Below are 71313 nucleotides of genomic sequence, written 5' to 3'. Positions count from 1 at the left end.
GTCATGGCGGTACATTTCTTTTTTATTTTTTATTTTTTTTTATTCGATATAATTTATTTACATTTCAAATGATTTCCCCTTTTCTAGCCCCCCCCACTCCCCGAAAGTCCCGCAAGCCTCCTTCTCTTCCCCTGTCCTCCCACCCACCCCTTCCCACTTCCCCGTTCTGGTTTTGCTGAATACTGTTTCACTGAGTCTTTCCAGAACCAGGGGCCACTCCTCCTTTCTTCTTGTACCTCATTTGATGTGTGGATTATGTTTTGGGTATTCCAGTTTTCTAGGTTAATATCCACTTATTAGTGAGTGCATACCATGATTCACCTTTTGAGTCTGGGTTACCTCACTGAGTATGATATTCTCTAGCTCCATCCATTTGCCTAAGAATTTCATGAATTCGTTGTTTCTAATGGCTGAATAGTACTCCATTGTGTAGATATACCACATTTTTTGCATCCATTCTTCTGTTGAGGGATACCTGGGTTCTTTCCAACATCTGGCAATTATAAATAGGGCTGCTATGAACATAGTAGAACATGTATCCTTATTACATGGTGGGGAGTCTTCTGGGTATATGCCCAGGAGTGGTATAGCAGGATCTTCTGGAAGTGAGGTGCCCAGTTTTCGGAGGAACCGCCAGACTGATTTCCAGAGTGGTTGTACCAATTTGCAACCCCACCAGCAGTGGAGGAGTGTTCCTCTTTCTCCACACCCTCTCCAACACCTGCTGTCTCCTGAATTTTTAATCTTAGCCATTCTGACTGGTGTAAGATGAAATCTTAGTGTTGTTTTGATTTGCATTTCCCTAATGACTAATGAAGTTGAGCATTTTTTAAGATGCTTCTCCGCCATCCGAAGTTCTTCAGGTGAGAATTCTTTGTTTAACTCTGTACCCCATTTTTTAATAGGGTTGTTTGGTTTTCTGGAGTCTAACTTCTTGAGTTCTTTATATATATTGGATATTAGCCCTCTATCTGATGTAGGATTGGTGAAGATCTTTTCCCAATTTGTTGGTTGCCGATCTGTCCTCTTGATGGTGTCCTTTGCCTTACAGAAACTCTGTAACCTTATGAGGTCCCATTTGTCAATTCTTGCTCTTAGAGCATACACTATTGGTGTTCTGTTCAGAAACTTTCTCCCTGTACCGATGTCCTCAAGGGTCTCCCCCAGTTTCTTTTCTATTAGCTTCAGAGTGTCTGGCTTTATGTGGAGGTCCTTGATCCATTTGGAGTTGAGCTTAGTACAAGGAGACAAGGATGGATCAATTCGCATTCTTCTGCATGCTGACCTCCAGTTGAACCAGCACCATTTGTTGAAAAGGCTATCTTTTTTCCATTGGATGTTTTCAGCCTCTTTGTCGAGGATCAAGTGGCCATAGGTGTGTGGGTTCATTTCTGGATCTTCAATCCTGTTCCATTGATCCTCCTGTCTGTCACTGTACCAATACCATGCAGTTTTTAACACTATTGCTCTGTAGTATTGCTTGAGGTCAGGGATACTGATTCCCCCAGATTTTCTTTTGTTGCTGAGAATAGTTTTAGCTATCCTGGGTTTTTTGTTGTTCCAGATGAATTTGATAATTGCTCTTTCTAACTCTGTGAAGAATTGAGTTGGGATTTTGATGGGTATTGCATTGAATCTGTATAGTGCTTTAGGCAAAATGGCCATTTTAACTATATTGATTCTACCGATCCATGAGCATGGGAGGTTTTCCCATTTTTTGAGGTCTTCTTCCATTTCCTTCTTCAGAGTCTTGAAGTTCTTGTCATACAGATCTTTCACATGTTTGGTAAGAGTCACCCCAAGATACTTTATACTGTTTGAGGCTATTGTGAAGGGGGCCATTTCCCTAATTTCTTTCTCAGCCTGCTTATCCTTTGAGTATAGGAAGGCCACTGATTTGCTTGAGTTGATTTTATAACCTGCCACTTTGCTGAAGCTGTTTATCAGCTGTAGGAGTTCTCTAGTGGAGTTCTTTGGGTCACTTAGGTAGACGATCATGTCGTCTGCAAATAATGATAGTTTGACTTCTTCCTTTCCAATTTGTATCCCTTTAACCTCCTTATGTTGTCGAATTGCCCGAGCTAGTACCTCAAGTACAATATTGAAAAGATAAGGAGAAAGGGGGCAGCCTTGTCTGTTCCCTGATTTCAGTGGGATTGCTTCAAGTTTCTCTCCATTTAGTTTGATGCTGGCTACCGGTTTGCTGTATATTGCTTTTACCATGTTTAGGTATGGGCCTTGAATTCCTGTTCTCTCCAAGACTTTAAGCATGAAGGGATGGTGAATTTTGTCAAATGCTTTTTCAGCATCCAATGAAATGACCATGTGGTTTTGTTCTTTGAGTTTGTTTATGTAGTGGATTGTATTGATGGATTTCCGTATATTGAACCAACCCTGCATTCCCGGGATAAAGCCTACTTGATCATGGTGCATGATCGTTTTGATGTGTTCTTGGATTCGGTTGGCAAGAATTTTATTGAGTATTTTTGCATCGATGTTCATAAGGGAAATTGGTCTGAAGTTCTCTTTCTTTGTTGGATCTTTGTGTGGCTTTGGTATCAGCGTAATTGTGGCTTCATAGAAGGAATTGGGTAGTGTTCCTTCTGTTTCTATTTTGTGGAATAGTTTGAAGAGTATTGGTGTTAACTCTTCTTTGAAGGTCTGGTAGAATTCTGCACTGAAGCCATCTGGTCCTGTGCTTTTTTTGGTTGGAAGACTTTCTATGACTCCTTCTATTTCTTTAGGCATTATGGGACTGTTTAGATGGTCTAGTTGGTCCTGATTTAATTTTGGTATCTGGTATCTGTCAAGGAAATTGTCCATTTCCTCCAGATTCTCCAGTTGTGTTGAGTACAGGCTCTTGTAGTAGGATCTGATGATTTTTTGGATTTCCTCAGTTTCCGTTGTTATCTCCCTTTTCATTTCTAAGTTTGTTAATTTGGATACTTTCTCTGTGCCCTTTGGTCAGTCTGGCTAAGGGTTTATCTATCTTGTTGATTTTCTCAAGGAACCAGCTCCTGGTATTGTTGATTTTTTGTATGGTTCTCTTTGTTTCTACTTGATTGATTTCGGCCCTGAGTTTGATGATTTCCTGCCTTCTACTCCTCCTGGGCGAAATAGCTTCTTTTTGTTCCAGGGCTTTCAGGTGTGTCATTAAGCTGGTAATGTATGCTCTCTCCATTTTCTTTTTGGAGGCACTCAGGGCTATGAGTTTTCCTCTTAGCACTGCTTTCATTGTGTCCCATAGATTTGGGTATGTTGTGTTTTCATTTTCATTGTGTTCTAAAAAGTCTTTAATTTCTTTCTTTATTTCTTCCTTGACCAAGGTATCATTGAGTAGAGTATTGTTAAGTTTCCACGTGTATGTGGGTTTTCTGTTGTTTCTGTTGCTATTGAAGACCACTTTTACTCCATAGTGATCAAATAGGAGGCATGGGATTAGTTCTATCTTCTTATATTTGTTGAGGTCTGTCTTGTGACCAATTATATGGTCGATTTTGGAGAAGGTACCATGAGGTGCTGAGAAAAAGGTATATTCTTTTGTTTTAGGATAGAATGTTCTATATATATCTGTTAAATCTAATTGGTCCAAAGCTTCAATTAGTTTCATTGTGTCCCTGTTTAGTTTCTGTTTTCCTGATCGGTCCATTGAGGAAAGTGCAGTGTTGAAGTCACCCACAATTATTGTGTTAGGTGCAATGTGTGCTTTTAGTTTTAATAAAGTTTCTTTTACGAAAGAGGGTGCCCTTGCATTTGGGGCATAGATGTTCAGGATTGACAGTTCTTCTTTTTGTATTTTTCCTTTGACCAGCAAGAAGTGTCCCTCAGGGTCTCTTTTGATGACTTTGGGTTGAAAGTCAATTTTATCTGATATTAAAATGGCTACTCCAGCTTGTTTCCTGAGACCATTTGCTTGTAAAATTGTCTTCCAGCCTTTTACTCTAAGGTAGTGTTTGTCTTTGACCCTGAGGTGTGTTTCCTGTAAGCAGCAAAATGTAGGGTCCTGTTTACGTATCCATTCAGTTAGTCTGTGTCTTTTTATTGGGGCATTAAGTCCATTGATGTTAAGAGATATTAAGGAATAGTGATTGTTACTTCCTATCATTTTTGACGTTATTTTTTAAATTTGAATGCTTAACTTCTTTTGGGTTTGATGAAAGGTTACTATCTTGCTTTTTCCAGGGTGAAGTTTCCCTCCTTGTATTGGTGTTGTCCTCCTATTATCCTTTTTAGGGCTGGGTTTGTGGATAGATATTGGGTAAACTTGGTTTTGTCGTGAAATATCTTAGTTTCTCCATCTATGGTGATTGAGAGTTTTGCTGGATATAGTAGTTTTGGTTGGCATTTGTGTTCTCTTAGAGTCTGCATGAGATCTGCCCAGGACCTTCTAGCCTTCATAGTCTCAGGTGAAAAGTCTGCTGTGATTCTGATAGGTCTTCCTTTATATGTTACTTGGCCTTTTTCTCTTACTGCCTTTAGTATTCTTTCTTTGTTTAGAACATTTGGTGTTTTGATTATTATGTGACGGGAAGTATTTCTGTTCTGGTCCAGTCTGTTTGGAGTTCTGTAGGCTTCTTGTATATTCATGGGCATCTCTCTCTTTAGGTTAGGGAAGTTTTCTTCCATAATTTTATTGAAGATATTTGCTGGCCCTTTAAGTTGTAAATCTTCACTCTCATCTATGCCTATAATCCTTAGGTTTGGTCTTCTCATTGTGTCCTGGATTTCCTGGATATTTTGGGTTACAAGCTTTTTGCATTTTGCATTTTCTTTAACAGTTGAGTCCATGGTTTCTATGGAATCTTCAGCATCTGTGATTCTTTCTTCTATCTCTTGTATTCTGTTGTTGATATTTGTATCTCTGTCCCCTGATTTCTTCCCAAGGGTTTCTATCTCCAAAGTTGTCTCCCTTTGAGTTTTCTTAGTTGTTTCTACTTCTGATTTTAGATCCTGGATGGTTTTGCTTAGCTCCTTCACTTGCATGTTTGTGTTTTCCTGTAATTCTTTAAGAGATTTTTGTGTTTCCTCTTTCATGAGCTCAGCTTGTTGACCAAAGTTCTCCTGTATTTCTTTAAGAGATTTTTGTGTTTCGTCTTTCATGACCTCAGCCTGTTGAGCAAAGTTCTCCTGTATTTCTTTAAGTGTTTTTTTGCATTTCCTCCTTGTTGGCTTTTGTATTCTCCTGGATTTCTTTCAATGATTTTTGTGTTTCCCTTGCAAGGGCTTCTAACTTTTGATCCATTTTCTCCTGAATTTCTTTAAGTGTGTCCTTCATGTGTTCCTGTACCAGCATCATGACCAGCGATTTTAAATCCAAATCTTGTTTTACTGGTGTGATGGGGTATCCAGGACATGTTGGTAGAGGAGAATTGGGTTCAGATGTTGCCATATTGCCTTGATTTCTGTTAGTGACGTTCCTGCGTTTGCCTTTTGCCATCTAGTTCTCACTGGTGTTAGTTTTTCTTGTCAGTGCTGGACTCACCAGTGCAAGCTGCCCCTTCCCAGTTGGCCTCTGGTGCACAGCTTACCTCCTGCGCTGCTTGTAGACAGGGTGCTGCTGCCCAGGCTGTTCAGATCCCAAAGCAGGCACCCGAAGGCTCCCGCTGGGGCCCGCTGGATTCACTGGAGCACACTGACTTCTCCCAGCTGGCCGCCCGGAAACCCAGCTAGCCACTTGCAGGACTTGGATATGTGGTGCTGCCGCCCAGGCTGATCTGGGCAGCAGAACTCCCAACCGGATTGGTGCACACAAGGCTAGCCTAGCTGCTCAGTCCCTGAGTCTAGGCAAAAGCCTGGCAGGCCAATGTTGGTGCAAAGCTCCCCTCAGCTGTGGGTGTTAATTGGGTGTGTCAGGTGGCTAGGATGGTGGAATGCGCGAGTTCCCTGAGAGTGCTGGGAGAGTCTGCTGGGCTAACAACCTCCTGGCTGGGTCAGCACACAGATGGCCCAATGAGCAGCCCAGGGCCTGGGGGCAGTCCAGGGCCTGACCGTCTGAGACCCCTGCTATGTCCTCCTTGGGCTATGCCTGTTAGCTGGTTTGGTTTTGCCTGCTAGGTCTCTCTGGCTTTCCGTAGGCAAAATGGTGGCGGTGCGCGCCGGCCCGGGCAAACAAGCTCCTGGCTGGGTCGGCACACAGATGGCCCACCGAGCAGTCCAGGACCTGGGGGCAGTCCGGGGCCTGACCGTCTGAGACCCCTGCTATGTCCGCCTCGAGCTATGCCTGTTAGCCGGTTTGGTTTTGCCTGCTAGGTCTCCCTGGCTTCCCTTAGGCAAAATGGTGGTGGTGCGCGCGCCGGCCCGGGAGGAGAAAAACCTCCTGGCCGGGTTTGCACCCCGGTGGACCTCCAATCAGCCCAGGGCCTGGGTGCAGGCCAACGCCCCTCGGGCTTAGACCCCCGCGATGTTGGTCTCGGGTTATATTTGCGTACCTCAGTCTGATTTTTCTGGCGACCGAGAACCAATATGGAGCCCTGGTAACTGACTGGCGGGAGGCAGAGTTCTGATGTGGCTTCTGTGTGGTGAAAGGCACCGTAAATCCGCCGCTGCTTGCAGCCTGGCTGGCCAGCGATGGCCAGTGGTCGTGGGCTCCGGGTCTGCCTGGACCCTGTCCGCTTGGTTCTACTGCTGATGGCCCTTCCTCTGGACCAGCTGCTGCTGCTGCTGCTGCTGCTGCTGCTGCTGCCGCTGGTCTCCCCAGCGGTACATTTCTTAAATCCTGGAACAAAGGGATAGAGGCAGGCAGCTCTCTTGACCTTTGAGCTCAGCCTAGTCCATATAGTGAAATCCTGTTTCAAGCAAAATGAAGAAAAGTTTAAAATGGAAAAGACCAAATAACATCAGTTATTTGAAAATAAGAAGTCCGGTGAGTTGGCAGGTACAGCCAGGAGGCAGGGATCAGGAGTGTCGGAAGAGCTGGGTCTCTCTGGGCTCTGTCTGCATCCAGGGGCTGGGAAGATCCACTGTCTTCTGAGCACCAGTCCTGCCAGGGAAGTACTACTCTGAGAGCGCAGGCTCAGTGAGGTGCACAGGGACCACAGGAGTGGCTGAGCAGCTGGGACAGTGTCAGTCTGGCCTCCACCTGCACCCAGGAGCTGGGCAGCTCAACAGCAATCTGTGCCAGGGGAGAGCTGGACACACAGGGGTGCTGAGACAGGCTTGCAGACCAACAGGAGAGGCAAGCACTGGCCAGTGACAGCAGAACCAACTATCACCAGAGATAACCAGATAGCAAAAGGCAAATGTAGGAATGTTACCAATTGAAATCAAGGAAACATGGCCTCATCAGAACCCAATTCTCACACAACAGCAAGTCCTGGATACCCTAACACACTGGAAAAGCAAGATTTGGATTGAAAATCACAGTAAATCATGTTGATAGAGGACGTCAAGAAGGACATAAATAAGTTACTTAAAGAAATACAGGAGAACACAATTAAATAGGGAGAAGTCCTTAAAAACTACAGGAAAGCAAAACAAAACAGGTGAAGGAATTGAACAAAAGAATCCAAGATCTAAAAATGGAGGTAGAAACAATAAAGAAATTACAAAGGGAAACAACTCTGGACATAGAAAACCTAGAAAAGAAGTTAGGTCTCATGGATACAAGTATCAACAACAGAATACAAGAGATATAAGAGAGAATCTCAGATGCAGAACATAGAAAGCACTGAAACAACAGTGAAAGAAAATGAAAAATGCAAAACAAACAAACAAACAAACAAAAAACCCACCTAACCCAGAATATCCAGTAAATCGACGACAAAATGAGAAGACCAAACCTAAGGATTATAGGTATAGAAGAGAGTGAAGATTTCCAATTTAAAGGGCCAGTAAATATCTTCAACAAAAAATAGATGAAAACTTCTCTAACCTAAAGAAAGAGATGCCCATGAACATAGAAGAAGCCTACAGAACTCCAAACAGTTTGGATCAGAAAAGAAATTCATCCTGTCACATAATAATAAAAACAACAAATGTACTAAATAAGGAAAGAATATTAAAAGCAGTAAGGGAAAAAGGTCAAGTAACATATAAAGGCAGACCTATCAGAATTACTCCAGACTTCTTGACAGAGTCTATGAAAGCCAGAAGATCCTGGGGAGATATCATATAGATCCTAAGGAAACACAAATACCAACCCAGGCTACTATACCCAGCAAATCTCACAATTACCATAGATGGAGAAACCAAGGTATTCCACGATAAAAACAAATCCAAACAATATCTTTCCACAAATCCAGCCCTTCAAAGGATAATGAATGGAAAACATCAACAAAAGGAGGGAAACTACACACTCGAAAAAGCAAGAAATTAATCATCTTTTAACAAAACAAAAAGAGAGACACACAAACAGAACTCTACCTTTAATAATAAAAGTAACAGGAAGCAACAATCACTTCTCCTTAATATCTCTTAAAATCAGTGGACTCAATTCTCTAATAAAATGACATAGACTAGCAGAATGGATACATAAACAGCACCCAACATTTTGCTGCATACAGTAAACTCACCTCAGGTACAAAGACAGACACTACCTCAGAGTACAAGACTGGAAAACAATTTTCCAAGCAAATGGTTTCAAGAAACAAGCTGGTGTAGCCATTCTAATATCAAATAAAATTGACTTTCAACCTAAAGTAATCAAAAAGGATAAGGAAGGAGTCTTCATAATCATCAAAGGAAAAATCTACCAAGATGAACTTGCAATTCTAAACATATATGCTCCAAATACAAGGGCACCCACTTTCATAAAAGAAACTTTACTAAAGTTGAAAGCACACATTGCACCCCACACAATAATAGTGAGAGACTTCAACACTCCACTCTCATACATTGATCAGGGAAACACAAACTAAACAGAGAAACAGCGAACCTAACAGAAGGTATGAACCAAATGGATTTGACAGTTATAGATAGAACATTTTATCCTATAACAAAAGAATATACCTTTTTCTCAGCACCCCATAGTACTTCTCCAAAATAGGCTATATACTCAGTCACAAAACAGAACTCATCAGATAGAAGAAGATTGAGATAATTCCATTTACTCTATCATATCACCACAGACAATGCTAGTCTTCAATAAATAAAAACAACGCCAAGACCACATACACATGGAAACTGAACAACATTCTGCTCAATGATAACTTGGTCAAACAACAACAAATGTAGGGAAACTACACACTAGAAAGAGCAAGAAATTAATCTTTTAACAAACCCAAAAGAAGATAACCACACAAATATAAAAATTACATCAAAATAGCAGGAAGCAACAATCAGTATTCCTTAATAGGTCTTAACACCAATGGACTCAATTTCCTAATAAAAAGACATGGGCTAACTGTCTGGATAGGTAAACAGGACCGAGCATTTTGCTGCATACGTAAACACATCTCAGTGTCAAAGACAAACACTACCCCAGAATAAAAGTCTGGAAAACAGTTTTCCAAGCAAATGTTCCTGGGAAACAAGTTGGAGTAGCCATTCTAATATCCAATAAAACAGACTTTCAACCAAAAGTCATCAAAAAGACACATAAGGACACTTTGTACTCATCAATGGTAAAACTACCAAGAAGAACTCTCAATTCTGAATATCTATCCTCCAAATGCAAGGGCACCCTCATTCATAAAAGAAACTTTACTGAAACTTAAAGCACACATCAGACCCCACACAATAATGGATGACTTCAACATCCCACTCTCCTCAAAGGACAGATCAGGGAAATGCAAACTAAACAGAGGCACAGTGAAACTAATACAAGTTTTGGACCACATGGTTTTAATAGATATTTATAGAACATTTCATCGTAAATCAAAAGAATATACCTTCTTCTCAGCATCTCATGGTACTTTCTCCAAAATTGAGCATATAATTGGTTACAAAACAGACTTTAACAGATATGAGATGATCGAATTAATCCCATACCTTCTATGGAGTAAGGGTGGTCTTCAATAGCAACAAAAACAGTAGAAAGCCCACATACACATGGAAGCTTAACAATGTTCTACTCAATGATACCTTGGTCAAAGAAGAAATAAGGAAAGAAATCAAAGACTATTTAGAATTCAATGAAAATGAAGGCACAGCATACCCAAATTTATGTGACATAATGAAAGCAGTGCTAAGAGGAAAACTCAAATTTTGAGTGTCTCCCAAAAGAAGATGAAGAGTTCATACACTAGCAGCTTAACAGCACACCTGTAAGCTTTAGAAAAAAAGAAGCTAATACACTCAAGAGGAGTAGAAGGCAGGAAATCATGAAACTCAGGGCTGAAATCAAGCAAGTAGAAACAAAAAGAACTATACAAAGAATCAACAAACCAAGGAGCTGGTTCTTTGAGAAAATCAGCAGGATAGATACACCTTTAGCCAGACTAACCAGAAGGCACAGAGACAGTATCCAAATTAACAAAATCAGAAATGAAAAGGGAGAAATAATAACAGAAACTGAGCAAATTCAAAAAATGATCAGATCCTACAACAAAAGCGTATACTCAACACAACTGGAAAATCTGGATGAAATGGACAATTTCCTAGACAGGTACCAACTACCAAAGTTAAATCAGGATCAGATAGACCATCTAAACAGTCCCATAACCGCTAAAGAAATAGAAATGTTCATTAACATTCTCCCAACCAAAAAAAAAAAAAAAAAGGCACATGACCATATGGTTTTAGTGCAGAATTCTAACAGTCCTTCAAAGAAGATCTAACACCTATAGTCTTCAAACTATTTCATAAAATAGAAGCAGAAGTAACACTACCCAGTTTGTTATATGAAGCCACAATTTTGCTGATACCAAATCCACACAAAGATCCAACAAAGAAAGAGAACTCCAGTGTCGTCGCCTAACCTAGTCCTGCAAGGAAAGACTCGACACGACCAGGTTCTTCTCTGCAGCGCTTTATTCAGGACCTTGCTTTTCTTCTCCAATACGGGGTCCCAGCCTGTCTTTTGCCGCCCTTATATAGCCCAGCAGCCCTCGCTTAGGTGCATGTCGCATTGTGACAGGAGAACTAAGGTGCATCTCATTAGCATGCCAATGCTGAGTCATAGCAAAGCCGTACTGCACGTGTGTCAAAGTTGTTTACCAGGACTAAATATTTCCTGCCAGCGCTGTCTTGCAACGGCGCTGGATAAAGTGGCTTCCCACACTCCAGACCAATTTCCCTTGTGAATATCAATGCAAAAATACTCAATAAAATTCTTGCAAACCTAATCCAAAAACACATCAAAATGATCATTTACCATGATTACGTAAGCTTCATTCCAGGAATGCAGGGATGGTTCAATATACTGAAATCCATCAATGTAATCCACTACATACACAAACTCAAAGAAAAAAACCACATGATCATTTCATTAGATGCTGAAAAAACATTTGACAAAATTTGGCATCATTTCATGTTAAAGGTCTTGGAAAGAAAAGGACTTCAAGCCCATACCTAAATATAGCAAAAGCAATATAGAGCAAACCAGTAGCCAAGATCAAACTAAATGGAGAGAATGTTGAAGCAATCACACTAAAATCAGGGACTAGACAAGGCTGCCCTCTCTCTTCATATTTATTCAATATAGTACTTGAAGTCCTAGCCAGAGAAATTAGACAACAAATGGAGGTCAAAGCATTCTAATTTGAAAGGAAGAAGTCAAAGTATCACTGTTTGCAGATGATACAATCGCATCCTACATGACCCCAAATATTCCACCAGAAAACTTTTTTTCATATTTTTCGATATATTCTTTATTTACATTTTAAATGATTGTCCCTTTCCTGGATCCCCCCTCCCTGAAATTCCCATAAGACCTCTTCCCTCCCTCTGTTCTCCAATCCACCCCTTCCCAATTGCCTGTCCTTGTATTCCCCTACACTGCTGCACTCATCCTGCACTCAAAACCAGGGGACTCTCCTTCCTTCTTCTTGGGCATCATTTGATATGTGAATTGTGTCTTGGGTATTCTGAGCTTTCCACCAGAAAACTTCTAAACCTGATTAACAACTTTAGCAAAGTGGCTGGATATGAAATTAACTCAAATAAATCAGTAGCCTTCCTATACTCAAAGGATGAAGATGTTGACAAAGAAAATAAGGAAATGACACCATTTACAATAGTCACAAATAATATAAAATACCTTGGTGTGACTCTAATCAAGCAATTGAAAGATCTGTATGACAAGAACTTCAAGTGTCTGAAAAAAGAAATTGAAGAAGATCTCAGAAAATGGAAAGATCTCTCACGCTCACTGATTGGCAGGGCTAATATAGGAAAATTGGACATCTTGCCTAAAGCAATCTACAGATTCAATCCAATCCCCATCAAAATTCCAATTCAATTCTTCATAGAGTTAGAAAGAGCAATTTCCAAATTTATCTGGAATAACAAAAAATCCTGGATAGCGAAAACCATTCTCAACAATAAGAGAATTTCTGGTAGAATCACCATCCCTGACTTCAAGGTATAATACAGAGCAATAGTGATTAAAAACTGTATGGTATTGGTACAGGGACAGGCAGGTAAATCAATGAAATAGAACTGAAGACCCATAAATGAACCCACATACCTATGGTCATTTGATCTTTGACAATGTAGCTAAAGCCATTCAGGGGAAAAAAGACAGCATTTTCAACAATTGATGCTGGGTCAACTGGCAGTCAACATGTAGAAGGATGCAAATTAATCCATCCTTATCTCCTTGTATAAAGCTCAAGTCCATACTGATCAAGGAACTCCACATAAAACCAGATAGAGTAAATCTCATCGAAGAGAAATTGGGGAATAACTTGGAACACATGGGCACAGGTGCAAATTTCCTGAATAGAACACAAATAGCATATGCACTAAGATCAAGAATTGACAAATGGGACCTCTTAAAATTGCAAAGATTCTGTAAGGCAAAGGACACTGTCAATAGGACAAAACAGCAGCCAACAGATTGGAAAAAAATCTTTATCAATCCTATATCTGATAGAGGGCTAATATCCAATATATACATAGAGCTCAAGAAGTTAGGCCCCAGAGAACCAAATAACCCTATTAAAATTAGGTTATAAAGCTAAACAAAGAATTATCAACTGAGGAATACTGGATGGCTGAGAAACACCTAAAGAAATGTTCAACATCCTTAATCATTAGGGAAATGCAAATGAAAACAACCCTGATATTCCACCTCACATAAGTGTAAATGGCCACGATCCAAAACTCAGGGGACAGCAAATTCAGGAGAGGATGGTGAGAAAACGAACATTGCTCCATTGCTGGTGGGATTGCTAGCTGGTAAAACCACTCTGGAAATCACTTTGGCTGTTCCTCAGAAAACTGGCCATAGCACTACCTGAGGATCCAGCTATACCACTTCTGGGCATATGCCTAGAAGATGCTCCAACATGTAATAAGGACACATTCTCCCCTATGTTCATAACAGCCTTATTTATAATAGCCAGAATATGGAAAGAACCCAGATGTCCCTCAACAGAGGAATAGATATAGAAAATGTGGTACATTTACACAACGGAGTACTACTCAGCTAGTAAAAACAATGAATTCATGAAATTCTTAGTTTAATGGATATAGCTAGAAAATATCCTGAGTGAGGTAACCCAATAATCACAAAAGAACACACATGGTATGCAGTCGCTGATAAGTGTATATTAGACCCAAAGCTCAGAATACTCAACATACAACTCACAGGCTACAGGTAGGTCAAGATGAAGGGAGACCAAAGTATGGATACTCTGACCCTCATTGGAAAGTGGGTCAAAACACACGTCTCACAGCCAACCAATAGAATGAGAATTGGGTCCCCAATTGAGCAGCTAGAGAGAGGACTCAAGGAACTGAAGAGGTTTGCAGCTCCTCAGGAGGACAATAATATGTACCAACCAGTAACCCCAGAGCTCCCAGGGACTAAACCACCAACGAAAGAGTACACATGGAGGGACTCACAGCTCCAGCTACATATGGAGCAGAAGATGACCATTTCAGTCATCAATAAGAGTAGAGGCCATTAGTATTGTGAAGGCTTGATTTCCCAGAATAGGGGAATGCAAGTCAGGAAATTGGGGTGGAGTTGAGCAGGGAGGAGAGGGGATGGAATATGGGGGGGTTTGGTGGGGTAACGTGGAAATGGGTTAACATTTGTAATTTAAATAAAGCAAATATCTAAATATAAATATAAAAATAGAAAATAAGAACATCACTGCAATCCCAACAGTCAAAGAACAGCAATTGAGGATAAACCTCTTTCTATGATGGAAATGAAAACTGGCCAATCAAGTGTATTAGGACAATATTTCACCAGGCCTAAGTTCTTTCAACGAGTGGAGAGAAGAATCTTTCCTCTTATCTGTCTCTGGGAGACAAGTGCTACCTCACCCAACAGTATACTTATCTGTAGATGAATACACTTCATGACAGTATAGTCAAAACAGCCATTAGTATTTTAGGAAATCCCAGCTAAGCAAGTAGGACTGTGGCCCAGATGGAGAAGTTCTGTGTTTTTTCTTTACTCTGTAGAAAGAAGCATGGTAGAATAACCACCTATGGCCCACATGTGTAGTGAGGAGAGTTATGTCACAGAATGTTCCCAGTTCCTAGACCATCTTCAGCTCTCAGAAGGCAGGAGGCCTCTTTCAGAGTAAGCTCTGGCTAGACACTGGTGAGTTGCAAACCTGGGTCAAGACATCAGGCCTCTGTCTATGCAAGATGAACTTCGAATGTGATGTTGGGTTTGAATCTGTTTCCTTGAGTCCCCTAAGAGTTCCTGTGCTGGAAACATAGTGCCCTTTATTGAGTCTCAAGATATGATGTGGTGGAGAAGCAGGAGAGAACTGGAGAGGTGATTATGTCTCTGTGGAGTTGCCATGGGATGAGACAAATGCTATAGACTGGCCAAGTGCTGAAGACAACCCACACACTGACATGGCCACATGACCCAAGCTATTTTATGTCTCTCTGCTCTTCAACAGAGGTTAAAAGTGAGGTTGCAGGACTGTGGACCTGGGGCCTTCAATATGATTACTTTTTCTTTATACATACTTAGGTTGTTATTTTATCACAGCCTTAGGAAAAAGAATAATAATCTTTACTTTTTTTTGCAGCTCATGCCCTGTAATGAGAGAGACTGCATCTGCTGGGCCTTCCATAAGCCTCTGAGTCACAAGGAATGTATATCTATTCTTCTGGGTATGTCTGGTGGTGTGAAGCCTGGGACCCATGTGAGGACGTGGGCCATTGATGGAGCAGTATGGCACATGGCCTTAGGACTGGCCACAAGGCAACTGTTGGCTGACTGGTGTGGGAAAGGACTTCCTGCCATATCCTCAGAGCAGAGACACAGGACAGGTCCTAAAACTGTAGCACCTTGGGTCCCACTCCATGTCCTATCCTGTGGGGAAGTAACTGGGTTCAGAACTGGGTAGTTGATATTAGGATAAAATGAGTTCTGGTTCTTGCCACGTCCCACACCAAATTCAATGCTGAACTTCTGTTCATTGTGATGGGTGAGAAACCTCATTACAGCGTTGGAGATAGGGAGTTTTATTTTTGTTGTCTAGATGGGACACAGAAACCAAGAGAACCGCTGATGCCCAAACACATGCACACACTGCACAACTGCCTCATGTCCCAAACATTGGGGAGCAGGGACAGAGTCTGCTGTTTAGAGACTGTGCAGTCTTCAACAGACCCTTGGTGTCCCTGGTCCTACTCAGTTCCATGTTCCTTGGGCGTTCAATCTAGGAGATCATGTATGTGCCCTGTGGACCCTGTCTTATTAGAGGGACAGACACTTTGGTGCAGTGACTATGGTCTCTTAGCATTCTCTAATGCTAAGGCATTTTGTCAGCACCACAGTTGAGTGGTGGCACTCCAAAGTATCCCTGGTTGTTCCTGCAATATCCATCAACCAAATCAGACCAAAACTAGGATCCAAAAATCTAGGCTCACCCTGTGAATTGCAAGGATTTTATTTTTGGATTCCCGTTTTTAGACATCTGGGGGAGAAGGGGTAGGGCTTGCTGCATATATTCAGGTGAGCAGGTAAGTGGCCTCCATGAGAGCAGGGATGGATCCATCAACATATTGGGCTAACATCTATTTTTTCCTGCAAAGAGAAAGCCAAGTGAGGTTGCAGAAGTAAAGGAATCCTCATGGATGGGGACACCTCCTGGAAGAACCTGGAGCCAGTCTATAATTTCTCTCATGTCCGATCAGGACCAGGGTGCCTGGTCCCCGACTTGTTGAGACTAGCTCTGTAAAGAGGCTTCAATCCAGCCAGTTGGGGAGGAGCCACCTTGTGAAACACCATAGGCACCTGTGGGACAGATTGGGGAGGAGCTGACAGGGCTCCATGTGAGCCTGTGGGAAGCTGGGGTCCCACAGGGAACTGACTCCTGTCACATGGTGATGATGACTCTCAGACTTCTGCAGCTGAGGCAATGACTTCTTCCACCAGTTCTAGGGGCAAGTGGGTTCACTTTAGTTCTATCCTTGAAAGCCTCAGGCCTGGCATGCACACAGAGAATTTGTAGGTGCAGAGAACAAGAAAATAGAGGATTGTTTGGGGGCTGGGATGGTAGACTTGAAAGGTAGGATAAAAGATGCAGGCTGGGGAAGGGTGGCAGGCCCCAAGCTAGTGCAGCTAGACATGGGAGACTCTGTTAGGAAGTCTGATAGAGGCTACATTGAGCAGGGATCTAGTGTGGCTTGTCTGAGCTGAGCAGCCAGCCTCCTTCAAGCAGCCTGAGAGTCCCTTCCTGCCCCATCTTCCTGCCATCCTCAATCAGGTGTGCCACATTTGTGTATTCACAGAGAAACTTCAGTGGTGGGGAGGAGCACAAGATCCACCCCTACCCAGACAGAGAGACTCACGATGAAGTCTGCTGCATGTGACTTGTCTTCCTCTGTCAAGTTGCTATCAATACATTTCTTGAGTTTCGCAGTATTTTCCACAAAGGTAGGGTCATCTTTGTAAGTTTTCACGTATTTAGTATACTCTTCTGGGGTCCCGAAAAGAAATAGATGAACATCTTCTTTTATAACTGGGCAAATGCCACAATCTGGAACACAAAAACAGGGTGACCCTCTCATGAAAGACAGGCATCAGCACAGCCCAGTGGATAGAGGCGGTGAGAGCGTGGAGCGCCTGCATCCCTGGCCCCTACACAGTAATACCCACCTCCCCCTGAAGTCAGGAGCAGGACAGCCCCGAGGAACACCAGAGCACCAGCGAGCTTCATGGTAATGGTGGTAGGTGCTCTCTCCCATCTTGGTGCTCTTTATCCCTGCCCTGGTCTTGTCAGTGGGCAGGGAGGGACCCGTGTCTGAGCCCCTCCAGGCCCCTCCCAGGACACATTTTGGAACTTCCTGGGGCTGTGTGTTTGTGTCATTGGAAGGTGTTTAGTTTGGCAAGACAATAAGATCCTGGTAAAAAAAAAACCTGGCTCACCCTGGTCCTGTTCTTAGTGATCTTCTTAAGGTCACAAGTCATGTGATGGCCAAAGGAAAGTATGACTATGGAGAGGGTCAAATGGCCTCTCAATCAGACCACTACAAGTGAGGCCTGTGTCCCCCTGTCACACCGGGGACCTAAATGTTTCATTAAGGGCCATACTCACAGTGTGTGTCTAGACAAGGCAGACTTCAGACCACTAGCCCTGTGACCCCTGCCCTGTCTCTGCCCTGCCACTATCTTCCATGTGCTTCATGGCTTCCCTTGAACCAGTCTTTTCAACCCAAGCTTCTGCAGTTGTAGGCATCTCAACTTGATCTATTTTTGTTGATGTTCGTTTTTTTTTTGAGATAGGATCTCCCTTTACAGCCCAGGCTGTCCTATAAATATGTAGACCAGGTTAGCCTTGAATTCACAGAGGTCTTTGTGCCTCTGTCCCATGTGAATGTCAGAAGTAAAGGCAAAAACTGCCACATCTGCCTAAACTTGACCTCCTAAACCCCTGGTTGAGGTTTTCTGTTTTTTTTTTTTTCGTTTTTTTGTTTGTTTGATTTTTGGATTTGGATTTTGATATATTTGAGCTTATAACTCTACTGAGAAATGTGTGTGTGTTTATGTGTATGTGTGTTTGTGTGTATATTTATATGTGTGGTGGATTTAGGTTTCCTTAGGGATGGTGATAAGCACTGTCAAAAATCTTTTAGCAATGGCCAGCTATGGTGACTCACACCTTTGATCCAAGCTCTTAGGAGGCAGAGGCACAGGCAGGCCAATCTCTATGAGTTATAGGTAATCCTGGGAGTTCCAGAAGGAGTTCCAGGCCAGCCACAATTACACAGAAAGACCCTGTTAATAAGCATCATTAGTGTGCTCATTAAGTTTGAATTGCAAGTGCCTAGTGTTCATTTTCTCATATCTAAGGAAGGATATTTCAGTTTGGAGTGACCTGGTCCCCTAATTGTCCACTGCTGGACTGTGCATTGCTATTCTAGCTAATATGACTATTGGTCAAAAGGACAGCACAATGACCATTTTGAATGTTTGACAGCTACCCTTGAAAAACTAGAGTCCAATGTCAGCTGGTTCCCCTAGGTCCTAAAGGCTCTCCATCTTTACCAGTGTGTCCAGCCAAGCATTGATACCACAGAATCCCTGAGGACCCTTTAATCATCTCTACCTGGAGAAGAGGGGAGTAGGTCCTAATGCAGGGACACAGAAGAGGCACTTTTGTTAACAGTGTTGAGACACAAGACTGTGGTATGCTCCCTGCTCTTCCCACCTATGGAAACATACTGCATAGGTTCATTCACTCAGTCAGGAGATATACACAAACGGTCCCCATGCCCCCTACCCCCGTATTGCTATTTCCTTCCTCATGAAAGGCTTCTCTTGAGTGCTCTTTTGTCTGTCATTAGAAAGTGTGGACTGAACAGACAGTGATGGAGGAGGCTGAAGACAGCAGAGCAAAGCCTGAGGCAGAGGTGTGAAGGTTGACCAGTCAGCAGGTTGAGCTGAGAAATGGGCCAAACACCTTGCTGCTCTGTAGTAGCTGAAACATTTCACAGGGTAAGTGCAGGAGATATTAGGGTATGGAATAAGGGGAGGGCAGAGGAAGACTCTCAGAAAGGACAAAGGGGACCCAGAGGGCAGAATCTTTAGGTTCTCTTTGTTAGAAGAGGTCTAGGGAGCTGTACAGTGTTTGGAGACTCCTCTAGGGTCTAGAGCTTTCTCACTTTGGATTGCCAGGGAGGCTAGGCTTCCTGTCCATGCTGTGCAGTATCTACAGTATTGGTAAACCTCAGGGTTCCAAGCTAGTGTGAGTAGTTCTCAACATAAGTAATACTAATACTGATACTAATAAGTGATCATCTACTCTGCCCAGCTGTTTGTTGGAGTTGGTCTGCTGCTGTGCATTCTAATGCTAAGTATTGGACCCCATTATCTGGATACCCTCATCCTGTAATTCCTGGGTAATCTGGTAAAGAAATTCTCACGTACACGAAATGTTGCTTTGTAAAGTATGCTTATCTTAGTCTGTGACTGGTTTAAAAAATGTGTCTTTCTGACAATGATGGGGAAAAGAGAGGTATTCTGGACATTGGTTGTTTATTGGTCTGGGGTCACAGGTAGATGTCAGAAGGCAAGAGAAGAGGAGAAAGGATGGAGAGAGAGGAAGGCTGCCATGAGCCCTGATGGCTCAAGAGCATATGACCAGGAGCAGTGGAGCAGGGGACAGGCTGATGGAGGAGAAATAATGGGGTAATAACCCTGAAACAGCAAGAAACATGGGGCCTATGGATTGAAGTTAAAATAGTACAGAACCTGCCCAATCTAGATTACAGCACTTCAAATATTATACTATGTCTTTATGTCTTTTATAGGGGCTAGGTAAAATATATATTTCATTTATAGCCAGTTTCTGTTCACTGTTGTCAAACATGGAGGACAAAGAAGAGGCAGAAGCCAGCCCTAGAGACAATCCTCCTACCTGAGAACTATTTCTATATTTGTGCTTAAGAGGATCTCAGAATGGCAACTCGGGCTCAACTGCCTCAGTTTCCCACAAATGGGTATCCCAGGTGGGAAGCACCATGTCTTCAACTCATTTCTTTGGACTTTTCAGGTCATCTGACTCTCTGTGTACACCTGAATCTGGAATTTACCATTTACCTAGTGTGTTTGTCATTTGCAGAGTCTCTATACTAGGTAAGACACCATTTCTCCATAATTGTTGTCCAAGTGAGAATCAGGGCCTTCATATACTCTGCCTTCATTTCCTATGACGCTTTTCTTCACTGGCCAGGGAATTTTGTCACCTAAATCCTCAGACTGCATCAAAACCCAGCATATCTGAGGGAGGGCCAGGTATGGTTTCTAGCATGTCTAGAGCACACACCAACCACTCATGTTGAGCCTTGGTCTCTAGTGTGGCAGGGCTGAGCAGTGTATGGAGGGTGCTTGAGAAGCTCCACAATCCCCTGCTGCCCTTCTGTTGTGTGCCTGGTGATCAAACAGCACAAGGCCATAGTTAACTGAGGTTGTCCTATACTTGACTTTCAAGATTCCAGACCAAGAAGCAAATTAACCTCTTCCCCATATACATTACCTAGTCTTGTATCTTTTGTCACACAGATTACAATGCTGCAGTGTACAAGATGGATTCCTCATGTATAAGAAGCCTCCCCACCTCCAGCATAGTGAAGGCTCTAAACTCCACTTCATCTTCTCTAGCTCCTCTTCTATTGGATGCCTTTTGGTGTTCTTTAGATGTATGAAGACTCAAGAGAGCAAGGCCATCCTCTCTTCCAGGGATAACACACATAGGAGGTCTTTGCAAATGCTAGTTAGACTGGTCGAAGGGCTATCTCACTTCTCTCAGGCCTATAAACAAGACCTTTCTTAAAATGTGCAACACCAACTTGCTTTTTCCAGGGTGTAGTTTCCCTTTTTGTATTGGTGTTTTCCTCTTTCAGATAGAGAAAATGTGGTATATTTACACAATGGTATACTACTCAGCAATTAAAAACAATGACTTCATTAAATTTCTAGGCAAATTGTTGGAACTGGAAAATATCATCCTAAGTGAGGTAACCCAATCAAAAAATATACACATGGAATGCAGTCACTGATAAGTGGATATTAATTAGCCCAGAACACTGAATACTCACAACACAATTAACATATCAAATGATTCCCAAGAAGGAAGGAGAGGTTCCTGGTCCTGGAAAGGCTTGATCCAGCATTGTAGGGGAGTGCAAGGACAGAGAAATGGAGAGGTGATTGGCAAATATGAAGAGGAAAGGGGGCTTTTGGGACTTAGGGAGGGGGGAAGTGGGATGGGGAAAGCGTTTGTAATGTAAACAAAGAATATAGAAAGCAAAAACAAAGAAAGTGGGTGGGCACAGTCAGAGCTTGTATCAATAAAAAAATGTACAACACCATCTTCCCTCATAATTCAAGCTCAGGCTCAAACTCCTCCCCCCACCCCATGCCTATATTATATAAGTGTTTGTCTTTGTGTAATTTGGCTGGTATTTAATTTTAAAAGTAAAGATTGTAAGTGTTTTGATAAGTCAGAATTAAGTAGTCTGATGTAAAAGGTACGTGACTGTCACTTTTTCTACATGACCTGGTGACAGAATGAAGTTTACTGAAGATTTAGAGGCCAAAGCCTTTGACTTTTACTGGTTTGCTGAACCTAAGAGGATTTCCATCCTGACACTATTCCTGTAATTAGGTGCCAAGTACTGAGGTTTAAGGGTGAGGTCTTTCTGAGTCCACTGGTCTTTGTTTTTATCACCTTGCAATTCCTGAGGGCTGTGAAGGCCTTTAGAATGTGCCCGCTGGGGGCCTTTATCTTCTGCACAGTGTTGGGAATAGGGACAAATGCATAGTGTGGCTAAGCATGTATCTTCTGCTTTTTGACCCTATACTACTCTGCTTTTGGTCATAGTGTCTTATCACAGCAATCGTAATCTTAACTAAGACTCATGACACATATGTGTGTATGCACAAGGTGGCCAGGGACAGACATTGAGTGCCTTCAGTTGCTCTCCACCATATAGTTGTGTGTATATAAACATTATATGTGTGTGCATATATTATATGTGTGTATATGTACATATATACTCATAGGTACATGCTTATCTGACATTTTATTTTGTTTTACTTTATGTTTATGGAATTATGCCTGCATGAGTGTTTATGCAGTCATGTTTGCAGTGACTGTGGAGGTCACAGGAGAGCACTGGATCTTTTGAAAGTAGAGTAATAGATGGTTGTTAGCTGCCCTGTGGGTGCTGGGTAGAGTATCTATGTCCTTTTTACAGCTGTGGCCACCTTATAATTTTTGATACAGGGCCTGCTACGAAGCCTGAAACTTGCTAATTTGACTAGATGGACTGGTCAGTGAGCCCTGGGTGGACTCTCTGGTGCTGGAGTTAGCAAGGTACACTTTGGGCCTGGCTGTCCTCACAGGTTCTGAGGGCTGAAACTCATGGTGTCAAGTGTGTCTACCCAGCATTTACTTCACACACTGGCCTGTCCCCCAAGCCCACCCTGCTGTTTTCCTCAGATCTTGTAGCTCCCACTGAAGGACTGAAGGGAGGTTAACTCCAAGAGGAACATCTGCAGTTCCTCTGGTATTCTTCTGTGAGATCTCAGAACACAGAATTTCATCCTTGTTCATTTATCTGCCATGAAACCATATACACCAGAATGGGTTTATAGGTGATTTCACAACTCTAGTACAATCCAATATCATGTTATTTACTTTGTGGTACAAATTGTTTTACATTCCTCCATTAGGAGCTTGTACATGCTTCCTCATGCCAATTTCTACAGACATTTGTAGGTAGGTATCTGTTCACATGTTTGCATGTTTGTATGTGTTTGCTTGTCTATAGGCAAAGGTTCTAAGATGTGTGTGTGTGTGTGTTTGTGTGTGTGTGTGTGTGTGTGCATGCCTGTGTGTTTGTGTGTGTACCTGTGGAGTCAAATCCCTTCTTCTACCAGGTGCATTGTGGGATTTGAACTCAGGTCTTCACCTTTAATCACTGAGCACTCTCAACAGGCTTCGTCCTTATTATTTGAAACCAGGTCACTTTTTGAACCCAGAGCTCATATGACATTAGATAGACATACCACTAATCACACAGATCTTTGGGATCTGAATCTAGGACTTTGTTCTTGCAATAGAACCTTGCACACTGAGCCATCTTTTGGTTGCCCCTGTTTCTGTGTGTGGTGCTGTGGAATAACCCAAGGGCTTTGCTTATGCTAAAAACAATACTCCACCACTACTGTCGTGAACTAGTGACCGAATGCCAGGGCAGAAACACATTTTGGAGAGACACAGTCGATCACGTTGAGATAGGCACAGTGCAGGAACTTGAGGTGGTTGACCACATCTACAATCAGGAAGCAGAGAAACACAAATGGCTGGGCCCAGCTTGTTTTCCTCTTTCCACCCCTTCTATCACCATGGTTCACATTGCCACACAAAAGTCAGTTTACCCTCATCAATTGACCAAGCCTTAAAACTCCTACACAGAGCTTTGTTTCCATGGCAACTCTCAATCCAATCGGATGATCATCAAGATGAACCATCACACACTGCAAGCAGGGTGAGCTTGAATTGAAGAGCTTCCTCTCTCTAGAAGCATAGACTACAACACACATCTGACATCTCATTTGTGCTGAAAATTTCTCCATTAGGGTAAGTAGGTTGTTCTGAACTTGAGACAGTCTACACACAGCACTGCCTGTTGCCTGTGGAGCAGTGGAGTTTACAGCCAGGCAGTAAACTTTTGGGGTTGTGGACAACAGAGAGCTCATGTACAGGGTTGAAACCCTCACTCTCCCACTCATCACTCTCACAACATGGACCTTACTATTCAACGCCCTTGAAGACATGGATCCTGACAGAGATGAGAGGTGACAAGCCAAACAGGACAACAGGAATGACCTAGTATGGAATGAAGCAGATTGGTGATACAAAACCATCATCAGACCCCGAGGATACCCACATGGCCAAAAAGCTGGGAATTACCCTGGCTGAGAGTCACCAAGAGTAAGATGGTGCCTCCGTTTTCACTGGCTTCCAATCCAAACACCTAAGCAGCATAGACAATTGGAGAAAGAAGTGTGGATGTGACCAGGAAGCATAGGTGACGAGTGGAACAGGACCACAGGGCATTTGGCTCAGCACTCAAACTGCTTACAAAGGTCAGCTAAACCATTTTGCAAAGGTACAAACACTTCTCTCCAGAAACTGATGACATCAGGCTGTCCCAGGCTGTTAGTTCTTTAGAATGGGAGGGGCTGCCATGCCTCCGCCTCTCTGCAAGTTGGAAGCAGATCACAGGTGCTACATTCTTGCCCCAAAAGTATTTGGAACTCCTGGAATGTAGGGTTGGAGGTGGGGTTTGCTGGAGTATAATGGTTTATAAGGAAGAGAATCTGCTCTGAGCAGTGCATTTCACACTCTCCACCATGAAGGGGGCACTTCTTCTGCTGGCCTTGCTGGTGCTTGGAGAGCTGGGCTTCCAGACAAGTGAGAATGGGACCCTCGCTCACCCATCTCAGTCCCATATTCATCTCTAAGTGGGGCCTGATACAGACCTAGTGATCCTTGGGAGGCCACTGGCAAGAACTCTAGAGGACTGTTGATGTTTCTGATCCAGGTTGAAACAATTATGTTGGGTGGGACAGGGAGATGGAGGTGCGCTGGTGCTGACACTCATAATGAAGGGACTGTAGATGCACAGTTGAAGCAAAAGCAAGTGTGCAACTTTCATCAAGGTCAGCTATCAAGGTTTTCCCACTCTTGTATCTTTTTCTGCTAGAAGTGTGTATCTCATTGAAACCATGTTGTATCTGGGAGGCTGCAGCCATTGGGAGGGCAGACTCTGAGATAGGTCATATAAGGCATTTGCAGGTGCAGCAAGGAACATCGAGGATCTACGTCTACCAGTCCATGGACTTATAACATGATTTTTCTCTTTGTGTTTGCAGCTGAAGCATGTGTTCCTTTCTTTGCTGCCTATGCGGGTCTTATCTCTGGAAGCAGGTTATGGTTGCATCACGAACTTGCAGCATTTGATGGTACTGAGGAGGAAAAGGTGGCCTTTGAAAAAATCCAGGACTGCTACAAAGAAGAAGGAATAAAAAACATATTACTGGAACCCAAAATTTTGGTAAAGTCCTCCATACCTCTACTCGGCCATACAGCAAATGCTGGAAGGCTATGTTCAAATGTTCAGTGAAATGATTAATGTGTGTCAGTCAACTAACAAATGAATACTCAAACCCTTACCCACGTAGCACATGTCAAATCAGCATGCCAGGTACACATCCAGCCTGTTCCATATATGATCTTGCAATTCACTTGCACATCCTGAGCAAACGTGATGTTTTCTCCCATAGTGGGAAAAGGGAAATCCCTGCTCTCACCTCGGCTCAGGAATTGTGTTGCCAGCTCTATTCTAAAATGCCTGAAACTTCTGTGTACTTGCCAGTATCTTTTTTGGAACCTCCACTTGAGTCTATTCCCCTGACTCAGATTAATCCCCATTCTGCTGGCATCATCTGAGCTATAGTCATAACCTCACTAAACATCTGCATTTCCACCCAATCCCCAGCAAGTGCCTGAAGCTACTCACAACAGCAGTATCCTAATGTCTCTTCTTTCAAGCATAACTTGACTGCAGAGATGTATATTTTGGACAGTGTAGATTTCATCATGTTTCTCCAAGGAATTTTAGTTGTGTCTCAGGTCCTGCAAAACCACAGTGTCAAACCAATATGAATTTTTTCCAACAAGCTCACATGGGGGATTGTATTTTTAACATGTCCATACAGCCAATGTGCCTGGATAGATTTCCTCAGGTATAGGAGATATCACCAAACTCATACTCAACTATCTTGTCCCTCTCAAGACCTAAGATACATCCTGCCTTCTGGAACCTTCTCCCCTTCTTTCCTGCCTGGCTATGATGACTTTCAGGCTTCTTCATGAAGGCTATAGGTGGGCTCCAGTTCCCTTGAGGCAGAGTCTGTTGCAGGAGACCTGAATCATTGCAGGGGATTTTGTTCCATGCTCATGAGGAGTGACCTTATTCTGGGTGGTTGGGGAGCTCTGATGAGGTCCTGCACCTTGCTTCTAGCCACCTCGGTTCCTGTCTGTCTCTTTGTTTTCCAGGAAGCCATGCTCTTCAGTGAAGAATGCATGAAATACTATTCCAAAGAAGCCATAGAAAAAATTAAGGAAATATTTGCCATGATATCTGATCATTAGAAGTTCATGGGTTTTTGGCATCCCATCTTTGCACCATGTCTGCTCTGAGCTCCATCTTGCTGACCTAGCCTCTTCCTTTCCTCAAGTTGGATTCCTGACACCTGTGTCCTCATCCTTCAGTTTCTTCAGCTGATTCGAATAAATGCCTGTAGCTCTGTTATGTGCCCTGTGTCTGTTTGCTGAAGAGAAATCCTGTGAGGTCTTCAGAGGATTTGGGAGACAGCGAGAGCAATGATTTGTGTGGTTACTCAGAGCAGAGTGACAGCCCCTGATTAGCCAGGTGATCCTTGGAGAGCCATCACAGCCTTCTTTTTTTATGATGCTATGCAGTTTACGATGGCTCTGGATTCAAAGAGATCAATGTGTCTCTTCCTCCCAAGTGCTGGCACTGTAGGTGTCCTCACCCATGTTCAGTAGACAGCAGTTTTGTGAGACTGTGTAGACTGGGTTTTTATGAGGGCAAAAGCCATGTAAGCAGACTCAGGCTTCACTAGGAGTAAGACAGAAAGGAGGTGCACAGATACCTTATATGTTGCCTCTGGGCTTTTTCACAGGACTGGGGGCTACTTGTGTCCCCTTATAACAGGGGAGTAACTCAGGGATCATATGGGTGTGCTCAGATTCTCTTGGTTTGCTAGTGAGAGTCACCATTTGCCACAGCCTGGTTGACTAGTGAGTTCCAGGACAGCCAGGTCTACATAGAGAGAATCTCATCAAAAACAAAACTAGGGGATCGAGAGGTAGCCCAGCAGGTGAGAGATGGCTGCTTTTCCAGAGGTTCTGAGTTCAAATCCCAGCAAACACGTGGTACCTCCAACTATCTGTGCTGCCCTCTTCTGGTGTGTCTGAAGACATCAACAGTGTAGTTATATTCATGAAATAAATAAAGAAAGCTTTAAAGGAAAGCTAAAACTTAATTAGAAACATAGCACTTCAATGGGGAAAGGGATAGGAGGCGCTGTCCAATTAAAGGAAAAAAGATTCAGTGCATAGAGTACTCCTCTGTGTTATTGGGGACCTGAATTTGACTCCCAGAACCCTTGCTTCTGTTGAGAGATTGGAGGAGACAGGTGAATTCCCAGACATTTGTAGGCCAGCTGGCCTGGCAGTCCACAATGTCAAACAGCCAGAGAGCTGTCTTAAACGATGACTGAGGATTGTCCTGTGATTTCCATGCACACTGTTCCATGTGCTTGCCCACTCTGCAACATACCCTCAAAGTCCCAACGGCAGCCACACAGCTAAGAGGGAGAGGAATGGCAAGCAGTGTAAAGAGAAATGATGAACTCCATCAGTTATAATGGACACACAGCACAATACCACAACTCTTATTCTGTATAAGAGTGACAAAAATATTGAAGACTCATTGAACAGATCAAGTGCTAGTGAGCAGGCTAAGGGACTGAACGTCATACCAACAGGACACATAGGTCAGTGTATAAGACTCACAAGCATGAAGCCATTGCTCTGTTCATCTGTTTCCTGATGTGACATGACAACACCTAAGACTTTCTAAGGCAGGCTTCTTTGTCCTTAGGAAGGCCAAATGTCCTGCCCAGGGACAAATCTCTCACAGGCAAACCAACTAATCCTGAGTAAACAGACCATCTCCACCTTTTTTTAAAAATTTTTTTTAATTAATTAATTTATTTTTTATTCGAAATAATTTATTTACATTTCAAATGATTTCCCCCTTTCTAGCCCCCCACTCCCCTAATGTCCCGTAAGCCCCCTTCTCTTCCCCTGTCCTCCCACCCACCCCTTCCCACTTCCCCGTTCTGGTTTTGCCGAATACTGTTTCACTGCGTCTTCCAGAACCGAGGGCCACTCCTCCTTTCTTCTTGTACCTCATTATGTGTGTGGATTATGTTTTGGCTATTCCAGTTTTCTAGGTTAATAACCACTTATTAGTGAGTGCATACCATGATTCACCTTTTGAGTCTGGGTTACCTCACTTAGTATGATGTTCTCTAGCTCCATCCATTTGCCTAAGAATTTCATGAATTCATTGTTTCTAATGGCTGAATAGTACTCCATTGTGTAGATATACCACATTTTTTACATTGTATACTTGAGCTCCATTTATTGGGACTCCACAGAGAGAGTGGCACCAAAAAATCTTGCTGAGCTCTAAGACTCAGGATGATTGACAGAGTGATGTCAGCCAAGCCAGACTCAGACATGGAGACAAGATACCTGGCAAGACAAGACCCATGGAGGACACGTGTAGTTTGGAGGGAACATGAATATGACCCAATTGATTATGGGTGGAGTTTTGCTTGCTTGCATAGCTATATATTTCTCGAGCTCAAGTCTTTGTTGATTTTCACTTTAATGAGGGAGGAAAAGCTCTGAATCTGGTTTTCCTTTTTCTCCTGATCTATCCTGATGACTCATTCCGATTAAGCCAAGGCCTGGCTATTTGTTCTAGGTTGGGCCACCTTCTCTGGTAAGCCAACACTTCTGAACTGGACTTCTGGTATATCCATGGAGTATTTGTGGGTGGACCGTGCTGCTCCTCCTGACCTGGCAACTGAACTGCTATTTTCCTGAAGACACAGATGGGATTTGCTGCAAAGAATAACTTTTACACATCTCTACTTCCCTGTATTGTTCCTTTACTACTTCCTCTGGTTGAGGTGGGTAGAATGGAGGTTGAAGTGCTTAAGAACCATCATTAAAAGTAGGCATTGAACAAATTAAAGTCACTCCCATTCTTGACAGTTGCTTACTTGTCATTTCTATTCTGAGTTTGGCTGAAGATGACAGCACTTGACAGGCTGCAGTCACACCACTGTCCTTCACTTCCTCTGCTGCTTCTGTGGTATACTAGTGCATGTAGACTGACTTGTGCTTTAAAAGGTGCAGTGGGAGTTTGTAGTGGTTTGAATAGGAATGGCTCCCAAAGACACATGTGTTTGAATGCATGACCTATAGTGAGTGGCAGTATTAGAAGGTTTAACTTTGTTGGAGGTGGTGTGGTCTTATTGAAGAAAATGTGTCAATGTAGAGGCAGGGTTTGACATCTCATATACTCAAGCTATTCCTGTGTTATACCCAGTGTCCTCTGCTGCCTACAAATCAAAACAGAACTCTCACCTCCTTCTCCGTAGGTTGCCTTGATCATGGTATCTCTTCATGGCCATAAAACTTAACTAACATACATGTTCATTTCAAGGACTGAGATACTGTTGTGACAGAACTGATCATGCTTTTATTGGAAGGATGATGGATTTTGGAGTTTTGGATTTGGGAAGTAATTGAACACTTTAAGTGGAGCTTAATGGGTGATCCTAGTAGAAAATTAGAAGAGATATATGCTGAGGGTGATTTTAAGGGTTGGTGCTTGTTTTGAGAGGTTTAAGAGAAGAATATTAATATGTGGCCTAGAGGTAGTTCTTGGGATATTTTGTAGAGGAAAGTGACTGCTTTCTACCTTTGTCCAAAAAGTCAGCTTGAGGCGAAAGTGAAGACTTTTGTAATAATTCTGTAGCCACAAGAAATCTCAAAAGAGCCTAGAATCTACTCTATTGTGTGGTTATTAGTGCTTATTCTTATGAAAATTTATAATGAAAATAAGCAATCCAAGGTAAGAAAATTACAAAATGTACAGCACAAGGAGAAAAGGGGCAACAAGAAGTGGAATGGAGGTAAATCCTGTGTTCAGGGAGGCAAATGGTTTGTAGAGAAGTTGGATGTTAAATAGAATAAAGGAAGAGGTGACCTCAGGAAAATGGATCAACATTGGTGACCAGCTAAGCTTCTAACTTGTGAAGCAGAATTAAAGGAAATCTGAGAGTCAAGCATGATAGAACGCACCCTTAAAACACAGGAAGATTTCAGAGTTCAAGGCCAGCCTGGTCTACAGAGCAAGATCCAGAACAGGCAGCGAAGAAGACTATTGAAACCAAAAAGCTAGTGAAGATGTTACTGAACAAGGGTGTTATGTTCCAGACCTCACAATCAGCAGACCTTAAAAGCTTCACCCATGTGGTTTTGGGTTTACAGTCAAGAAAAGGGATATAAGATCTCCCTCTTCAAGTAAAGAAAGCCTCTGAGGTCAGGCATGTGTTAGCAATAGCCTTGCATGGAGACCAAGAGAGGCATTTGCATGAAGCTGTGAAGGTGAAGCCTGGGCTGCCTTGGAGAACTCAAGATGTTGGTATTGCCAGAGTCATGGGACGCCTGATGAGGAGCGCTGATATCTGGGTGTGGGACCAGCCCACAGAAAAGAAGTGTGTTGTAGTCAACAAAGTTGAAAGGAGATGTAGATCTGAAGAATGCTTTGACATCACACATCAGAATGCAGAGGTTGGAGTTCTCTCAGCTGCTCTTCTGTTTGGCTTTGGGCCATTATTTCCTTACTATGCTCCTTTTGGAATTATAAAGTATATCCTGTGACATCATTTGTGGTAAGTTTGTGATTTACTTTTGTATCTTTATTTTATAGTAGATTGCAGTGAAGAGATTGCATGAATCTCAGAAGAGACTTTGAACTCATAAACCAGTTTGTGACTGTTATAGACTACAGGGTAGAGCTGGTTTTTTTACTTATTTATTGGTTCTTCTTTCTTCCACCCTTCTCTACTTCTTTTCCTTCACCCTTTCAAATTCCTAACACTAGACAAGACTGAAAAACTGATAGGGAAATAAGAAAAGAGGTTCCTGAATTAAGTCATGTTTGGCACTGTGGGTGATGTTATCATTTGACTACTTCCTGGTGATTAAGTGTGTTGTCTTCTTTGGGGCAAGTTTGATCTACATCATCAGCTATAGAATGTTTCATTTTTGTTTCTTTTTTAAGCATGACTACTTAACAGTCCATGAGCAACATCTCCCATCAACTATCAAACAAGCTCCCAACTCCTTCAGCCCTAGTGTTTGTATACCTTTTGAAGAGTTCCCAGAATTCCAAATATCACACAATCACAGAAACTATCTGCAGCTTGTAAAATCTTTCCCATTGTAGAGCATGAGGCCAATCATAGTGAGCTTCTGTTGAAAATCTCTGCAGCACAATGCCCTACCTATAGACATTGTAAGAAAATTAATAGGTTCAAAAGGTGAATAAAATTGATAAGCCATAATCCATACTGGAAGAGAAGAGTCAACACAATAAAGGAGAACAAAAGAAGATAACATCACAGATAATCAGGAACTAGCCTCCTTCTATATTAGACTTCAAGGCCACCTTATATTGAAGACTAAGTTCATTCATTTTTGTGATTAAACAAAGCTTTGTTTCTTAAGGATTGGGCTGTAACCTTACCTACAAGTGTCTTCAGAACACTTGTTCTAAGACTGACAATCATGTCTTTGTTTCAAAATTTGTTTGTAACCATCTTGCCACCATATCTTTGCTTCAATAAAGTTATATGGACACTTATGGCTGCCACTTTTGACTATGACTACCTTTTATGCAGACCTTGAAACCATATCTTTGGTTCAAGAGGTCATTAGGACTAATTTGTATGTCCTGCTCCCTACTTTGTCTCCCAAATCCCTTGTTTGGAAATTACCTGCCCATGTACTGTATAGGTCTTGTCTTCTTCATGTCCAATGTTGACATATGGAACCCTAAAGTAGGGAAAAGTAGGATGTATACACAAATCAATAGCTTGCTTTAATTATTTGCTTGCTTCAATTAATTTGGCCATTATGATTTGCGTGGGTGTTCTTCTTCTCCCATCCTTTGGATTAACAATTACGAGAATATTAGAAAGATCATAAAGACACATCTTTAAACCCTATGTCACAATAGATTGGAAAAATGTAAAAAAATTGATTTTATGTATACAAACTACAAGGGCTAAAGTAAGGGAAGAAATGTAAATTATGGCTACAATGCATGTTATGAAGGTCCTGGGCAGATCTCATGCACACTCTAAGCGAACACAAATGCCAGCCAAAACTACTATATCCAGCAAAACTCTCAATCACCGTAGATGGAGAAACTATGATATTTCATGACAAAACCAAGTTTACCCAATATCTATCCACAAACCCAGCCCTACAAAGGATAATAGGAGGAAAACATCAATACAAGGAGGGAAACTTCACCCTGGAAAAAGCAAGATAGTAACCTTTGATCAAACCCAAAAGAAGTTAAGCAATCAAATTTAAAAAATAACGTCAAAAATGATAGGTAGTAACAATCAGTATTCCTTAATATCTCTTAACATCAATGGACTTAATGCCCCAATAAAAAGACACAGACTAACTGACTGGATACGTAAACAGGACCCTACATTTTGCTGCTTACAGGAAACACACCTCAGGGTCAAAGACAAACACTACCTTAGAGTAAAAGGCTGGAAGACAATTTTACAAGCAAATGGTCTCAGGAAACAAGCTGGAGTATCCAGTTTAATATCAGATAAAATTGACTTTCAACCCAAAGTCATCAAAAGAGACTCTGAGGGACACTTCTTGCTGGTCAAAGGAAAAATACAACAAGAAGAACTCTCAATCCTGAACATCTATGCTCCAAATGCAAGGGCACCCTCTTTCGTAAAAGAAACTTTATTGAAACTCAAAGCACATATTGCACCTAACACAATAATTGTGGGTGACTTCAACACTGCACTTTCCTCAATGGACCGATCAGGAAAACAGAAACTAAACAGGGACACAATGAAACTAATTGAAGCTTTGGACCAATTAGATTTAACAGATATATATAGAACATTCTATCCTAAAGCAAAAGAATATACCTTTTTCTCAGCACCTCATGGTACCTTCTCCAAAATCGACCATATAATTGGTCACAAGACAGACTTCACCAAATATAAGAAGATCGAACTAATCCCATGCCTCCTATCAGATCACTATGGAGTAAAAGTGGTCTTCAATAGCAAGAAAAACAACAGAAAACCCACATACACGTGGAAACTGAACAATATTCTACTCAATGATACCTTGGTCAAGGAAGAAATAAGGAAAGAAATTAAAGACTTTTTAGAACACAATGAAAATGAAGACACAACATACCCAAATCTATGGGACACAATGAAAGCAGTGCTAAGAGGAAAACTCATAGCCCTGAGTGCCTCCAAAAAGAAAATGGAGAGAGCATACATTACCAGCTTAATGACACACCTGAAAGCCCTGGAACAAAAAAAAAGCTATTTCACCCAGGAGGAGTAGAAGGCAGGAAATCATCAAACTCAGGGCCGAAATCAATCAAGTAGAAACAAAAAGAACCATACAAAGAATCAACAAAACCAGGAGCTGGTTCTTTGAGAAAATCAACAAGATAGATAAACCCTTAGCCAGACTGACCAAAGGGCACAGAGAAAGTATCCAAATTAACAAACTTAGAAATGAAAAGGGAGATATAACAACGGAAACTGAGGAAATCCAAAAAATCATCAGATCCTACTACAAGAGCCTGTGCTCAACACAACTGGAGAATCTGGAGGAAATGGACAATTTCCTTGACAGATACCAAATACCAAAATTAAATCAGGACCAACTAGACCATCTAAACAGTCCCATAATGCCTAAAGAAATAGAAGGAGTCATAGAAAGTCTTCCAACCAAAAAAAGCACATGGCCAGATGGCTTCAGTGCAGAATTCTACCAGACCTTCAAAGAAGAGTTAACACCAATACTCTTCAAACTATTCCACAAAATAGAAACAGAAGGAACACTACCCAATTCCTTCTGTGAAGCCACAATTACGCTGATACCAAAACCACACAAAGATCTAACAAAGAAAGAGAACTTCAGACCAATTTCCCTTATGAACATCGATGCAAAAATACTCAATAAAATTCTTGCCAACCGAATCCAAGAACACATCAAAACGATCATCCACCATGATCATGTAGGCTTTATCCCGGGAATGCAGGGTTGGTTCAATATATGGAAATCCATCAATGCAATCCACTACATAAACAAACTCAAAGAAAAACACCACATGGTCATTTCATTGGATGCTGAAAAAGCATTTGACAAAATTCAGCATCCTTTCATGCTTAAAGTCTTGGAGAGAACAGGAATTCAAGGCCCATACCTAAACATATACAGTAAAAGCAATATACAGCAAACCGGTAGCCAGCATCAAACTAAATGGAGAGAAACTTGAAGCAATCCCACTGAAATCAGGGACCAGACAGGGCTGCCCCCTTTCTCCTTATCTTTTCAATATTGTACTTGAGGTACTAGCTCGGGCAATTCGACAACATAAGGGGGTCAAAGGGATACAAATTGGAAAGGAAGAAGTCAAACTATCATTATTTGCAGACGACATGATAGTCTACCTATGTGACCTAAAAAACTCCACTAGAGAGCTCCTACAGGTGATAAACAACTTCAGCAAAGTGGCAGGTTATAAAATCAACTCAAGCAAATCAGTGGCCTTCCTATACTCAAAGGATAAGCAGGCTGAGAAAGAAATTAGGGAAATGACCCCCTTCACAATAGCCACAAACAGTATAAAGTATCTTGGGTTGACTCTTACCAAACATGTGAAAGATCTGTATGACAAGAACTTCAAGACTCTGAAGAAGGAAATGGAAGAAGACCTCCAAAAATGGGAAAACATCCCATGCTCATGGATCGGTAGAATCAATATAGTTAAAATGGCCATTTTGCCAAAAGCAATATACAGATTCAATGCCATACCCATCAAAATCCCAACTCAATTCTTCACAGAGTTAGAAAGAGCAATTATCAAATTCATCTGGAACAACAAAAAACCCAGGATATCTAAAACTATTCTCAGCAACAAAAGAAAGTCTGGGTGAATCAGTATCCCTGACCTCAAGCAATACTAAGAGCAATAGTGTTAAAAACTGCATGGTATTGGTACAGTGACAGGCAGGAGGATCAATGGAACAGGATTGAAGATCCAGAAATGAACCCACACACCTATGGCCACTTGATCCTCAACAAAGAGGCTGAAAACATCCAATGGAAAAAAGATAACCTTTTCAACAAATGGTGCTGGTTCAACTGGAGGTCAGCATGCAGAAGAATGCGAATTGATCCATCCTTGTCTCCTTGTACTAAGCTCAAATCCAAATGGGTCAAGGACCTCCACATAAAGCCAGACACTCTGAAGCTAATAGAAAAGAAACTGGGGAAGACCCTTGAAGACATCGGTATAGGGAGAAAGTTTATGAACAGAACACCAATAGCATATGCTCTAAGTTCAAGAATTGACAAATGGGACCTCATAAAATTACAAAGTTCTGTAAGGCAAAGGACACCATCAAGAAGACAAATCGGCAACCAACAAATTGGGAAAAGATCTTCACCAATCCTACATCAGATAGAGGGCTAATATCCAATATATATAAAGAACTCAAGAAATTAGACTCCAGAAAACCAAACAACCCTATTAAAAAATGGGGTACAGAGTTAAAGAATTCTCACCTGAAGAACTTCGGATGGTGGAGAAGCATCTTAAAAAATGCTCAACTTCATTAGTCATTAAGGAAATGCAAATCAAAACAACCCTGAGATTTCACCTTACACCAGTCAGAATGGCTAAGATTAAAAATTCAGGAGACAGCAGGTGTTGGAGAGGGTGTGGAGAAAGAGGAACACTCCTCCACTGCTGGTGGGGTTGCAAATTGGTACAACCACTCTGGAAATCAGTCTGGCGGTTCCTCCGAAAACTGGGCACCTCACTTCCAGAAGATCCTGCTATACCACTCCTGGGCATATACCCAGAGGATTCCCCACCATGTAATAAGGATACATGCTCTACTATGTTCATAGCAGCCCTATTTATAATTGCCAGATGCTGGAAAGAACCCAGGTATCCCTCAACAGTAGAGTGGATGCAAAAAATGTGGTACATCTAAACAATGGAGTACTATTCAGCCATTAGAAACAATGAATTCATGAAATTCTTAGGCAAATGGATGGAGCTAGAGAACATTATACTAAGTGAGGTAACCCAGACTCAAAAGGTGAATCATGGTATGCACTCACTAATAAGTGGATATTAACCTAGAAAACTGGAATACCCAAAACATAATCCACACATCAAATGAGGTACAAGGAGAAAGGAGGCGTGGCCCCTTGTTCTGGAAAGACTCAGTGAAGCAGTATTCGGCCAAACCAGAACGGGGAAGTGGGAAGGGGTGGGTGGGAGGACAGGGGAAGAGAAATGGGCTTATGGGACTTTTGGGGAGTGGGGGGCTAGAAAAGGGGAAATCATTTGAAATGTAAATAAAAAATTATATTGAATAAAAAAAAAGAAAAAAGAAAAAATAGAGTCTTACGCCTTAAAAAAAAAAAGAAAAAAAAAAGAAAAAGAATACAGCATGGGCAAACACCTTGAGTAGACAGAGCCAGATCAATAGTAAAATCTAAGTATCTTGGGGACTTTCATTGGAAGGTAGCCAGATTAGCTTGGAGGATTAGAATGGATCAATGGATATGTAAGACCCTCCACAATCGAGTGTACCCCAGCACCCCATGCCTTGGAAGTCGACACCCAAATCACTCGAGAGAAACTGTCTCGATGCAATAACATGAGGATTTCTTTATTCCAGAATTCTGGGTTCCACAGTGGTACACTGTGCAGGGCTAGAGGACTGTGGACCCCGAGTCCAGAATTGCGACAGCTTTTATAAGTTTACAACAAAGCCCACAGATCATAAACCAATCATTTCTTAGTATGAAGAGCCCGCGTAGTGTGAACAAATTGATTTTTACCACTCTATAGTTTTTAGGCCAATCGGTTTAAATTATTGGAGCCTGCACTCTGTGGACCAATTAGTTTCTTATTTTCTTGGAGGTCTATAGCTGCATGAACTCCTGGATGTGGGTAATGACGTTATCAGTTTACAGACACAAGATAAGCAAATAATTAGCTCATTTCCAGTTACCTTAAGGGGCCAGGATCACCTATTCAAGGCTTTTTTGCCTAGCTCGTAAAGGGCGGGCCCTGGACTGTGACCTTTTACCTTGTTTCTAACAAAGAGCAAAAAGAGCAGGCTCTGGAATGTGAAGTGTTTGGGGCTCCTTAGAAGGCTGGAGTTAGAGCTTCTTTGGAGCAAGATAGCATTTTAAATTTCCGACTTCTTGGGGGTCATTAGAGTTAGGCTGTATTATTTTCTATCCTTTTATTCTCTACTTCTTCTCTTGTTAATAGTTCTAATCTTAGAACTAGGGGAATTAAAGGTTAGCCTCCTCTTGGCTCAGAATGCTCCCTTACTATTGTCTAAATGTTATGATCTGGACCACACTCACTCACTCTCTAACAAAAGCAATAAACCTATTAATTATGCAAGGCCCAACTGTAAGCAACAGGAGCAAAATTACCAAGGTTCTCATCAAAGCAGAAAGCAGGGTGGTCAGGACTCCAAGATGAGGACCTTTCAACCAAATCTCAAGATTTTCAGCATGGTCGAGTCTAAAGTAGACCAAATCACCAATTTAAAAGTGACGTGGGACTTGCAAGTCTTCTTCCCCTGAGGAGGCCTCCCAGAGATGCTTCCACGCTCGCTACTTCACCCACTAGTGCACTATGACCCTAGAGAACAAAGGCCTGAAGAGCATAAAGGGTAGGAGAGCTCTCTAAACCTTACCACCAGTCTCTGTGGTCAATTTGGTGAGGGTTTCTTTCATCAGGGTTTCAGCAACAGTTCCTGAAGCCTTCTTATACAGATCCAGTCATCTATCTGGAAGCAGTGAGGAGTCTCATTTAAGGTAAATCACATATTGTGGGACACCTCCTGGGAGGGCCCAGTGGACACCAAAGGAGCTGAAGTATCAAAGAGGAGCTCTAGGGGGGGGGTCTGGTTAAAATGGCAGAGGTTGTTCAGAAACAAGGGGAGAGGCACCACACAGCCTGAGCCAGTCTCCAAGGTCAATTTAGTTAAGGTCTCTCATAGGATTTTGTTTATTTTCTCTACCTGTCTTGCCTCCTGGGGACAGTAGTCCAATAATGTTTCCAATTAGTCCCCAATATCTCTGTCTATTTCTGATTTGCCTTAGAAACAAAAACAGAACCATTGTCTGATCCAATTACCTGGGGGCAATCTGAAACTTGGGAACATTTCTTCTAACCTTGGCAGCTGTTTTGTGCTTAGTGGGGAAAGTCTCAACCCATCTAGAGCAAGTATCTATAAATCCTAGAAGGTATTTTATAACCATATTCTCCTGCCTTAGCTTTTATAAAATCTCTAAATATACTCTAGGCTCTTCTCTTTTATGTCTTTTGCCATGTTTACTCTCTATGAGCATTTACTTGCTGGCATATCTTATACTGTTTTATTATCTCGCTAGCCTAAAACATGAGTCATAAATATATACTTTTGGTCCCTTATCTGCCAGGACAAGGTTTTTAATCCCCTAAATGAGTCCATCTGTACATTTGGCCTAGTGAGTTTTTGGCTTACTTTCTGGGTAGTATAGTTCTCCTTTCTTGTGTGCATCTTCTCTTGTTAATAGTTGTTAGGGTAGTTAGCAATCTCGGTCCTCTTTAAATGAGGCTGTTTCTTAATTTTGTTCCATTTCCCAGTGGCTGTCTCTTATAGACCCATAATCTGTATAGGCTCCTGCATATCCATTCCTGGAGCCACTTGCTCTTCCTGGTTATTGCCCATTGAGTCTTTTCCCTTTGAATGTCCTGGGAAGTGAATACTCACAGTGCCTGGTTTTATTAGGACATCTAAGAGGTCCAAGATTTCCTGTTGGTTTCCTCTGATGTGAGCAGTCCTCTTGGCATATATCCCTGTGGATGTGGGATGTGGCAAAGGCATACCTGTTATCCATGAGGATGTTGATTTTTGTTCTGGTTCCATGTTTTAAGGTCTTGGTGAGGGCAATGAGGTCCATTTTCTGCGTTGACATTCCAGGGGGTAAAGATTCTTCTACCCAGATGACATTTGTGTTGTCCACCATAGCAACACCTTATCTCTGTCCATCATGGAGAAAACTGCTCCAGTCTGTAGCGACTTTCAGCAGGGGTCGGACTCTCTCTTTTTGGGCCAGTTAGCTGCAGCCTGTTGGGCAGGAAGCATATTTGCGCTCCCCACCCCCCATTTTGGAGAGTATGTCTTACTTCAACAGAGAGTAGGAACAGTATGGAGTGACCCTAAGTGACTGGGCTACCCATCCCACCCCTGGTTCCACTGTTGTTCGGGTAGTCCATGAATACATTTTGTTGCCAGTGACTTCATGGACACAAGATCTTTTCTTGGAAACAGCACCATTGGCTTGGAAGACTGAGTGTTGAGCCCTTGCGTTCATCAAGCACTGAGTAGATTTCTCTTTTACTCCCACAGTTATCTTGGCTTGGGGGAGGTGGTCAGAAAACCCACCTCCCCTAGTCATTTTCTTCACCCAGGGCTAACACCTGGGTTTGCCATTTGGGGGCACTTTTCCCAAGACCTGGGAATTCCTGTTCCCGGCTTCTATTTGTTAGGGCATACTCTGGCTCTGTGGTCTCTCTGCTTACAGTATGCACACTGGTCCTTTTCTGTCTCCCTTTTCTGCTTTTTCTAACTATTATAGCCAGGATTCTCTGTAGCTTTCTTCCTTCTCTGTCATTTTCTTTCTTTTTCTCTGTTTCTTCTCCTCCTCTGTCTCCCTGTCTCATCAAACTGCACTAAATCTCTCTATAGACTTTCTCAACAACTTACAGTAAATCCTTCTACAGACCTTATCAGCAACCTGCACCACGTCCCTTTAGCCTCTGAAGCTTTTTCCTGATATCTCTACTACCCTGTTAATAAAGGCCATTGTCATAGTAGCTTTATATTCCGTGCCCCTGGAGTCATAGCGTGTATATTGTCAGAATGCCTTTATGAGCTGCTCTAGAAAAGCTGCAGGTGACTCATCTGGTCCCTGCTTAACCTTACATACCTTGGTCAAATTTGTGGTCTGCCATGCCCTTGAGACCTGACAATGGAGTCTGGTGTTGATCTTTCTGGTGCCTCTTACCTTTTGTTTGAAGGGGCAATCTTTTTGGCTTTCTGTATTACAAATAAAACAGTCTCAAAGAGCTTAATTAGTCTCTTGGGAAATATGCCCTTACTGGGAGAGCCACTGTGGTATCAGGATAGGTGGTCTCAGGTCCTCTCCTGCTCCACTCTGTGGTCCTCTCTAAATATCAATTGAGCATAATTATTACCATTTTATAAATTATAAACTATAAGATAGGCATAATGCCTAGTTTATCATCCCTGTCAATTAAACAAAACCTTTTCATCTGTATTATCTTAAAAGACTGTCAGAATTAACACTTAAAAATTAACATTGTAAGAATTGACTCATGTCCTGGCTTTAAATTTCATGTCACCTGAAAATCATTTATTTAAATCTATATTAGCTTTCTCAAGATTAAACAGCTTGGGCTGTCTGTGAGACTAACAGTCTTCAACCCCATCAGAAATCTAAGAATGACCAATATCAACTGACAATATATATAAAGCTTAACATAGCTTTTAAGACATAAACATCATATTCCATTGATTTTTGATGTTTTTGAAAACCAACTCTCTATGTAAAGTAATGTGGACTGTTGTCTTTTAAACTATCTTCAGCTATTTCTGATTAAAACCTAGAAAACACCCATCAATAAACTCAGAACCTTATATTTCTATTTGGCCCTAACCTCACAGGCTTAAACATCTCATATCGGTAATAACAACAAAGAACTGGGTGTAAATCCTGTACTTTTAAATTTTTAGTATTTATACCAACGAAAACCTTGACTTTGTATCAAAATAAAACCTGTATCAAATAAGAACTATGCCTTGAACTTAATAGCAATTATAAAAATTTTTATCAAATGAAATTATGTCTATATAATTAATTTTATTTTCTCCCCATTTTAAATCTGAACATTTCTATATTCTCTAGAAAGACTGTTTCTTTAATCTGAACCTGGATGTTGAGATATGAAGGGGAGTGATATTTTCTGTAATGTAAATCTCAAAACAAGATTTTAGTATCACAAAGACAGATTTTTCATTTAATACTTTAGAATCTAGTATTCTGGAGGTCTCCCTTATTTTGACCTCTCTCCCAGAGGAACAATATAACCACAAAGTTTAACATCACATCGATCATAAAAATTAAAAAAATTTAAAATAAAAGAAATAAACCATCCGTACCAACTTAAACCCAAAATTCTCACACGTGCCACATTGAGCGTTTTGTCAAGAATTATGTTCCCCACCAGAGAGTGTCAGAGTCCAAGTATTTTGTCTCCCCTTTTGTTCTAAGTTGGCACGTTTGAGTCATGTGACCTGCTTTTGGCACCATAAAGTTGCTTTTCAGTCGGTCTCAAGTCCAAATAATATTGTTCATCTAAGTCCAAGAACAAAGAATACGATATGAAACAACACCACATAGACAGCCTGACCCTGCCACCATCAGGACTCTAGGTTCCAAAACACAGAGCAAGGAACATCAATCAATTTGCTCCTAGAGGGGCCCAATTTCAGATACCAGGTGTCCCTGCACACATTGCAGGGACCAGATAAACCAGATTCAGCAAAACAAAATGGCTCCTGCTGTTACTATCTTGCTGTTTACAGATGGAGGAGAGCCTTATTCAGCTCTCTCCAGGGTCTAAAGCTTTCTCCAGACCCCTGCAGTCTCAACTCTAGTGGCAGCTGCCAGTCAAACGCACTGCACCAGACAGGCTCTCTGAGTCCCAGCAGCTTTCAAGCAAAACCGAAATTTTCAGAAAGGCTTATAGACTCAGACTTTGACAAACTGTGAGACATCCAGAAAACCAATAACATGAGGATTTCCTTATACCAGAATTCTGGGTTCCACACCCATAGACCACGCAGCGGTAGAGGACTGTGGACCCCAAGTGCAGAATTGCAACAGATTTTATAAGTTTACAACAAAATCTGCAAATCATAAACCAATCATTCCTTAGCATTGAGAGCCAGCATAGTGCGAACCAATCAATTTGTACCACTCATAGTTTTTTAGGCCAATCAGTTTAAGTTATCAGAGCCCGTGCTCTGTGGACCCATTTGTTTCCTATTTTCTTGGAGGTCTATAGCTGCGTGAACTCCTGGATGTGGGTAATGGCATAAGCAGTTTACAGAAGCAAAATAAGCAAATAATTAGCTCATTCCAGTTACCTTACCAGGATCACCTATTCAAGGCCTTTTTTGCTTAGTAATTAAAGGGCGGACTCTGGACTGTGACCTTTTACCTAGTTTCTAACAAAGAGCACAAAGAGCAGGCTCTGGAATGCGAAGTGTTTGGGGCTCCTTAGAAGGCTTACACTTACCTTACATTGTATACTTGAGCTCCATTTATTGGGACTCCACAGAGAGACTGGCACCAAAAAATCTTGCTGAGCTCTAAGACTCAGGATGATTGACAGAGTGATGTCAGCCAAGCCAGACTCAGACATGGAGACAAGATACCTGGCAAGACAAGACCCATGGAAGTCAGGTGTGTGTTAGCAATGGCCTTGCATGGAGACCAAGAGAGGCATGTGCATGAAGCTGTGAAGGTGAAGCCTGGGCTGCCTTGGATAACCCAAGATGTTGGTAATGCCAGAGTCATGGGATACCTGCTGAGGAGCGCTGATATCTGGGTGTGGGACCAGCCCACAGAAAAGAATTGTGTTGCAGTCAACAAAGCTGAAAGGAGTTGTAGATCTGAAGATTGCTTTGACATCACACATCACAATGCAGTGTTTGGAGTTTTCTGTTTCTCAGCTGCTTTTCTGTTTGGCTCTGGGCCATTATTTCCTTACTATGCTCCTTTTGGGATTATATAGTATATCCTGTGACATCTTTTGTAATAAATTTGTGATTTACTTTTGTATCTTTATTTTATAGTATAGTACAGTTAAGAGATTGCATGAATCTCAGAAGAAACTTCGAACTCGTAAACCATTTTGAGACTGCTATAGACTACAGGGTAGAGCTGGTTTTTTTTTTTTTTTTTTTTTTTTTTTACTTCTTTATTGGTTATTCTTTCTTCCACCCTTCTCTATTTCTTTTTTTTTTCCAGTTTTTTTTATTCGATATAATTTATTTACATTTCAAATGATTTCCCCTTTTCTAGCCCCCCACTCCGCGAAAGTCCCGTAAGTCCCCTTCTCTTCCCCTGTCCTCCCACCTACTCCTTCCCACTTCCCCGTTCTGGTTTTGCCGAATACTGTTTCACTGAGTCTTTCCAGAACCAGGGGCCACTCCTCCTTTCTTCTTGTACCTCATTTGATGTGTGGATTATGTTTTGGGTATTCCAGTTTTCTAGGTTAATAACCACTTATTAGTGAGTGCATACCATGATTTACCTTTTGAGTCTGGTTTACCTCACTTAGTATGATGTTCTCTAGCTCCATCCATTTGCCTAAGAATTTCATGAATTCATTGTTTCTAATGGCTGAATAGTACTCCATTGTGTAGATATACCACATTTTTTGCATCCACTCTTCTGTTGAGGGATACCTGGGTTCTTTCCAGCATCTGGCAATTATAAATAGGGCTGCTATGAACATAGTAGAGCATGTATCCTTATTACATGGTGGGGAATCCTCTGGGTATATGCCCAGGAGTGGTATAGCAGGATCTTCTGGAAGTGAGGTGCCCAGTTTTCGGAGGAACCGCCAGACTGATATCCAGAGTGGTTGTACCAATTTGCAACCCTTCTCTATTTCTTTTCTTTCACCCTTTCAAGTTCCTAACACTAGACAAGACTGAAGAACTGTTAGGGAAATAAAAAAAGAGGTTCCTGAATTAAGTCATGTTTGGCACAGTGGGTGATATTATCATTTGACTCCTTCCTGGTGATTAAGGGTGTTGTCTTCTTTGGGGCAGGTTTGATCTACATCATCACATATAGAATGTTTTATTTGTCTTTCTTTTTGAGCATGACTACTTAACAATCCACAAGCAACATCTGCCATCAACTGTCAAACAAGCTCCCAACTCTTGCAGCTCTAGTGTTTTTGTACTTTCTGAAGAGTTCAGAATCCCAAATATCATACAATCAGAGAAACTATCTACAGCTGGTAAAATCGTTCCCTTTCTAGAGCATGAGGCCAATCATAGTGAGCTTCTGTTGGCAATCTCTGCAGCACAATGCCCTACCTGTAGACATTCTAAGAAAATAAATAGGTTAAAAAGATGAATAAAATTGATAAGCCATAATCCAAACTGGAAGAGAAGAGTCAACACAAGGGAGAACAAAAGAAGATAACATCACAGATAATCAGGAACTAGCCTGCTTCCATCTTAGACTTCAAGGCCACCTTATAGTGAAGACTAAGTTCATTCATGTGTATAATTAATCAAAGCTTTTTTTCTTAAGGATTGGGCTATGCTCTATCTGTAACCTTAACTGCAAGTGGCTTCAGAACACCTGTTCTAAGACTGACAATCATGTCTTTGTTTCAAAAGTTGTTTGTAACCATCTTGTAACCCTATCTTTGCTTCTAGAAAGTTATATGGCCTCTTATGGCTGCCGCTTCTGACTATGACTACATTTTTTTCTTTTCTCTTTTTTTTCTTTTTTTTGAATTCAGTATATTCTTTAGTTACATTTCAAATGATTTCCCATTTTCTGGCTCCCCACTCCCCAAAATTCCCATAAGCCCTCTTCCCTCCCCCTGTTCCCCGATCTTCTCCTTCCCACTTCATTGTTCTGGTATTCCCCTATACTGCTGCACTGAGTCTTTCCAGAACCAGGGGCCACTCCTCTGTTTTTCTTGGACATAATTTAATATGTGGATTAAGTCTTGGGTATTCAAAGTTTCTAGGCTAATATCCACTTATCAGTGAGTGCATACCATGATTGATATTTTGAGACTGGGTTACCTCACTTAGTGTGATGTTCTCCAGCTCCATCCATTTGTCTAAGAATTTAATGAATTCATTGTTTCTAATGGCTAAATAGTACTACATTGTGTATATATACCAGAATTTTTTGCATACATTTTTCTGTTGAGGGATACCTGGGTTCATTCCAGCTTCTGGCTACTACAAATAGGGCTTCTATGAACATAGTGGAGCATGTGTCCTTATTGCATGCCAGGGAATCCTCTGCATATATGCCCATGAGTGGTATAGCAGGGCCCTCCAGAAGTGTCATGCCCAAATTTCATAGGAAGCACCAGACTGATTTCCAAAGTGGTCGCACCATCTTGCAATCCCATCAGTAGTGGAGGAGTGTTCCTCTTTCTCCACATCCTCTGCAACACCTGTTGTCTCCTGAGTTTTTGACCTTAGCCATTCTGACTGGTGTGAGGTGAAATCTCAGGGTTGTTTTGATTTGCATTTCCCTAATGATTAATGATGAACATTTCTCAGCCCTCCGAAGTTCTTCATGTGAAAAAATCTTTGTTTAGTGCTGAGCCCACTTTTTAATGTGGTTATTTGGTTCTCTTGGTTCTACCTCCCTTGAGTTCTTTGTATATAATAGATATTAATCCTCTGTCGGATTTAGGGTTGGTGAAGATTCTTTCCCAATCTGTTGGTTGACGTTTTGTCTTTTTTACAGTGTCCTTTGCCTTACAGAAACTTTGTAGTTTTCTGAGGTCCCATTGGTCTATTCTTGATTTTAGAGCATAAGCTATTGGTGTTCTATTCAGGAAATATGTTTACTTTTTCTTTATAGATACTTAGGTTGTTATTTTATCACAGCCTTAGGAAACGGAATATAATCTTTACGTTTTTTGCAGCTCATGCCCTGTAATGAGAGAGCCTGCATCTGCTGGGCCTTCCATAAGCCTCTGAGCCACAAGGAATGTATATCTATTCTTCTGAGTATGCCTGGTGGTGTGAAGCCTGAGACCCATGTGAGGACGTGCCTCATTGATGGAGCAGTAAGGCACATGGCCTTAGGACTGGCCACAAGGCAACTGTTTGCTGACCAGTGTGGGAAAAGACTTCCTGCCATATCCTAAGAGGAGAGCTACAGGACAGGCCCTAAAACTATAGCACCCTGGGGCCCTCTCCATATTCTATCCTGTGGGGATGTAACTGGGTTCAGAACTGGGTAGTTGATATTAGGATAAACAGAGTTCTGGTTCTGGCCACATCCCACACCAAATTCAATGCTGAACTTCTGTTCACTGTGATGGTTGAGAAACCTCATGACAGCGTTGGAGATAGGGAGTTTTATATTTGTTGTCTAGATGGGACACAGAAGCCAAGAGAACCACTGATGCCCAAACACATGCACACACTGCACAACTGCCTCATGTCCTAAACACTGGGGAGCAGGGACAGAGTCTGCTGTTTAGAGACCGTGCGGTCCTCAACAGACCCTTGGTGTCCCTGCTGTTACTCAGTTCCATGTTCCTTGGGACTTCAATCTGGGAGGTAATATATGAGCCCTGTGGTCCCTGTCTTATTAGAGGTATAGACACTTTGGTGCAGTGACTATGGTCTCTTAGCATTCTCTAATGCTAAGGCATTTTGTCAGCACCACAGTTGAGTGGTGGCATTCCAAAGTATCCCTGGTTGGTCCTGACATATCCATCAATCAAATCAGACCCAAACTAGGATTAACAACTCCAGGCTCCCCTGTGAATTGCAAGGATTTTATTGTTGGATTCCCGTTTTTAGACACCTTGGGGAAGGGTTAGGGATTGCTGCATATATTCAGGTGAGCAGGCAAGTGGCCTCCATGAGAACAGGAATGGATCCATCAACATATTTTGCTAACATCTATTTTTTCCTGCAAAGAGAAAGCCAAGTGAGGTCACAGAAGTAAAGGAATCCTCATGGATGGGGACACATCCTAGAAGAACCTGCAGCCAGTCTATAATTTCTCTCATGTCTGATCATGACCAGGGTGCCTGGTTCCTGACTTGTTGAAACTAGCTCGGTAAAGAGCCTTCAATGCAGCCAATTTGGAGGACCCAACTTATGGAACACCATAGGCACCTGTGGGACAGATTGGGGAGGAGCTGACAGGGCTCCATGTTAGCCTGTGGGAAGCTGGGGTCCCACAGGGAACTGACTCCTGTCACATGGTGATGATGACCCTCAGACTTCTACAGCTTAGGCAATGACTTGTTCCACCAATTCTAGGGGTAATTGGGTTCACTTTAGTTCTATCCTCGAAAGCCTCAGGCCTGGCATGCACACAGAGAATTTGTAGGTGCAGAGAACAAGAAAATAGAGGACTATTTTGGGGCTGGGATGATAGACTTGAAAGGTTAGCATAAAAGACCCAGGCTGGGGAAGGGTGACCGGCTCCAAGCTTGTGCAGCTAGACATGGGAGGCTGTGTAAGGAAGACTGATGGAGGCTACACTTGAGCAGGGATCTAGTGTGGCTTGTCTGAGCAGAGCAGCCAGGCTTCTTTAGGCAGCCTGAGAGTCCCTTCCTGCCCCATCTTCCTGCCATCCTCAATCAGGTGTGTCACATTTGTGTATTCATAGAGAAGCTTCAGTGGTGGGGAGGAGCACAAGCCCCACCCCTACCCAGACAGAGAGACTCACGATGAAGTCTGCTGCATGTGTCTTGTCTTCCTCTGTCAAGTTGCTATCAACACATTTCTTGAGTTTCTCAGTATTTTCCACAAAGATAGGGTCATCTTTGTAAGTTTTCACGTAGTTAGTATACTCTTCTGGGGTCCCGAAAAGAAATAGATGAACATCTTCTTTTATAACTGGGCAAATGCCACAATCTGGAACACAAAAGCAAGGTCACCCTCCTTTGAAAGTCAGGCATCAGCACAGCCCAGGGGATAGAAGGGGTGAGAGCATGGAGAGCCTGCATCCCTGGCCCCTACACAGCAATACCCACCTCCCCCTGAAGTCAGGAGCAGGACAGCCCCGAGGAGCACAAGAGCACCAGCGAGCTTCATGGTAATGGAGGCAGGTGCTCCCTCCCATCTTGGTGCTCTTTTATCCCTGCCCTGGCCTGGTCAATGGGCTGGGAGGGACCTGTGTCTGAGCCCCTTGAGGCCCCTCCCAGGACACATTTTGGAACTTCCTGGGGCTGTGTGTTTGTGTCATAAGAAGGTGTTTAGTTTGGCAAGACAATAAGATCCTGGTCAAAAACCTTGCTCACCCTGGTCCTGTTCTTAGTGATCTTCTTAAGGTCACAAGTCATGTGATGGCCAAAGGAAAGTATGACTATGGAGAGGGTCAAATGGCCTCTCAATCAGACCACTATAAGTGAGGCCTGTGTCCCCCTGTCACACCGGGGACCTCAATGTTTCATTAAGGGCCATACTCACAGTCTGTGTCTAGACAAGGCAGACTTCAGACCACTAGCCCTGTGACCCCTGCCCTGTCTCTGCCCTGCTACTATATCTTCCATGTGCTTCATGGCTTCCCTTGAACCAGTCTCTTCAACCCCAGCTTCTGCAGTTGTAGGCATCTCAACTTGATCTATTATTGTTGATGTTCATTTTTTGAGATAGGATCTCCCTATACAGCCCAGGCTGTCCTATAATTATGTAGACCAGGTTAGCCTTGAATTCACAGAGGTCTTTGTGCCTCTATCCCATGTGAATGCCAGAAGTAAAGGCAAGAACTGCCACATCTGCCTAAACTTGACCTCTTAAACTTCTGGTTGAGGTTTTCTGGTTTTTTTTTTTTTTTCATTTGTTTGTTTGTTTGTTTGATTTTTGTATTTGTATTTTGATATTTTTGAGCTTATAACTCTACTGAGAAATGTGTGTGTGTGTTTATGTGTATGTGTGTTTGTGTGTATATTTATATATGTGGTGGATTTAGCTTTTCTTAGGGATGGTGATAAGCACTGTCAAAAATCTTTTAGCAATGGCCAGCTATGGTGACTCACACCTTTGATCCAAGCTCTTAGGAGGCAGAGGCACAGGCAGTCCAATCTCTGTGAGTTATAGGTCAGCCTGGGGTACAGAAGGAGTTCCAGGCCAGCCACAATTACACAGAAAGACCCTGTTAATAAACATCATTACTTCGTTCATTAAGTTTGAATTGCAAGTGCCTAGTGTTCATTTTCTAATATCTAAGCAAGGATATTTCAGTTTGGAGTGACCTGGTCCCCTAATTGTCCACTGCTGGACTGTGCAATGCTATTCTAGCTAATATGACTATTGGTCAAAAGGACAGCACAATGTCCATTTTGAATGTTTGACAGCTACCCTGGAAAAACTAGAGTCCAATGTCAGCTGGTTCCCCCAGGTCCTAAAGGCTCTCCATCTTTGTCAGTGTGTCCAGCCAAGCATTGACACCACAGAATCCCTGAGGACCCTTTAATCATCTCTACCTGGAGAAGAGAGGAGTAGGTCCTAATGCAGGGACACAGAAGAGGCACTTTTGTGAATAGTGTTGAGATGCAAGACTGTGGTATGCTCCCTGCTCTTCCCACCTATGGAAACATACTGCATAGGTTCATTCACTCATCCAGGAGATATACACAAATGGTCCCTGCCCACCCCCCCCACCCCCCGTATTACTATTTCATTCCTCATGAAAGGCTTCTCTTGAGTGCTCTTTTGTCTGTCATCAGGAAGTGTGGACTGAACAGACAGTGATGGAGGAGGCTGAAGACAGCAGAGCAAAGCCTGAGGCAGGGGTGTGAAGGTTGTCCAGTCAGCAGGCTGAGCTGAGAAATAGGCCAAACACCTTGCTTCTCTGTAGTAGCTGAAGCATTTCACAAGGTAAGTGCAGGAGACATTAGGGTATGGAATGAGGGGATGGCAGAGGCAGACTCTCAGAAAGGACAAAGGGGACCCAGAGGGCAGAATCTTTAGGTCCTGTTCGCCAGAAGAGGTCTAGGGAGCTGAACAGTGTTTGGATAGTCCTCTAGGGTCTAGAGCTATCTCACTTCAGAGTGCTAGGGATGCTAAGGCTTCCTGTCCATGCTGTGCAGTATCTATAGCATAGGTAGACCTCAGGGTTCCAAGCTAGTGTGAGTAGTTCTCAACAAAAGTAATAATAATAATAATAACAACAATAATAAGTAGTGCTCATCTACTCTCCCCAGTTGTTGGAGGTGGTCTGCTGCTGTGAATTCAAATGCTAAGTACTGGACTCAATTATCTGGATACCCTCATCCTGTGATTCCTGGGTAATCTGGTAAAGAAATTCTCACATACGCCAAATGTTGCTTTGTAAACTATTCTTATCTTAGTCTGTGACTGGTTTAAAAAATGTGTCTTACTGACAATGATGGGGAAAAGAGAGGTATTCTGGACATTGGTTGTTTACTGGTCTGGTGTCACAGGTAGAGGTCAGAAGGCAAGAGAAGAGGAGAAAGAGGATGGAGAGAGAGGAAGGCTGCCATGAGGCCTGATGGCTCGAGAGTTCATGACCAGGAGCAGTGGAGCACGGGGACAGGCTGATTGAGCAGAAATAATGGGGTAATAACACTGAAACAGCAAGAAACATGGGGCCTATGGATTGAAGTTAAAATAGTACAGAACCTGCAATCTAGACTACAGTACTTCAAATAGTATAATAAGTCTTTATGTCCTTTTTTAAAAATTGATTCATGTTCATTTCTTTGAGAAAATGCATATTTTCTACATCTTTCTGGTTTTCTCTGTTCTTTCTCACTATAAATTTAGCTAAGAGCAGTGAGCAATAACTATTTAAGTATAATTAAGTATATTTAAGTAAATAAGTATATTTAAGTATAGTGCTATACTGTCTTGAAATTTTCTTTATTGAACAACAAAGTCTATTATACTTAAGTTTAGTATCTCTAAACTTCTTAGGAGAAATAACAGATATAGCCATAGGGGCCTGACCTTCACTATTCATCCACATTTATATTGGCTTTCTGGTCTTAAACTTCAACTAAAATGACTCACTATGCTCTATTCTGTTTAATGGACTTGAGGACTTATCTAGTTTCAAACATTTCTTCATTTCTTTCACAAACTAATTCAAATACCTTAATCTATGTTTAGGTTTTTGTTTGTTTGTTGTTTGATCAATTATTTTTTTATTTGATATATTTTTATTTACATTTCAAATGATTTCCCCTTTATGGACCCCCACTCCCCAAAAGTCCCATCAGCCCCAATCCCTACCCTTGTTTTCCCACCCAACCCTTCCCACTTCCCTGTTCTGGTTTTGCCCTATACTGCTTCACTGAGTCTTTCCAGAACAAAGGGCCACTCCTCCGTTCTTCTTGTACCTCATTTTATGTGTGGATTATGTTTTGGGTATTCCAGTTTTCAGGTTAATATCCACTTATTAGTGAGTGCATACCATGATTCATCTTTTGAGTCTGGGTTACCTCACTTAGTATGATGTTCTCCAGCTCCATCCATTTGCCTAAGAATTTTATGAATTCATTGTTTCTAATGGCGGAATAGTACTCCATTTTGCCTTTATGTGTTTTATAGGGGCTACCTAAAATATATATTTCATTTATAGCCAGTTTCTGCTCACTGTTACCAAACATGGAAGACAAAGAGGAGGCAGAAGCCAGCCCCAGAGACAATCCTCCTATCTGATAACTATTTCTATCTTTGTGCTTAAGAGGATCCCAGAATGGTAACTGGGGCTCAACTGCCTCAGCTTCACACAAGTAGGGATCACAGGTGGGAAGCATCATGTTTTTAACTCATTTCTTTGGACTTCTCAGGTCATCTGATGGCTCCATGTACACCTGAACCTGGAATTTAACATTTAACTAGTGTGTTTATGATTTGCAGAGTCTCTATACTAGGTAAGACACCATTTCTCCATAACTGTGATCCAAGTGAGAATCAGGGCCTTCATATACTCTGCCTTCATTTCCTAACATGCTTTTCCTCACCAGCAGGGGAATTTTGTCACCTAAATCCTCAGACTGCATCAAACCCCAGCATATCTGAGGGAGGGCCAGGTATTGTTTCAGCATGTCTAGAGCACACACCAAACACCCATGTTGAGCCTTGGTCTCCAGTGTGGCAGGGCTGAGCAGTGTATGGAGGGTGCTTGAGAAGCATTGTGGAGTCTCTGCTCTCTGTCTTCCACAATCCCCTGCTGCCCTTCTCTTGTGCACCTGGTGATCAAACAGCACAAGGCCATAGTTACCTGAAGTTGTCCTATACTTGACTTTCAAGATTCCAGACCAAGAAGCAAATTAACCTCTTTCCCACATACATTACCTAGTCTTGTGTCTTTTGTCACACAGATTACAATGCTGCAGTGTATAAGATGGATTCCTCATGTATAAGAAGACTCCTCACCTCCTCCATAGTGAAGGCTCTAAACTCCACTTCATCTTCTCTAGCCCCTCTTCTATTGGATGCCTTTTGATGTTCTTTAGATGTCTGAAGGCTCAAGAGAGCAAGGCCATCCTCTCTCCCAGGGATAGCACACATAGGAAGTCTTTGCAAATGCTAGTTAGACAGGTTGAAGGGCTATCTCACTTCTCTCAGGTCTATAAACAAGACCCTTCTTAAAATGTGCAACACCAACTTGTCTTTTCCAGGGTGTAGTTTTCCTTCTTATATTGGCATTTTCCTCCTTCAGATAAAGAAAATATGGTATATTTACACAATGGTATACTACTGAGCAATTAAAAACAATGACTTCATTAAATTTCTAGGTAAATTGTTGGAACTGTAAAATATCATCCCAAGTGAAGTAAACCAATCACAAAAGAATACACATGGAATGCAGTCATTGATAAGTAGATATTAATTAGCCCAGAACACTGAATACTCAAAACACAATTAACATATCAAATGATTCCCAAGAAAAGGAAGGAGAGGTTCCTGGTCCTGGAAGGCTTGATCCAGCATTGTAGGGGAGTACAAGGACAGAGAAATGGGAGAGGTGATTGGCAAATGGGAAGAGGAAAGGGGGCTTTTGGGACTTAGGGAGCGGGAAAGAGGGAAGGGGGAAAGTGTTTGGAATGTAAGCAAAGAATATAGAAAACAAAACCAAAGAAAGTGGGTGCGCACAGTCAGAGCTTGTATCAATAAAAAATGTACAACACCATCTTCCCACATAACTCAAGCTCAGGCTCAAACGCCTCCTCCCCCCATGCCTATATTATATAAGTGTTTGTCTTTGTGTAATTTGGCTGGTATTTAATTTTAAAAGTAAAGTTTGTAAGTGTTTTGATAAGTCAGAATTAAGTAGTCTGATGTAAAAGGTACGTGACTGTCACTTTTTCTACATGAGCTGGTGACAGAATGAAGTTTGCTGAAGATTTAGAGGCCAAAGCCTTTGACTTTTACTGGTTTGCTGAACCTAAGAGGATTTCCATCCTGAAACTATTCCGGTAATTAGGTGCCAAGTACTGAGGTCTAAGGGTAAAGTCTTTCTGAGTCCACTGGTCTTTGTTTTTATCACCTTGCAATTCCTGAGGGCTGTGAAGGCCTTTAGAATGTGCCCACTGGGGGCCTTTATCTTCTGTACAGGGTTGGGAATAGGGACAAGCGCATAGTGTGGCTAAGCATGTATCTTCTGCTGGTTGACCCTATACTACTCTGCTTTTGGTCATGGTGTCATATCACAGCAACCGTAATCTTAACTAAGACTCATGGCACACATGTGAGTATGCACAAGGTGGCCAGGGAAAGACAGTGAGTGCCTGCAGTTGCTCTCCACCATATAGGTGTGTGTGTATAAACATATGTGTCTGTATATATTACATGTGTGTATACATACATATATACTCATAGGTACATGCTTATCTGACATTTTATTTTGTTTTACTTTATGTTTATGGAATTATGCCTGCATGAGTGTTTATGCAGTCATGTTTGCAGTGACTGTGGAGGTCACAGGAGAGCACTGGATCCTTTGGAAGTAGAGTTATAGATGGTTGTTAGCTGCCATGTGGGTGCTGGGTAGAGAATCTGTGTCCTTTTTACAGCTGTGGCCACCTTATAATTTTTGATACAGGGCCTGCTACGAAGCCTGAAACTTGCTAATTTGACTAGATGGACTGGTCAGAGATCCCTGGGTGGACTCTCTGGTGCTGGAGTTAGCAAGGTACACTTTGGGTCTGGCTGTTTTAACAGGTTCTGAGGGCTGAAACTCATGGACTCAAGTGTGTCCACCCAGCACTTACTTCACTCACTGGCCTGTCTCCCAAGCACACCCTGCTGCTTTCCTCAGATCTTGTAGCTCCCACTGAAGGACTGAAGGGAGGTTAACTCCCAGGGGAACATCTACAGTTCCTCTGGTATTCTTCGGTGAGATCTCAGAACACAGAATTTCATCCATGTTCATTTATCTGCCATGCAACAATTCACACCAGAATAGGTTTATAGGTTATTTCACAACTATAGTACAATCCAATATCATGCTATTTAGTTTGTGGTACAAATTATTTTACATTCCTCCATTAGGAGGTTGTTCATGCTTCCTCATGCTAATTTCTACAGACATTTGTAGGTATCTGTTCACATGTTTGCATGTTTGTATGCGTTTGCTTGTCTATGGGCAAGGGTTCTAAGATGTGTGCATGTGTGTGTGTGTGTGTGTGCATGCCTGTGTGTTTGAGTGTGTGCCTGTAGAGTCAAATCTCTTCTTCTACCAGGTGCATTGTGAGATTTGAATTGAACTCAGGTCTTCACCTTTAATCACTGAGCAATCTCAACAGGCTTTGTCCTTATTATTTGATACCAGGTGACTTTTTGAAGCCAGAGCTCATATGACATTAGACAGGCATACTACTAATCACACAGATCTTTGGGATCTGATTCTAAGACTTTGTTCTTGCAATAGAACCTTACACACTGAGCCATCTTTTGGTTGAACCCTGTTTATGTGTGTGGTGCTGTGGAATAACCCAAGGGCTTTGCTTATGCTAAAAACAATACTCCACCACTACTGTAGTGAACTAGTGACCAAATGCCAGGGAAGAAACACATTTTGGAGAGACACAGTCGATCACGTTGAGATAGGCACAGTGAGGAACTTGAGGTGGTTGACGACATTTACAAGTAGGAAGCAGAGAAACACAAATGGTTGAGCCCAGCTTGTTTCCTCTTTCCACCCCTTCTATGACCATGGTCCACACTGCCACATGAAAGTCAGTTTACCCTCATCAATTGACCAAGCCTTAAAACTCCCACAGAGAGCTTTGTTTCCATGGCAACTCTCAACCCAATCAGGATGATCATCAAGATGAAACATCTCACACTGCAAGCAGGGTGAGCTTGAATTGAAGAGCTTCCTCTCTCTGGAAGCATAGACTACAACACACACTTGACATCTCCTTTGTGCTGAAAATGTCTCCATTAGGGTAAGTAGGTTGTTCTGAACTTGAGACAGTTTACACACAGCACTGCCTGTTGCCTGTGGAGCAGTGGAGTTTACAGCCAGGGAGTCCACAGTAGTTTATGGGGTTGTGGACAAGAAAGAGGTCATGTACAGGGTTGAAACCCTCACTCTCCCACTCATCACTCTCACAACATGGACCTTACTATTCAAACCTCTTGAAGACATGGTTCCTGACAGAGCTGAGAGGTGACAAGGCAAGCCGGACAACAGGAATGACCTACTATGGAATGAAGCAGAACTGGTGATATAAAATCATCATCAGCCCCCGAGGATACCCACATGGCCAAAGATCCGGGAATTACCCGGCTGAGAGTCACCAAGAGTAAGATGGTGCCTCCATTTTCACTGTCTTCCAATCCAAACACCTCAGCAGCTTGGACAATTGGAGAAAGGAGAAGTGAGGATGTGACCAGGAAGCATAGGTGACGAGTGGAACAGGACCACAGGGCATTTGGCTCAGCACTCAAACTGCTTACAAACGTCAGCTAAACCTTTTTGCAAAGGTACAAACACTTCTCTCCAGAAACTGATGACATCAGGCTATCCCAGGCGGTTAGTTCTTCAGAATGGGAGGGGCTGCCATGCCTCCGCCTCTCTGCAAGTTGGAAGCAGATCACAGGTGCTACATTCTTGCCCCAAAAGTATTTGGAGCTCCTGGAATGTAGGGTTGGAGGTGGGGTTTGCTGGAGTATAATGGTTTATAAGGAAGAGGATCTGCTCTGAGAAGAGCATTTCACACTCTCCACCATGAAGGGGACACTTCTTCTGCTGGCCTTGCTGGTGCTTGGAGAGCTGGGCTTCCAGACAAGTGAGAATGGGACCCTCGCTCACCCATCTCAGTCCCATATTCATCTCTAAGTGGGGCCTGATACAGACCTAGTGATCCTTGGGAGGCCACTGGCAAGGAACTCTAGAGGACTGTTGATGTTTCTGATCCAGGTTGAAACAATTATGTTGGGTGGGACAGGGAGATGGAGGTGCGCTGGTGCTGACACTCATAATGAAGGGACTGTAGGTGAACAGTTGAAGCAAAAGCAAGTGTGCAACTTTCATCAAGGTCAGCTATCAAGGTTTTCCCACTCTTGTATCTTTTTCTGCTAGAAGTGTGTATCTCATTGAAACCATGTTGTATCAGGGAGGCTGCAGCCATTGGGAGGGCAGACTCTGAGATAGGTCATATAAGGCATTTGCAGGTGCAGCAAGGAACATCGAGGATCTACGTCTCCCAGCCCATGGACTTATAAACATGATTTTTCTCTTTGTGTTTGCAGCGGAAGCATGTGTTCCTTTCTTTGCTGCCTATGCGGGTCTTATCTCTGGAAGCAGGTTATGGTTGCATCACGAACTTGCAGCATTTGATGGTACTGAGGAGGAAAAGGTGGCCTTTGAAAAAATCCAGGACTGCTACAAAGAAGAAAGAATAAAAAACATATTACTGGAACCCAAAATTTTGGTAAAGTCCTCGATACCTCTACTCGGCCATACAGCAAGTGCTGGAAGGCTATGTTCAAATGTTCAGTGAAATGATTAATGTGTGTCAGTCAACTAACAAATGAATACTCAAACCCTTGCCCACCTAGCACATGTCAAATCAGCATGCCAGATACACATCTAGCCTGTTCCACATTTGATCTTGCAATTCACTTGCACATCCTGAGTAAACGTGATGTTTTCTCCCATAGTGGGAAAAGGGAAATCCCTGCTCTCACCTCGGCTCAGGAATCATGTTGCCAGCTTTATTCTAAAATGCCTGAAACTTCTGTGTACTTGCCAGTATCTTCTTTGGAACCTCCTCTTGAGTCTATTCCCCTGACTCAGATTAATCCCCATTCTGCTGGCATCATCTGAGCTATAGTCATAACCTCACTAAACATGTGCATTGCCAACCAATCCCCAGCAAGTGCCTGCAGCTGCTCACAACAGCAGTATCCTAATGTCTCTTCTTTCAAGCATAACTTGACTGCAGAGATGTATATTTTGGACAGTGTAGATTTGATCATGTTTCTCCAAGGAATTTTAGTTGTGTCTCAGGTCCTGCAAAACCACAGTGTCAAACCAATATGAATTTCTTCCAACAAGCTCACATGGGGGATTGTATTTTTAACATATCCATACAGCCAATGTGCCTGGATAGATTTCCTCAGGTATAGGAGATATCACCAAACTCATACTTAACTATCTTGTCCCTCTCTAGACCTAAGATACATCCTGCCTTCTGGAACCTTCTCCCCTTCTTTCCTGCCTGGCTATGATGACTTTCAGGCTTCTTCATGAAGGCTATAGGTGGGCTCCAGTTCCCTTGAGGCAGAGTCTGTTGCAGGAGACCTGAATCATTGCAGGGGATTTTGTTCCATGCTCATGAGGAGTGACCTTATTCTGGGTGGTTGGGGAGCTCTGATGAGGTCCTGCACCTTGCTTCTAGCCAGCTCTGTTCCTGTCTGTCTCTTTGTTTTCCAGGAAGCCATGCTCTTCAGTGAAGAATGCATGAAATACTATTCCAAAGAAGTCATAGAAAAAATTAAGGAAATATTTGCCATGATATCTGATCATTAGAAGTTCATGGGTTTTTGGCATCCCATCTTTGCACCATGTCTGCTCTGAGCTCTATCTTGCTGACCTAGCCTCTTCCTTTCCTCAAGTTGGATTCCTGACACCTGTGTCCTCATCCTTCAGTTTCTTCAGCTGATTCTAATAAATGCCTGCAGCTCTGTTATGTGCCCTGTGTCTGTTTGCTGAAGAGAAATCCTGTGAGGTCTTCAGAGGATTTGGGAGACAGTGAGAGCAATGATTTGTGTGGTCACTCAGAGCAGAGTGACAGCCCCTGATGAGCCAGGTGATCCTTGGAATGCCATCACAGCCTTCTTTTTTTATGATGCTATGCAGTTTAGGCTGGCCCTGGACTCACAGAGATCCATGTGTCTCTTCCTCCCAAGTGCTGGCACTGTAGGTGTGCTCACCCATGTTCAGTAGACGGCAGTTTTGTGAGACTGTGTAGACTGGGTTTTATGAGGGCAAAAGCCATGTAAGCAGACTCAGGCTTCACTAGAGGTAAGACAGAAAGGAGGTGCGCAGTCAACTTATATGTTGCCTCTGGGCTTTTTCACAGGACTGGGGGTACTTGTGTCCACTTATAACAGGGGAGTAACTCAGGGATCATATGGGTGTGCTCAGATTCTCTTGGTTTGCTAGTGAGAGTCACCATTTGCCACAGCCTGATTGACTTAGTGAGTTCCAGGACAGCCAGGTCTACGTAGAGAGAATCTCATCAAAAACAAAACCAGGGGATCGAGAGATAGCCCAGCAGGTGAGAGATGGCTGCTCTTCCAGAGGTTCTGAGTTCAAATCCCAGCAAACATGTGGTACCTCCAACTATCTGTGATGCCCTCGTCTGGTGTGTCTGAAGACATCAACAGTGTAGTTATATTCATGAAATAAATAAATAAACCTTTAAAGGAAAGCTAAAACTTAATTAGAAACATAGCACTTCAATGGGGAAAGGGATAGGAGCCGCTGTCCAATTAAAGGAAAAAAGATTCAGTGCATAGAGTACTCCTCTGTGTTATTGGGGACCTGAATTTGGCTCCCAGAATCCTTGCTCCTGTTGAGAGATTGGAGGAGACAGGTGAATTCCCAGACATTTGTAGGCCAGCTGGCCTGGCAGTCCACAATGTCAAACAGCCAGAGAGCTGTATTAAACGATGACTGAGGATTGTCCTGTGATTTCCATGCACACTGTTCCATGTGCTTGCCCTCTTTCCCACATACCCTCAAACTCCCAACAGCAGCCACACAGCTAAGAGGGAGAGGAATGGCAAGCAGTGTAAAGAGAAATGATGAACTCTATCAGTTATAATGGACACACAGCACAATACCACAACTCTTATTCTGTATAAGAGTGGCAAAAATATTGAAGACTCATAGAACAGATCAAGTGCTAGTGAGCAGGCTAAGGGACTCAACGTCATACCAACAGGACACATAGGTCAGTGTATAAGACTCACAAGCATGAAGCCATTGCTCTGTTCATCTGTTTCCTGATGTGACATGACAACACCTAAGACTTTCTAAGGCAGGCTTCTTTGTCCTTAGGAAGGCCAAATGTCCTGCCCAGGGACAAATCTCTCACAGGCAAACCAACTAATCCTGAGTAAACAGACCATCTCCACCTTTTTTTTTTTAATTTTTGATTTTAATTAATTTATTTATTTTTTATTCGATATAATTTATTTACTTTTCAAATGATTTCCACTTTTCTAGCCCCCCACTCCCTGAAAGTCCCGTAAGCCCCCTTCTCTTTCCCTGTCCTCCCACCCACCCTTTCCCACTTCCCCGTTCTGGTTTTGCCGAATACTGTTTCACTGAGTCTTTCCAGAACCAAGGGCCACTCCTCCTTTCTTCTTGTACCTCATTTGATGTGTGGATTATGTTTTGAGTATTCCAGTTTTCTAGGTTAATAACCACTTATTAGTGAGTGCATACCATGATTCACCTTTTGAGTCTGGGTTACCTCACTTAGTATGATGTTCTCTAGCTCCATCCTAAGAATTTCATGAATTCATTGTTTCTAATGGCTGAATAGTACTCCATTGTGTAGATATACCACATTTTTTACATTGTATACTTGAGCTCCATTTATTGGGACTCCACAGAGAGAGTGACACCAAAAAATCTTGCTGAGCTCTAAGACTCAGGATGATTGACAGAGTGATGTCAGCCAAGCCAGACTCAGACATGGAGACAAGATACCTGGCAAGACAAGACCCATGGAGGACATGTGTAGTTTGGAGGGAACATGAATATGACCCAATTGATTATGGGTGGAGTTTTGCTTGCTTGCATAGCTATATATTTCTCGAGCTCAAGTCTTTGTTGATTTTCACTTTAATGAGAGAGGAAAAGCTCTGAATCTGGTTTTCCTTTTTCTCCTGATCTATCCTGATGACTCATTCCGATTAAGCCAAGGCCTGGCTATTTGTTAGGTTGGGCCACCTTCTCTGGTAAGCCAACACTTCTGAACTGGACTTCTGGTATATCCATGGAGTATTTGTGGGTGGACCGTGCTGCTCCTCCTGACCTGGCAACTGAACTGCTATTTTCCTGAAGACACAGATGGGATTTGCTGCAAAGAATAACTTTTACACATGTCTACTTCCCTGTATTGTTCCTTTACTACTTCCTCTGGTTGAGGTGGGTAGAATGGAGGTTGAAGTGCTTAAGAACCATCATTAAAAGTAGGCATTGAACAAATTAAAGTCACTCCCATTCTTGACAGTTGCTCACTTGTCATTTCTATTTTGAGTTTGGCTGAAGATGACAGCACTTGACAGGCTGCAGTCACACCACTGTCCTTCACTTCCTCTGCTGCTTCTGTGCTATACTAGTGCATGTAGATTGACTTGTGCTTTAAAAGGTGCAGTGGGAGTTTGTAGTGGTTTGAATAGGAATGGCTCCCAAAGACACATGTGTTTGAATGCATGACCTATAGTGAGTGGCAGTATTAGAAGGTTTAACTTTGTTGGAGGTGGTGTGGTCTTATTGAAGAAAATGTGTCAATGTAGAGGCAGGGTTTGACATATCATATACTCAAGCTATGCCTGTGTTATACCCAGTGTCCTCTGCTGCCTACAAATCAAAACAGAACTCTCACCTCCTTCTCCGTAGGTTGCCTTGATCATGGTATCTCTTCATGGCCATAAAAACTTAACTAACATACATGTTCATTGCAAGGACTGGGATACTGTTGTGACAGAACTGATCTTGCTTTTATTGGAAAGATGATGGATTTTGGAGTTTTGGATTTGGGATGTAGTTGAACACTTTAAGTGGAGCTTAATGGGTGATCCTAGGAGAAAATTAGAAGAGATATATGCTGAGGGTGATTTTAAGGGTTGGTGCTTGTTTTGAGAGGTTTAAGAGAAGAATATTAATATGTGGCCCAGAGGTAGTTCTTGGGATATTTTGTAGAGGAAAGTGGCTGCTTTCTACCTTTGTCCAAAAAGTCAGCTTGAGGCGAAAGTGAAGACTTTTGTAATAATTCTGTAGCCACAAGAGATCTCAAAAGAGCCTAGAATCTACTCTATTGTGTGGTTATTAGTGCTTATTCTTATGAAAATTTATAATGAAAATAAGCAATCCAAGGTAAGAAAATTACAAAATGTACAGCACAAGGAGAAAAGGGGCAACAAGAAGTGGAATGGAGGTAAATCTTGTGTTCAGGGAGGCAAACAGTTTGTAGAGAAGTTGGATGTTAAATAGAATAAAGGAAGAGGTGACCTCAGGAAAATGGATCAACATTGGTGACCAGCTAAGCTTCTAACTTGTGAAACAGAATTAAAGGAAAGCTGAGAGTCAAGCATGATAGAACACACCCTTAAAAGATAGGAAGATTTCAGAGTTCAAGGCCAGTCTGGTCTACAGAGCAAGATCCAGAACAGGCAGCGAAGAAGACTATTGAAACCAAAAAGCTAGTGAAGGTGTGACTGAACAAGGGCGTTATGTTCCAGACCTCACAATCAGCAGACCTTAAAAGCTTCACCCATGTGGTTTTGGGTTTACAGTCAAGAAAAGGGATATAAGATCTCCCTCTTCAAGTAAAGAAAGCCTCTGAGGTCAGGCATGTGTTAGCAATGGCCTTGCATGGAGACCAAGAGAGGCATGTGCATGAAGCTGTGAAGGTGAAGCCTGGGCTGCCTTGGAGAACTCAAGATGTTGGTATTGCCAGAGTCATGGGACACCTGATGAGGAGCGCTGATATCTGGGTGTGGGACCAGCCCACGGAAAAGAATTGTGTTGTAGTCAACAGAGCTGAAAGGAGATGTAGATCTGAAGAATGCTTTGACATCACACATCAGAATGCAGAGGTTGGAGTTCTCTCAGCTGCTCTTCTGTTTGGCTTTGGGCCATTATTTCCTTACTATGCTCCTTTTGGAATTATAAAGTAGATCCTGTGACATCATTTGTGGTAAGTTTGTGATTTACTTTTGTATCTTTATTTTATAGTAGATTGCAGTGAAGAGATTGCATGAATCTCAGAAGAGACTTTAAACTCATAAACCAGTTTGTGACTGTTAGAGACTACAGGGTAGAGCTGGTTTTTTTACTTATTTATTGGTTCTTCTTTCTTCCACCCTTCTCTACTTCTTTTCCTTCACCCTTTCAAATTCTTAACACTAGACAAGACTGAAAAACTGATAGGGAAATAAGAAAAGAGGTTCCTGAATTAAGTCATGTTTGACACTGTGGGTGATATTATCATTTGACTACTTCCTGGTGATTAAGTGTGTTGTCTTCTTTGGGGCAAGTTTGATCCACATCATCAGCTATAGAATGTTTTATTTTTCTTTCTTTTTTAAGCATGACTACTTAACAGTCCATGAGCAACATCTCCCATCAACTATCAAACAAGCTCCCAACTCCTTCAGCCCTAGTGTTTGTATACCTTTTGAAGAGTTCCCAGAATTCCAAATATCACACAATCACAGAAACTATCTGCAGCTCGTAAAATCTTTCCCTTTGTAGAGCATGAGGCCAATCATAGTGAGCTTCTGTTAACAATCTCTGCAGCACAATGCCCTACCTATAGACATTGTAAGAAAATGAATAGGTTCAAAAGGTGAATGAAATTGATAAGCCATAATCCATACTGGAAGAGAAGAGTCAACACAATAAAGGAGAACAAAAGAAGATAACATCACAGATAATCCGGAACTAGCCTCCTTCCATCTTAGACTTCAAGGCCACCTTATATTGAAGACTAAGTTCATTCATTTTTGTGATTAAACAAAGCTTTGTTTCTTAAGGATTGGGATGTAACCTTAACTACAAGTGTCTTCAGAACACTTGTTCTAAGACTGACAATCATGTCTTTGTTTCAAAAGTTGTTTGTAACCATCTTGCCACCATATCTTTGCTTCAATAAAGTTATATGGACACTTATGGCTGCCACTTTTGACTATGACTACCTTTTATGCAGACCTTGAAACCATATCTTTGGTTCAAGAGCTCATTAGGACTAATTTGTATGTCCTGCTCCCTATTTTGTCTCCCAAATCCCTTCTTTGGAAATTACCTACCCATGTACTGTATAGGTCTTGTCTTCTTCATGTCCAATGTTGACATATCGAACCCTAAAGTAGGGAAAAGTAGGACTTATACACAAATCAATAGCTTGCTTTAATTATTTGCTTGCTTCAATTAATTTGGCCATTATGATTTGCATGGGTGTTCTTCTTCTCCCATCCTTTGGATTAACAATTACAAGAATATTAGAAAGATCATAAAGACACATCTTTAAACCCTATGTCACAATAGATTGGAAAAATATAAAGAAAGTGATTTTATGTATACAAACTACAAGGGCTAAACCAAGGGAAGAAATGTAAATTATGGCTACAATGCATGTTATGAAGGTCCTGGGCAGATCTCATGCAGACTCTAAGAGAACACAAATGCCAGCCAAAACTACTATATCCAGCAAAACTCTCAATCACCATAGATGGAGAAACTAAGATATTTCATGACAAAACCAAGTTTACCCAATATCTATCCACAAACCCAGCCCTACAAAGGATAATAGGAGGAAAACATCAATACAAGGAGGGAAACTTCACCCTGGAATAAGCAAGATAGTAACCTTTGATCAAACCCAAAAGAAGTTAAGCAATCAAATTTAAAAAATAACGCCAAAAATGATAGGTAGTAACAATCACTATTCCTTAATATCTCTTAACATCAATGGACTTAATGCCCCAATAAAAAGACACAGACTAACTGACTGGATATGTAAACAGGACCCTACCTTTTTCTCCTTACAGGAAACACACCTCAGGGTCAAAGACAAACACTACCTTAGAGTAAAAGGCTGGAAGACAATTTTACAAGCAAATGGTCTCAGGAAACAAGCTGGAGTAGCTATTTTAATATCAGATAAAATTGACTTTCAACCCAAAGTCATCAAAAGAGACTCTGAGGGACACTTCTTGCTGGTCAAAGGAAAAATACAACAAGAAGAACTCTCAATCTTGAACATCTATGCTCCAAATGCAAGGGCACCCTCTTTCATAAAAGAAACTTTATTGAAACTCAAAGCACACATTGCACCTAACACAATAATTGTGGGTGACTTCAACACTGCACTTTCCTCAATGGACCGATCACGAAAACAGAAACTAAACAGGGACACAATGAAACTAATTGAAGCTTTGGACCAATTAGATTTAACAGATATATATAGAACATTCTATCCTAAAGCAAAAGAATATACCTTTTTCTCAGCACCTCATGGTACCTTCTCCAAAATCGACCATATAATTGGTCACAAGACAGACCTCAACAAATATAAGAAGATCGAACTAATCCCATGCCTCCTATCAGATCACTATGGAGTAAAAGTGGTCTTCAATAGCAAGAAAAACAACAGAAAACCCACATACACGTGGAAACTGAACAATATTCTACTCAATGATACCTTGGTCAAGGAAGAAATAAGGATAGAAATTAAAGACTTTTTAGAACACAATGAAAATGAAGACACAACATACCCAAATCTATGGGACACAATGAAATCAGTGCTAAAAGGAAAACTCATAGCCCTGAGTGCCTCCAAAAAGAAAATGCAGAGAGCATACATTACCAGCTTAATGACACACCTGAAAGCCCTGGAACAAAAAGAAGCTATTTCACCCAGGAGGAGTAGAAGGCAGGAAATCATCAAACTCAGGGCCAAAATCAATCAAGTAGAAACGAAAAGAACCATACAAAGAATCAACAAAACCAGGAGCTGGTTCTTTGAGAAAATCAACAAGATAGATAAACCCTTAGCCAGACTGACCAAAGGGCACAGAGAAAGTATCCAAATTAACAAACTTAGAAATGAAAAGGGAGATATAACAACGGAAACTGAGGAAATCCAAAAAATCATCAGATCCTACTACAAGAGCCTGTACTCAACACAACTGGAGAATCTGGAGGAAATGGACAATTTCCTTGACAGATACCAAATACCAAAATTAAATCAGGACCAACTAGACCATCTAAACAGTCCCATAATGCCTAAAGAAATTGAAGGAGTCATAGAAAGTCTTCCAACCAAAAAAAGCACAGTACCAGATGGTTTCTGTGCAGAATTCTATCAGACCTTCAAAGAAGAGTTAACACCAATACTCTTCAAACTATTCCACAAAATAGAAACAGAAGGAACACTACCCAATTCCTTCTATGAAGCCAAAATTACGCTGATACCAAAACCACACAAAGATCTAACAAAGAAAAAGAACTTCAGAACAATTTCCCTTATGAACATCGATGCAAAAATACTCAATAAAATTCTTGCCAACCGAATCCAAGAACACATCAAAACGATCATCCACCATGATCATGTAGGCTTTATCCCGGGAATGCAGGGTTGGTTCAATATATGGAAATCTATCAATGCAATCCACTACATAAACAAACTCAAAGAAAAAAACCACATGGTCATTTCATTGGATGCTGAAAAAGCATTTGACAAAATTCAGCATCCTTTCATGCTTAAAGTCTTGGAGAGAACAGCAATTCAAGGCCCATACCTAAACATAGTAAAAGCAATATACAGCAAACCGGTAGCCAGCATCAAACTAAATGGAGAGAAACTTGAAGCAATCCCACTGAAATCAGGGACCAGACAAGGCTGCCCCCTTTCTCCTTATCTTTTCAATATTGTACTTGAGGCACTAGCTCGGGCAATTCGACAACATAAGGAGGTCAAAGGGATACAAATTGGAAAGGAAGAAGTCAAACTATCATTATTTGCAGACGACATGATAGTCTACTTAAGTGACCCAAAAAACTCCACTAGAGAGCTCCTACAGCTGATAAACAACTTCAGCAAAGTGGCAGGTTATAAAATCAACTCAAGCAAATCAGTGGCCTTCCTATACTCAAAGGATAAGCAGGCTGAGAAAGAAATTAGGGAAATGACCCCCTTCACAATAGCCACAAACAGTATAAAGTATCTTGGGGTGACTCTTACCAAACATGTGAAAGATCTGTATGACAAGAACTTCAAGACTCTGAAGAAGGAAATGGAAGAAGACCTCAAAAAATGGGAAAACCTCCCATGCTCATGGATCAGTAGAATCAATATAGTTAAAATGGCCATTTTGCCAAAAGCAATATACAGATTCAATGCAAAACCCATCAAACCCCAACTCAATTCTTCACAGAGTTAGAAAGAGCAATTATCAAAATCATCTGGAACAACAAAAAACCCAGGATAGCTAAAACTATTCTCAGCAACAAAAGAAAGTCTGGGTGAATCAGTATCCCTGACCTCAAGCAATACTACAGAGCAATAGTGTTAAAAACTGCACGGTATTGGTACAGTGACAGGCAGGAGGATCAATGGAACAGGATTGAAGATCCAGAAATGAACCCACACACCTATGGCCACTTGATCCTCGACAAAGAGGCTGAAAACATCCAATGGAAAAAAGATAACCTTTTCAACAAATGGTGCTCGTTCAACTGGAGGTCAGCATGCAGAAGAATCGGAATTGATCCATCCTTGTCTCCTTGTACTAAGCTCAAATCCAAATGGATCAAGGACCTCCACATAAAGCCAGACACTCTGAAGCTAATAGAAAAGAAACTGGGGAAGACCCTTGAGGACATCGGTATAGGGAGAAAGTTTATGAACAGAACACCAATAGCATATGCTCTAAGATCAAGAATTGACAAATGGGACCACATAAAATTACAAAGTTTCTGTAAGGCAAAGGACACCATCAAGAAGACAAATCGGCAACCAACAAATTGGGAAAAGATCTTCACCAATCCTACATCAGATAGAGGGCTAATATCCAATATATATAAAGAACTCAAGAAGTTAGACTCCAGAAAACCAAACAACCCTATTAAAAAATGGGGTACAGAGTTAAAGAATTCTCACCTGAAGAACTTCGGATGGTGGAGAAGCATCTTAAAAAATGCTCAACTTCATTAGTCATTAGGGAAATGCAAATCAAAACAACCCTGAGATTTCATCTTACACCAGTCAGAATGGCTAAGATTAAAAATTCAGGAGAAAGCAGGTGTTGGAGAGGGTGTGGAGAAAGAGGAACACTCCTCCACTGCTGGTGGGGTTGCAAATTGGTACAACCACTCTGGAAATCAGTCTGGCGGTTCCTCCGAAAACTGGGCACCTCACTTCCAGAAGATCCTGCTATACCACTCCTGGGCATATACCCATTCTCATTCAAACCATGTTGTATCTGGAAGGCTGCGACCTTTGGGAGGGCAGACTCTGAGAAAGGTCATATAAGGCATTTGCAGATGCAGCAAGGAACATCGAGGATCACCTATCACATGTCAAAGCAGCATGCCAGGTACACATCCAGCTTGTTCCATATATGATCTTGCAATTTACTTGCACATCCTGAGTAAACATGATGTTTCTCCCATAGTGGGAATGGAAAATCCCTTGGTCTGGCTTCAGTTCAGGAATGGTGCTGCTAGCTCTATTCTAAAATGCCTGAAACTTCTGGATACTTGCCCGTGTCTTCTTTGGAACCTCCACTTGAGTCTATTCCCCTGACTCAGATTAATCCCCATTCTGCTGGTATCATCTGAGCTATAGGCATAGCCTCCCTCCAATTCTGCAATTCCACCCAATCCCCAGCAAGTGCCTGCTGCTGCTCACAACAGCAGTATCCTGATGTCTCTTCTTTCAAGCATAACTTGACTGCAGAGATGTATATTTTGGACAGTGAAGATTTCATCATGTTTTCCAAAGGAATTTTAGTTGGGTCTCATGTCCTGCAAAACCACAGTATCAAACCAAAATGAATTTCTTCCAACAAGCCCCCATGGGGGTTGTATTTTTAACATGTCCATACAGCCAATGTGCCTGGATAGATTTCCTCATGTATAAGAGATATAACCAAACTCATACTCAACTATCTTGTCCCTCTCTAGCCCTAAGATACATCCTGCCTTCTGGAACTTTCTCTGCTTCTTTCCTGCCTGGCTATGAAGATTTTCAGGCTTCCTCATGAAGGCTATGGGTGGGCTCCAGTTCTCTTGAGGCAGAGTCTGTTGCAGGAGACCTGAATCACTGCAGGGGATTTTGTTTCCTGCTCATAAGGAGTGGTCTCATTTTCGGTGGTTGGGGAGCCCTGATGAGGTCCTGCACCTTGCTTATAGCCACCTCTATTCCTGTCTGCCTCTTTGTTTTCCAGGAAGCCATGCTCTTCAGTGAAGAATGCATCAAATACTATTCCAAAGCAGCCATAGAAAAAATTAAGGGAATAGTTGCCAAGATATCCAATCATTAGAAGTTAATGGGTTTTTTGGCATCCCATCTTTGCACCATGTCTCTCTGAGCTCCATCTTACTGACATGTCCTCTTTCTTTCCACAAGTTGAATTCCTGACACCTGTGCCCTCATCCTTCAGTCTCTTTGGCTGATTCTAATAAATACCTGCAGCTCTGTTCTGTGTCCTGTGTCTGTTTGCTGAAGAGAAATCCTGTGAGGTCTTCAGAAGATTTGGGAGTCAGTGAAAATAATGATTTTTATGGTCACTCAGAGCAGAGTGACAGCCCCTGATTAGCCAGGTGTTCCTGGGAGAGCCATTGCAACTTTCTTTTTATGATGCTATGCAGTTTAGGCTGGCCTTGGACTCACAGAGATCCATGTGTCACTTCCTCCTGAGTGGTGGGACTATAGGTGTGCTCACCCATGCTCACTTGACTGCAGCTCTGTGAGACTGTGGAGACTGGGGTTTTCTGAAGGCAAATAGCATGTAAGCAGCCTCAGGCTTCATCAGAGGTAAGACAGAAAGGAGGTGCACAGATAACTTACATGTTGCCTCTAGGCTTTTTCACAGGACTGGGGGCTACTTGTGTTCAGTTATAACAGGGGAGTAACTCAGGGATCATATGGGTGTGCTCAGATTCTCTTGGTTTGCTAGTGAGAATCACAAATTGCCACAGCCTGGTTGACTTAGTGAGTTCCAGGGCAGCCAGGACTACATAGAGAGAATCTCATCAAAAACAAAACCAGGGGATCGATCAAGAGATAGCCCAGCAGGTGAGAGTTGGCTGCTCTTCCAGAGGTTCTGAGTTTAAATCCCAGCAAACACAAGGTGTCTCCAACTATCTGTACTGCCCTCTTCTGGTGTGTCTGAAGACAGCAACAGTGTAGTCATATTCATGAAATAAATACATAAACTTTTCAAAGAAAGCTAAAACTTAATTAGAAACATAGCACTTCAATGGGGAAAGGCATAAGAGCCGCTGTCCAATTAAAGGAAAAAAGGTTCAGTTCACAGAGTGCTCCTCTGTTTTATTGGGGACCTGAGTTCGACTCCCAGAATCCATGCTCCTGTTGAGAGATGGGAGGAGGTGAATTCCCAGACATTTGTAGGCCAGTTGGCCTGGCAGTCCACAATGTCAGACAGCCAGAGAGCTGTCTTAAATGATGACCAAGGATTGTCCTGTGATCTCCATGCACACTGTTCTATGTGCATACCCACTCTCCCACACACATTCAAACTCCCAACAGCTGTCACACAGCTAAGAGGAAGACGAATGGCAAACAGTGTAAAGAGAAATGATGAACTCCATCAGTTATAATGGAGAAACAGCACAATACCACAACTTTTATTATGTATAAGAGTGGCAAAAATTATGAAGACTCGTTGAACAGACCAAGTGCTAGTGAGCAGGCTAAGGGACTGAGAGTCATACCAACAGGACACATAGGTCAGTGTGTAAGACTGACAAGCATGGAGCCATTGCTCTGTTCATGTGTTTCCTGATGTGACATGATAACACCTAAGGCTTCCTCAGGAAAGCAGCTGGTCCTTATGAAAGACAAATGTTCTCCCCAGCTCTCACCAGCAAAAGAATGACTCCTGAGCAAGTTACCATCTCCACCTTTTAATGCCCAAGCCAGTATATTTCCCAAACAGAAACTCAGAACAAGGCACGGTCCTGAATCTGAAACCTGTTGGGATTATTTAAACCTAATAAATCATAGAATTGTTGCTGTGTGAAACCTCCTTGTGTTTTCCATCTCCTGATCAACAAGTATGCCTTCTCTTTGAACATATAAGTACTATGCTCCTTCATTGTTGACCTGTGCTATCATGTCTAGAAGGTAAAGACTCACATGTAGAAATGAGACATGCAAGCCTGGATGTGTGGATACTGACACACAGAAGAGAGGAACAGGTGAAGGCTCAGAGTATCTTTATTTGCAATAGTCCCAGAGATATTTGATTAGTCCAAGCTGATAATTTATTTATCTGTTGGTGATTTCAGCCAATTCAAGTAATGTTAGAGTGAGTATATGAAAGGCAGATTTATTGAGAAGCTGCTCTTGGGTAAGCTCATTAGCCCCAAGGACTGAGGCCAGCAAAATAACGATGGAGAGGGAGCAGGAGACAAACAGAGAAAGGGCTCCTGTGTGTGTGTGTTTGGAGAGAGAGAGAGAGAGAGAAGCAGGGCCTGTGTTATTTAGGGAGGAGACTCTGGGTTAGGGCAACAAAACTGGAAAGTTTAGGGTTGGGGCACGACATACTAGGAAGGGATGCTGTGGAACTGTGGAGGACAGGTATAATTTGATATGTAAAACATATACCTCAGTCCTTTGTCCCAGGGTCAAAATACAAAAAAAAAAAAAAAAAAAAAAAAAAAAAAAAAAAAAAAAGCCAAAAGTCAGAGATGGAAGGGCAATACAACAAAAAGTACCAAATGTGAGATTAAGGAACAGATTGATTCATGGCCCCTGTCTCTGGAAAGAATACACTTGTGGTCTACAGGAAGGTTCCTGGTACTAAATACACCTTATGCCTGACATGAAGCCACATATCACTTTTTCTTGCAGGAGCTAGTTCCAGAGTGTCACATCTGCCCTGCTAGTCACCCATGCTTGTTCCTTCTCCTCCAACTG

General features: G+C 42.1%; 4 protein-coding genes across 4 annotated transcripts; 2 read left to right on the top strand and 2 right to left on the bottom strand.

The window, feature by feature from the left end:
- Positions 1-16075: 16075 nt before the first annotated feature.
- Positions 16076-17240, bottom strand: LOC127682767 (major allergen I polypeptide chain 1-like). Its single transcript, XM_052179392.1, has 3 exons — positions 17180-17240; positions 16873-17060; positions 16076-16105 (listed from the first exon to the last, which is right to left on the bottom strand). Exons 1-3 carry the CDS (start codon positions 17238-17240, stop codon positions 16076-16078), a joined length of 279 nt encoding a protein of 92 aa, XP_052035352.1.
- A 7205-nt stretch (positions 17241-24445) lies between these two features.
- On the top strand, positions 24446-26249 carry LOC127696241 (secretoglobin family 2B member 24-like). The gene is made up of 3 exons (XM_052198836.1): positions 24446-24506; positions 24968-25149; positions 26154-26249. Exons 1-3 carry the CDS (start codon positions 24446-24448, stop codon positions 26247-26249), a joined length of 339 nt encoding a protein of 112 aa, XP_052054796.1.
- Positions 26250-46112: 19863 nt separating this feature from the next.
- LOC127696164 (major allergen I polypeptide chain 1-like) lies at positions 46113-48016 on the bottom strand. Its single transcript, XM_052198742.1, has 3 exons — positions 47956-48016; positions 47649-47836; positions 46113-46331 (listed from the first exon to the last, which is right to left on the bottom strand). The coding sequence occupies exons 1-3, from the start codon at positions 48014-48016 to the stop codon at positions 46113-46115; spliced, it is 468 nt and encodes a 155-aa protein (XP_052054702.1).
- Positions 48017-56129: 8113 nt separating this feature from the next.
- On the top strand, positions 56130-57935 carry LOC127696095 (secretoglobin family 2B member 24-like). The gene is made up of 3 exons (XM_052198629.1): positions 56130-56190; positions 56654-56835; positions 57840-57935. Exons 1-3 carry the CDS (start codon positions 56130-56132, stop codon positions 57933-57935), a joined length of 339 nt encoding a protein of 112 aa, XP_052054589.1.
- Positions 57936-71313: the final 13378 nt, after the last annotated feature.

The sequence above is a fragment of the Apodemus sylvaticus genome, chromosome 1 (assembly GCF_947179515.1).
Source record: "Apodemus sylvaticus chromosome 1, mApoSyl1.1, whole genome shotgun sequence".
Classification (NCBI taxonomy): domain Eukaryota; kingdom Metazoa; phylum Chordata; class Mammalia; order Rodentia; family Muridae; genus Apodemus; species Apodemus sylvaticus.
Note: the sequence above shows the minus strand (reverse complement) of the source record. Positions and strands in the feature narration are given on the sequence as shown.

Excerpts from the sequence above, each read along its gene's own strand:
- LOC127696241 (XM_052198836.1), top strand. The coding sequence starts at position 24,446 with ATGAAGGGGGCACTTCTTCTGCTGGCCTTGCTGGTGCTTGGAGAGCTG. Across the intron at positions 24,507-24,967 it reads AGAGCTGGGCTTCCAGACAA|CTGAAGCATGTGTTCCTTTC; the intron begins GTGAGAATGGGA and ends TTGTGTTTGCAG. Across the intron at positions 25,150-26,153 it reads TACTGGAACCCAAAATTTTG|GAAGCCATGCTCTTCAGTGA; the intron begins GTAAAGTCCTCC and ends TTTGTTTTCCAG.
- LOC127682767 (XM_052179392.1), bottom strand. The coding sequence starts at position 17,240 with ATGAAGCTCGCTGGTGCTCTGGTGTTCCTCGGGGCTGTCCTGCTCCTG. Across the intron at positions 17,061-17,179 it reads GCTCCTGACTTCAGGGGGAG|ATTGTGGCATTTGCCCAGTT; the intron begins GTGGGTATTACT and ends TTTGTGTTCCAG. Across the intron at positions 16,106-16,872 it reads CACATGCAGCAGACTTCATC|GAAAAAATAGATGTTAGCCC; the intron begins GTGAGTCTCTCT and ends TTCTCTTTGCAG.
- LOC127696095 (XM_052198629.1), top strand. The coding sequence starts at position 56,130 with ATGAAGGGGACACTTCTTCTGCTGGCCTTGCTGGTGCTTGGAGAGCTG. Across the intron at positions 56,191-56,653 it reads AGAGCTGGGCTTCCAGACAA|CGGAAGCATGTGTTCCTTTC; the intron begins GTGAGAATGGGA and ends TTGTGTTTGCAG. Across the intron at positions 56,836-57,839 it reads TACTGGAACCCAAAATTTTG|GAAGCCATGCTCTTCAGTGA; the intron begins GTAAAGTCCTCG and ends TTTGTTTTCCAG.
- LOC127696164 (XM_052198742.1), bottom strand. The coding sequence starts at position 48,016 with ATGAAGCTCGCTGGTGCTCTTGTGCTCCTCGGGGCTGTCCTGCTCCTG. Across the intron at positions 47,837-47,955 it reads GCTCCTGACTTCAGGGGGAG|ATTGTGGCATTTGCCCAGTT; the intron begins GTGGGTATTGCT and ends TTTGTGTTCCAG. Across the intron at positions 46,332-47,648 it reads CACATGCAGCAGACTTCATC|ACAACAAATATAAAACTCCC; the intron begins GTGAGTCTCTCT and ends TGTCCCATCTAG.